General features: G+C 36.1%; 1 protein-coding gene across 1 annotated transcript; it reads right to left on the reverse strand.

Annotated features, from left to right (window-relative positions):
• Positions 1 to 36,697: 36,697 nt before the first annotated feature.
• Positions 36,698 to 42,052, reverse strand: LOC149188306 (putative LRR receptor-like serine/threonine-protein kinase At5g48740). Its single transcript, XM_089409919.1, has 15 exons — positions 41,725 to 42,052; positions 41,036 to 41,564; positions 40,232 to 40,713; positions 40,019 to 40,145; positions 39,733 to 39,804; positions 39,505 to 39,573; positions 39,337 to 39,408; positions 39,161 to 39,232; positions 38,810 to 39,012; positions 38,483 to 38,691; positions 38,125 to 38,251; positions 37,963 to 38,031; positions 37,610 to 37,799; positions 37,380 to 37,512; positions 36,698 to 37,272 (listed from the first exon to the last, which is right to left on the reverse strand). Exons 1-15 carry the CDS (start codon positions 41,804 to 41,806, stop codon positions 36,940 to 36,942), a joined length of 2,769 nt encoding a protein of 922 aa, XP_089266045.1. The 5' UTR covers positions 41,807 to 42,052; the 3' UTR covers positions 36,698 to 36,939.
• Positions 42,053 to 72,089: the final 30,037 nt, after the last annotated feature.

A 72,089-nucleotide genomic window follows, 5' to 3' on the forward strand; every position in this document is an offset into this window, starting at 1 on the left:
ATAGTTTGGAAACATCACAACAATCATACCATTCATCATATTTGCAACACAAATCCTTGATCTTTCAAGAAACTTTACAATGTAGTAGACACCATTAGCATTTGTCTACCATGCTTTTCCTTAAGTAGGAAACAATTGATACCAATTGTTAATATAATAATCTGATACCCAAATGTTAACTTGAGTATACTATCCCTATGGTCATGCTCCTTCTTGACATTAATAATCTATCAACGTACTTGCACAAGACAAAAAAAATTGACAATAAACAAATCATCATCCCTATTCTGTCATCACCATCTATACATACTCATATTATCAATATGATTTGGCAACAGTATTAAATCAACCAAAAACATACTACCATAATACTCAACAACGCCAGTCTACTTCATCATTTTTTATAAACTAAAGAAGAACAAAAGGGTATACTTGCCTTATCATTCAGATGAATTATTTGGCATGTTATTTCCTGCTCCCTGTATATGTCCTTTTTTCATTCACATGAATTTAGCCTCTTCTTCTCAATGAAGAGGAAAAATGGATCTACTCGCCCCAAGTAGATTATATCCATTTTTCTTCCACCCCTGGGTTTGTCGTGTTTTTACTTGGTCAATACCATGATCCCGCCTACTCAATGACTCCATTCAATAGGCACCGACCCTCCAGAGTGACTCCATAACTGCCTCAACCCAATAGCAATAATTCAGGATCTACGTCTATGCATGAGGTCCCCACTTGCCTATGAAAAAGACAGAGACATTTTCTGCATTTCCTGAGATTGAAAGCATATCTCCTTAATAGCCCTCTCCCTCTCCGGTCGAGTGACGGATACAATTCTCTCTCCCCAAGCCAAGCAAGCAAGGCGTACGGAAAAGCTGGAGATCGCCCCCATTGAAGTCAGCTACACTCACTCCCTAGTAGCCGGCTATGCAACTCGGTGAAAGCACTCTCACTAACCTACTGAGCAATCTTCCTCCATCTCCTAAACCATCGCCTATACCGGCAGGCGGGGATTGGGTTCGCCTAGCTACGAAGGGAAACATTACCAGCTGATAGTATGTGTCGACATGGTGCTCTTTCCTGATTGAGTGACTACCTGTCATAGTCTGAGCATACAAACCACTCATCATCACTCTTGTTAGCACCTATTAAATCCAATTTGCAAATTATGTCTTGCTCTACTTTCTCACTATTTGTATTTTCTTTCTGCATGTACTTCATTAGAGAACTATTTGGGGTGTCACTTCTTCTTTTATCTAATTGAAGTATTTGTCTATTGTTGATTATATAAGAGAGATCAACAACGGAATTTCAAGAATTGATCTCATAATCTTCAAAACCATGCACTGGTCTTTGTTGCCTCCATGCACCATTCAATCTTCCTCTCTTATAATTATTGTAATATCCCCTACACAGTGTTCCTCGATAGCTCTAAACATGATCCATATCTCTGTTTGCAATATTTTTCTAAGGGTATTTATTGCCAAGTTTACATGTAATTGCTTTGTGCCCATAATTCTTACACTTGTAGCATTCAACGTTATTTATAACTGGGACAAACGCATTATTCTTACCATGGCTTCTTTTCATCCAATTTCTTAGACTGATACTCACTCTCCTCATGCTATTGAGCCACTCAAAATTTTTCCTTTGAGAGGAAAAGGCCCTACATGCACCGTTATTTGAATTGCACTCAATGACTCTTAGTTGTTGCAAAAATTGTGCATTTCACCTATGTTGTTGCAGCTTATTTTTCCTATCTGGACACTTAGAGGCAAAGTGCTTTGCATTACCATAATAAAATAATATGAGGGGATGCATACCTTTGTATTTATTCCTAGAAGTCTTTTTGTCTCCTTGTGGCTACATTCTCTTCTCTGCTATTGCAGCGTTGTTAATTATTTCTCTAATAAATCTTGCGGGTCCCTTTAATGCTATTGTTGAGTCACTTTCACCTTTCAATATTGTCTCTACCTGAGGGAGACTAAAACTGGTTCAAATATATTCCAAAAGCTCAAATTTCTTTACACGCTTCTAAAGATTCAATAGTTGCTCTTTTAATGTTTTGTTCTTTACTTTTAGGTCCATATTGATGGCTTTAAGATTATTGATCTCCTCAAGAGTTGTTATGAGCTTCTTTTTCAAATAAATATTTTCTTCAAGATATTCCAACTCAATAGAGGAGCTACTAGATTCACCACTTGTGTCTATTTCACTCACAACTTATTCAAGATCTTGTTCCCTTTCTGGCTCTAGGGATTCTTATGTCGATACATGAGATGTCCTATCTTCCTCTCTACCAGAGGTAGAACCATTATCTTCTTGAACAATGTCTATATTTTCTACTGCTCAAAGTAATTCATTCTTCACTACAACAAGATGAGCAACTCTCTCTTTCACCAGTGATTTCATTTGAGAAACTACAAGATAAATGGCCTATTGTTCTATAATAACAATAGAACAACAAATTACCTATGGATTGCATCTCCTTTGAAACCTCTGAGTGTTGATTAATATGATGGCCATTGTCTGCTTCATTCTTCATGGAAAGCCTCTTGAAATCATTTGTAGCTAGAGTGTCTTTCTCATGAATGGTCTGCAATTTATCCCATATATTCTTGGTATTCTCACAACGTATTACTTTCTCAAGATATGACTTGGATAATCATCTCAATATTTCCTCCTTTTCTTGATCATCAACCTCATTATTTATTAATCCATTCTCCATAGAGATCCATACATACAAATCAAGAGTTTGTAATTAGATTCTCATTCTTACCTTCCAAGTCGTATAAATTGACCCATTCAAAAAAGGAACTCCATCTGAGGTAATCCAATCCTGGTTCTCCATGATCCTTGATGTTCCTTTCAGTTGTTAAACTGATCCTGGAGTAAACTGTTGCTCTGATACCAATTGTTAAAAACAATAGAAACTAAGACACTACTTATAGGGGGGTGAATGAGAACTGTGACAAAATTTACAACTCTTCACAAATTAGACTTTTCAAACACTTTAGAAATAACTCATGTAATCAATCATGTAAATAAAAAAATTAAAAACATTGTCATACACGTGCAACATATATTTAAGACATCAAGCTTCCTTTTATTTCATTGGAAAATACAAGCTTCAACTTGCTATTACATCATTGCCCCATAAGCTTTTACTTGTACATTTATTAGCTGCTAGCGAAAGGAACTTTTATCCCTACTTGTTGATCGGTTTTCACTGAAAGGGACCCTTGCCCCTACTCTTTTATTAGATAATGTTGAAAGGGACTCTTTCTACTGCTTGTTTACCATCCATTGTTGAAAGGGACTCTTGCCCCTGCTCATTTATCAGCAATTGCTGAAAGGGGCTCTTGCCCCTGAAATGCAAGCTACCACTTGGTATCCCTATTTATCCATATTTCATCCATTTTCAAACTTAAATCAATATGCCACTTCCTCTCACAAATAAATAAACTTCTCACTTCAACTTCTCACTAAAACCACCATTAAAACAACTTCAACAATCTCTAATTATTGAAAAAATACCAAACACCTTCAACATCAATCTTTTGCAATTTCCATAAAATCACCTTTGTTGAACACACCAAACCACCAATCACCAATTCATTATTTTGCTTCTCAAACACCAATATTGATCTCTCATTCACGTTAATGCATACTAACACTATGCATCTAGTTTCACCAAAAACCTTTCGCACACCCCCTTGGTTGCTTTGAATTATTCTTATAAAGAACTTTATACTGATATTTTTTCTTCTTTTCTTCTTACACTTTAATCTTTGCATGAATATCTTCTTGATTTTATCTTCTCTCTTCAGTCATTGATATGTTGTTTTGATATAAATCATTGAGTTAAACTTCTTAATTTTCCATTTAGAACTTTAACTAAGTTCACCTCTTGTCATAATTTCTTCAAGTGTTCTCTTGTTGTCTTGATGTTTAACATGTTTAAACATGAGTTCTGCATGTGTGCAACTCAAATTCTATCTTTGCATGTTGTTCTGAACTCAATCTTTGAGTTAATTTACTTATTTTAGGAAATTTATGAGTTTTCAGGTTTTAACTGTGAGTTTCCAACTTTATTTGGCTACTAAATATGGAAAAATGCCAAATATTATGCTAATTATAGCATTTTCTGCCAACTTCACCAAGTGCCACTTAGTTGTGGCTAAACCCATCGCTAGATTTGGAAAACTACCAAATATCTCAAACTCTACCAAAAACTATGTCAGCTTTCTCCATTCACCATCGAATTAGCCCATGAAACTGTAGGTTGGCCCCTTTGCCCATACAACCAAGGGCCATGACCTCGGACTTAGTTCCTAAGTCCTTAGCTAACTTACACCTGCCACCTATGTGTCCACATCTTTCTGTCATCCAATCAATAATGTCATGTGTTTGTTGAACCCCTGACACCTACCACACAGTCTTCCATGTTATAGACATTTTTGGGCACTGCAACCCCAAGCATAAAATGTCCATAAACCAAGGGCTCCTAAGTTCCTAAAAGTGTTGTTCTAACCCCTAAAGGAACAAGGTCAACTGATTACAGCTTCTCCCAGAAGTTCTCCATGAAAAACTGCTCAGAACTGGTCAAAACAGGATCATTTCAGCTGCTCCATAGGCAAAGTGCGTTGCATCTCACCTAAATACACTGTGTGGGTGCGTTTCATTTCAAAAAGCCCTTCTATGGGGTGTGATGGGCGAGAAGTGACAAATGGCAGTGTCATTCCGCGAGGTGGAGAGGCATGGAATCTTCCAGAAACTTCTCCTGTGACACTTGCCTCTCTGAATTCGACCAAGGATGAGTAAGATATCATCAATCTCCAAGTGGAAGCAAGACCTATCAGAGGGAAGACACTAATCAAATCACAAGCTGACTCATCTCCCTTACAGATATCTATATATGGATCCCTCATCCCAGAGATCAGGAGGCTGGAATTTTGCATATTGTAAGGAATTGCTGTTGGTTTCTTGAGACAACATCATAAGTGTTGGGTGATCTAAGCTTTGTATGAGGTGAAGAAGGGCTTACTTGCTGAGAGGATGATGCTGGGTCAGAACAATTGGTTGTAACTCCCTTGGCTCTTTCTTGTTTATCAATAAAAGCTATTCAAGTTTTCCTCCATACTCTTGTGTCATTTATGTTTTATGCATTTGTATGGTCAATTTACATCTGATCCTAGATTGTTTATGATTATAGATCCATGTTCTTGTATAGTGTCATGCTACTATGATCCTACAGGTACTCTGTGAAGCTGGGCGTACAAGGGAGCAAGTAGCGAAAGGCTATCAAGAGAGAGAGGAATCGAACTAGGAGATTAGCGCAAGACAGAGGTTGGTCTTCTTTGTTCTTCTCTCATCTATATTTCATAAAGGAAAAATGAAAGTAGCTTTACTTTGTTTGTTTCTAAGGTAGCTACCACATCTTAGTGGGATAAGCAGTTCTGTGTAGACACTTTTACCTATAACAAAATGGCGACTCCGCTGGGGATGAATTAGTTTGTTTGTTTATCTTCCTTGTTGTCTATTTTATAACCTTACAGATGGAGCCTGAAGTCAAGCCAGGTAGCTTTCGAACTCCGTTTGCTATGAAAATGCAAAGTAGATAAATGCCGCTTCAGTCAATCTCCGGGATTTGTTTATAAATTAAACAACGGATTTACAAACTCTTTGATTGCCCCTTGTGGTAGCTCTAGTAACCTCCTTAGATCTACCCCTAATTGTTGTGTTACTAATTACCATTTGCTCGGCCAAAACCCATGAACTGAACTGCAAATTGTGACCTGGAACCCAAGCAAAGTCTCGTCTCTAGCCCAGCGCAGGTACTGTTCTGTGAATCTGAAATCCAGCGCACTTCCCGAGTGTAGAAGGTGCGTTGCATTTCAAATTCCCTGTGTTACAGGTGCGCTGATCAGACTAGGCATTGTTCAGTTTTGGTTTCTGTGATTCATTCTTTTCAGTTCTATTCATGAATTTTGCTGCCTGTAATCAGTATATCTCTGTTTGAAACCCCTTTTCCTTGCTGTTATTGCTGTAAATGTTTTTGTGTATTTGTTGAGTCATTTTCAGTTCTCCTTTGCAAAAAGTAACGTAATCGTACTGTCGTCCTTTAATTTTAAAGTGTCGCAAGTGTCGTTTTCAGTAATAGGAAAGAGTTTGGTTGCTATTGATAGTCGATTATCTTGTTACTATTGTATTTGGTATGAATTTGTAGTTTTTCTAGTGTCAAAAGCAAGTATTCATTTCCAAATCGTAAAATGTTGTGATTGTCTCCATTTTTTATTTTGAAAAGAAACTTGTTAATAATTGTCGCTTGAAAAGTAATTCAGATTTGTGCATTAGTTTTCTTTTACCATTCACATACTAAGAAAGCCGAAAACAAATACATGCATGTGAATTTGCATTTAGACTGTTTGATTGGTTTGATTTAGGACAGTGCATTTAGAGTGTGCTCTTTGCTCTTTGTGAAAGAATACTGTCTCTCTTTCCTTAGTAGCTAGGATTTTCATTGCACAAAGAAGATAAAAGACTGTTTATCATCTTAGATTGCATTTTAGGAATTATACATCTACATCTCGTGGTGAACTTGAAAGGAAAATTCTTAAGCAAGATCAACTATAAAATAAATTTAATGAATCGAACAATGCTTTGGAACCTAACACACAACATCTAGAAGTCTAGGCTAGAGACGTATTCCGGCGTCGTAAATCCTGGTAACTGTTGTTCTCACTGATGGTTGGGTGATTCCTCCACTTTGAGACGATAAGTGCCAGTACGGACTTGTGCTCCCACGTACCGTCGAGTATATTTTTGGAGACCACAATAGGCTTAATCATTTATCCATAGGAATTCGTGTCTGCCGCCCTATCGATCGCAATGCACTGAACACAACATTTGGGAAGATTGACTGCCGTACCGTAAAAAGTATTCTGCAGTTTTGCGATTGGTTTGGTAATCCCTCTACCTAGATTTCCAGAGCAGTCCCTTTCGTTCCTTTTCAGACTCCTTAACGGAAAAGGTCCATCTAAGCACTTGTCACTTCAGGCTCATTAAAAATCGAAGGCGACTAGAGTCATCTTTTGTTTTTCCTCGACTCTTAAAAATTGAAAAAACAAGTTGTGTCAAAGCGTCTAAAATTTATTTTAAACGGAATAATCATCACCTTTTCCTATGTTGATCTTAGGTAGAGAAAATGGAATCCACCAACCAAGGAATTCCCCTTGGAGGAAATCCTAGTCCCTTCTCCTCTTGGGGAGATGTTGGTGCACCCCATATGGCCACATTGTCGCTTCCAGGATTGACAATCGGCTTTCCCGTATGGCTCTTCTCAACCTCTGTCGTTCAGAACACCGCAATTCCTGAGCAATCGAGTCAGCAACTAGACGAATCCAGAGTTACCCACCAACCTGCTACTTCCTCCAATTCTTCCTCTCCTCCTTCTTCTTCACTTGATGGGGTTGGTAAAGCCAAAAATCAAGTACTTGAGAAGAAGAAGGAAAAGAATAAGAAAGAGAAGAAGAAGAAGGAGCTAAAAGCGAAAGGGGGAAACCAAGCGTCGTCTAGCGAAAATCCACACACTGCACCGACAAGGCCTAAATCGCCATGTGTCATTTGCAAAGGAGACCACTATCATAGAGATTGTCCTTGCATCCCTCGGATCTTAAGGGACTGGTCTCCTCGTTTGCACAACCCAGTGTAGTCAACCTCTAATGATCATGTTGAAAACACACCGTCGACTAGTGAAAGTGAAGCCCCAGGACAAAAAGGAAAATATAGATTTCCTTGTAAACTGTGCGAAGGCGATCATGTCGTCCACCGTTGTCCCTTCTTAGACGAGGCTAAAAGAGTTTTGGACGATCGTCCGGTTTCACCGTTGCGACTTCCTCCTAGATATAAAAAACTCTTTCCGAGTCCGTCACTAGTTGAAAATCCGGCTGACCCACCCAGGTGGTCAGCTGAAGAATCTATCATTGAAGACAAACCATCTGAACCCATACCAGACGAAAGTCAAAACGTCGAGGCGGCAGTTGACCCAGTCTTGCCTTCAGAGGTTCCATCTTCAGATGATACAGTCACAGAAGAGAATAAGGATGACACCATCCAAATTCTATTCGTAAGCACATACTCCGATGAACATGGGGGCAATTTACCCATTCCTTTACCGCAGGAAGGAAGTTCGTCAGAGTCATACCCGGCCGTCTATTCGGTCCCACCTCCAAGCAACCTAGTTGTCTCCTTCGACTGGAATCAACTAGGCAAACCCCGTTTACCGGCTAGTATACCATTCCGAATTATTGCTCAAGTATATAGAATGGTTATGGCTGGTACCATCATAGATGAAGGGGCTTCTGTGAGTATCCTTTCCTCAACTGCTTGGAAAGCGCTTGGTTCGCCATCGCTTTTTCTTGAGATGAGAAATCTAACAGGCTTTGACAAAGGAACCAGTCGACCGTTAGGGATCCTTCCCAATGTGCCCATAACATTGAGAGGGAAAACCATTCACATGAACGTAATGGTAATTCAAGGACCCCTGGATTATAATCTACTCCTTGGACGAGACTATATTTATTGCATGGGAGTAATTGTCTCATCACTCTTTAGAGTAATGTGTTTTCCGCATGAAGGAAGAGTGGTCAAGCTCGTAGAGCAGCTTTCATTTCCCAGATCATGCATAGCAAATAGTCATATACCATCCCTAAATGGTCTTTTCACACAAGGAATGTCTCATCAATCCCCAGTCCGTCCACCTGATGAGCGTGAGTGATTCGGGGGACATGACTGAATCCCAGGGGGCATGCACCCTAGTCTGCTTCGGCAAGAAAACTTCAGGTATAGGGTAGGTTTCCGCGAGAGATATATGACTGGACTGTACTCCCGTCCGTGATTGGAAGAGGGGGTTAGACTGGAATAAGATTCCCTCGTCAAAGTTATGTGAGTGGATTGTCTCACCTTTGTCTATTTCGGTAGACATCGCCGAAGAAGTGTTTTGTTTGCGGTGTGAATAAAACAATCTTTGGTAACCTGAAAGAGGTAGACCTTTCCTGATAAAACAAATGTTTTGTCGGTAGAATGAAAGGTGACCTTGAAACTTTATTTTATACCTGGGGGCATGCAAACCTTTTGGCATGCAAGCGAAGAGCGACTATTTATTTTTTAAATTTGTAGGTCCTCTAACCCTTTAAACTCGTAGGATTGGTCGTTTCCTAACTTGCATAAAGAAAGGATGTGGGGAAAACTCTAAAAATTTCCATTTTAAAATGGGACATTCTTATTATACGACTGGATTAATCGAGCAGTTTTAGCACATAGTTCAAGCTCATTAAAAAATAAACATAAGTCATGAGAAAATGTTTCCCCCAGTGTTTAAGCTCAACAAAAAAAAATGAACCAATTTCCGGTAAATAACCATCGTGAATGTAGTACTTCAGCCTTTAAAGCCCTGGTCGTGTTCTCATCATCACCTCCACTCTGTATTGGTCGATCATTCACCTCCATTTGATTGTTTACCCCTTTTGAGGAACAGCTGCGAAGAGTGATCCCACTAGCCATCCTTGTAACACTGCCATGATTGGAAAATTCCAAACCTTACCTAGAATCAGCTGCTACCCAATTTTATCACTCATTCCTTAAAAGACGAGTCTCCTTTAAGATCTTTTCAACTGACTCATAAAATATGAAAAGATTGCCGAGCCATTGGCCTCTCCAGCTCGTTAAAGGGACCGAAAGTGCTATCCCTCCTTTAGATTTTAATCTTTTTGGACCTGAGGGATTATTACACAAAAAGATCGAGTGCTTGTTTTGTTCGGCTCGTTAAAAGTCTCGAAAATTCATCCCTTCTGTATTGTTTTATACTTTTTCGGACTTAAGGGATTAGATGACGAAAAAGGAATTTTGGAGTTTCCTTTACGTTCCTTTTCAGACTCTCTAAACTTGAAAAGGACCGAGTTATCTTTGTCGTTAAACTAGTTAAAACTTAATAGCGACAAACTTGTCCATAGTAGACAAGAACGAGTTTCACTATTGCTAGGCTCGTTAAAACATAGCGATGGGTTTGCCCGAAGGGAAAATTATAGAACAAGCATATGTTATCCTCCTCAAGCTTGAAAAAAATAAAGAGGTACTGGTCAGCAATGACTGGGGAAAAATTGGGAAGAAAACTTGAAGAAACTTTTTTGGTAGCAAGTCGCTCTTGAACATGACACTTTCACTCCGCATCCAAGTCGGGTTGGGTTGTTTCATTCACCGGTCACATCACCATGGTCCCATCACACCATCCACATTTGGGGTTAATGCTACCAATCCATCACGTCAGTGTCGCTGATATGTTCAAGAGAAGTCATTCAGAGAATTCACCTGTGTCTCACCCGCTACAATACATTTACACTCCATTCTTTCATGACCGCCACCCTGAACCTTATGTCATCAGATCATTTTCACCTCCATTAAAATCATTTGCTCCGTTCCGTGTCATTGATGTCAGATTCATTAAGGCCCTCCTGTGACGGATCGCTTCTTGTCGACATCAGCTCATTATCCAAGAAGTCGGTCTAGGAACACCCCGTTTAGTACTTTGACGCTTGCATGCCCCAATGGCAAGTTTCTCACTTCCGGCGACAGGTTTACATCAATGACCTTCGACCGAAAGATTTTGCGTGGTGTTCGACGCCAAGTCCTTTATTCACACCACTTGAATTGTACTGCAGTACCTTGAGGGTCATTATCATTATCGGTGATTCCTCTCGTGCCTGTTAACAACTCACATCATTGGCTGGTAATCAGGCGATGTCTTTCCGTGTTCAACTCCAGAACATCTCTCACATGGATCGAATTGTACTTCGAGTGAAGATCGAATGAGATTGAAGACCCCGGATCTAGTTTCATCCATCCAGGCCGTGATATATATTCAGGGAAATAAAGACATCAAATGTACATCATTGCTGCACAGATAATCATCCAATCAAAGGGATGATGGCTCTACCAGAATCATCAGTCTACACTCAGACGATTGTCTGTCCTGTGTACATGAAAATGAATTTATAAAGCTGAGCATGGGAATGCCCGCCTCAGCTAGATCATGAAAATATTATGAAGATAATTTATTGTATTGTATCTTATTATAGGTCTCCTCTCAGCTTGGAAGAACTTTGGATCCTCATAATAAAGCATTTCACCCAACGTCAAAAGATTAACGACCTCATGCTTTAGGGGGCAACTGTTGTAGACATTTTTGGGCACTGTAACCCCAAGCATAAAATGTCCATAAACCAAAGGCTCCTAAGTTCCTAAAAGTGTTGTTCTAACCCCTAAAGGAACAAGGTCAACTGATTACAGCTTCTCCCAGAAGTTCTCCATGAAAAACTGCTCAGAACTAGTCAAAACAGGATCATTTCAGTTGCTCCATAAGCAAAGTGCGTTGCATCTCACCTAAATACATTGTGTGGGTGCGTTGCATTTCAAAAATCCCTTCTATGGGGTGCGATGGGTGAGAAGTGACAAATGGCAGTGTCATTCTGCGAGGTGGAGAGGCATGGAATCTTCCAGAAACTTCTCCTGTGACACTTGCCTCTCTGAATTCAACCAAGGATGAGTAAGAGATCATCAATCTCCAAGTGGAAGCAAGAAATATCAGAGGGAAGACACTAATCAAATCACAAGCTGACTCATCTCCCTTACAGATATCTATATATGGATCCCTCATCCCAGAGATCAGGAGGCTGGAATTTTGCATATTGTAAGGAATTGTTGTTGGTTTCTTGAGACAACATCATAAGTGTTGGGTGATCTAATCTTTGTATGAGGTGAAGAAGGGCTTACTTGCTGAGAGGATGATGCTGGGTCAGAACAAATGGTTGTAACTCCCTTGGCTCTTTCTTGTTTATCAATAAAATCTATTCAAGTTTTCCTCCATACTCTTGTGTCATTTATGTTTTATTCATTTGTATGGTCAATCTACATCTGATCCTAGATTTTTTATGATTATAGATCCATGTTCTTGTATAGTGTCATGCTACTATGATCCTACAGGTACTCTGTGAAGTTGGGCGTACAAGGGAGCAAGTAGCGAAAGGCTATCAAGAGAGAGAGGAATCGAACTAGGAGATTAGCGCAAGACAGAGGTTGGTCTTCTTCGTTCTTCTCTCATCTATATTTCATAAAGGAAAAACGAAAGTAGCTTTACTTTGTTTGTTTCTAAGGTAGCTACCACACCTTAGTGGGATAAGCAGTTCTGTGTAGACACTTTTCCCTGTAACATTCCATATGTCCATCGGGTGTCACATCGCAGGTCTGTTGGGTATCAGAGAAAATTCACTAGTGGTTTGGGGACTCTCCCTGAGAAGTTTGGTGGTAAATAGGGGGCATATGGGGGTCCACTATTATCCTTCATTGTTGATATCAAGATTGACAACATGATCATTATCGCCAATAGCAGACCCCCATGCTATTAAACCTTGAGCATGCTTCCCCTATGCATTTCTGTTGATGGGCCGGTGGGGACATGTTCTGCCAGATCTACCACAACTACATGCTCGGCATTTAAAGTTTCTCTTCCACCAGTCCTTTTGTCAACTTCTCTACCAGGTTTGGCCGAATGCCAAATGAAACTGCAGCTATGACCATCACCATACCTTTAGCTGTAATAATTGTCTTTAGGGTTGCCACCTTTAACTGTCAATATTTTCTGATTCAGGAGGCCATTTATTGACTTCAATATACCACCGGAAACCTCTTTAAGATCTTTATCCATATGAGTGGGTTTGAGGTGTTCTTTTATACTAGAAATGTCTTTGAAATTTCTACACCTTATCTATGTTGATCGTCATTATTGTTGCAATCATCTTCAACTTTTGCCTTCATCCACTTTTAATTTGATTTTATCTTTAGCACCTTTTCCATCAATGACAACATATTTCTAGCAGAGAAAAGGTAATTGAAAGTAAAAGGATTAAGATATATTGAAATGTATTTAAAAATATATTAATTGAAAAAAAAATATTTAATATGGTGAATATAATCAATAAATAAAATATCTTGATGCTCGTGTTAACTAAATTATTTCAATATCAACAATTTACATTATTATATATTATTTAAATACTACTATTACTACTACTACTACTACTACTAATAATAATAATAATATAAAGTAATTGAAAAATTAAATTATTATTGTTATAGCATTTCAAGTATCATTATTTTACATTTTGATCCTTTTATTAAGGGTTAATTTTGAATGGAGCAAATATTTGTTGGAATTGCATGTTTAAGCTATTTTATTCCATGTATTCAAGGGATTTTCAAGGGGTTGAATCCATTTATGCATTCAAAAATGAAATTATATATATATATATATATATATATATATATATATATATATATATATATATATATATATAGAGAGAGAGAGAGAGAGAGAGAGAGAGAGAGAGAGAGAGAGATTTTCATCTTAACCATCATCTATCAAGTCCCTATAGGGATGCAATCTTTGGAGGTGCATTTTTTTTTAAGTTTTGCACTATAAAGGGGTTTGCACCTTAAGAGATTTGATTCTACTCCAATCTTGCTAGATTCATAATTACGATGGCACTATATAGATATATTCAACTTTTCTCACCCATTGAACAAGGTTTACTTCCACTTCAGGTAGATTTGCATTTATGACTAATCTGCCACATATGATCTCTAACAAAACCACTCGAAAACTACATACATCATTTTTCTCCATCAACATTTGAGTACGAAACTATTTTTGAAAGCGCACTCAAAAATGTTATTTTAAAGATGAATATATATATATATATATATATCGAGAGAGAGAGAGAGAGAGAGAGAGAGAGAGAGAGAGAGAGATATTTTCATCTTAACTGTCATCTATCAAGTCCCCATAGGGATGCAATCTTTGGAGGTGCAATTTTTTTTTAAGTTTTTCACTATAAAGGGGTTTGCACCTCAAGGGATTTGATCTTGCTCGACTCTTGCTAGATTCGTAATTAAGATGGCACTATATCAATATATTCAATTTTCCTCATCCATTGAATAACGTTTACTTCCACCTCAGGTATATTTGCATTTATGACTAGTCTGCCACATATGATCTCTAACAAAACCACTCGAAAGCTACATACATCACTTTTCTCCATTAACATTTGAGTAAGAAAATATTTGTGAAAGCATTCCAAACAAAAAAGGAATTACATATTTTACGTGGTCGTTTATCATCAAAAATATTGTATAAAGAAAGTGCAAGTTGTGTCTCATATACTCTAGATCAAGGTATCCTGCAGTTCCTTTAACTGTCATGGTAGCATGAGTATCTCCCATATTAGTTTTCATCCTTGAAAGACCGAAATCGACTAGTTTTCCATTCATACTATTGTCTAAAAGGATGTTCGTTGTCATAACATCCTTGTGAATTATCTTTGGGGTGCAATCTAAGTGCATGTATTCAAGTCCTTCAAATAGAAATAACAAGTGAATAACATGAGAAATATAGTTATGGTCAATTTTTCCTTTCAAAGATTAATGATATATCAAAATGAACCTGCATCTTGATTAGAATCTCATAAAACCCTAAAAGGAACCTCTTAGAAAATTAGGATTTTAGAGAATTCTTGTTAGTATCCATGTTTTTCATTAAATATAAGATAACTTATTTAAGAGTGGTATGACCCATGGTATGATCCCAAAGGGGGCATATATGGGGTTAAATGTATATGATATGACCTCAAGAAGGGGTATATATGTGGTTAAATGTACATCTAATGTGTAAATGTATATGTAATATGGGTAGCCAAATAATGAATTGGCCACATGTGCAATGTGTGAATATGTATATATAGAGATCATTTAGTCATTATTGATGACATGTGATTTGGATGCATGAATGTATTTGGGTATTTGGAGGATTTTCTCATGTTCTTCAAGGGGTTATTGTTTAACTTATCTCTCTTACCTATTTTGGAGTTGTGCTTCATATTCACATTGGTGTACATGGTGTGTACTTTTGGTTTCTTATGATATTTTTAGCATTTGGAGCATAGCATTTGGTATGAGAGCTAGACATATTGGAATTTTCTCTATAGATAATTTTCTATGAAGCTTCATATAGTGAAAGTTTGAAAAGATTGAGGAGAAATATCAAAATACAATAGGTAAAGGATTCATATTCTTACTATTACACTTTAAAATATATAGCCTGTTGAAGTTAGCATTTGTGATTGATCCATAAATTAGTCTCAAATGAGTAATCTTTTTCTTTTCACTACAACATTTTTCTATGAAGTTTTAGACATTGGAATTTTTGGGAGAATAAGGAAATATAGTCAGAAAAATGTGTTAAAAATTTTAGCCTCCAATTCACTATATATTCATAGATACATTATGTGGAAGTTATGGTTTGTGAATTATCCTAAAATTTATTTTGAATGATTCATCTTGGAAAGTTCACTATAATTTATTTTTTGTGAAGCTTCAGACTATAGAATTTCGCAAACACGGAGAAACATATAAGGGCATAAATGGTAAAAATTTTAAGTCTTGATACAACATACTTCTGGAGATATATCCTAGAGAATTTAGGTTGGTAAATAGTCTATAAATCATTTTCAAATGAGTCATCTTGGTATTTCCACTGTAACTTTTTGCAGAGAAGTTTCAAAGAAAAAAATTAGGGGTCTGCGAAGACACATAGAATAATTTAGGAAAATATGTAGGAATCATTTGAGATTAAACACGTGGCAATGTACATGTTCACTCTTACGAATGGGAAAAAAATAGAAAGGTTTAGAAAAGTTACCATAACTTTCGCTTGGCATATCAAGTTTTGGTCAGAGCTATGGGATTGCAAATAAGACATATCAGAGTACTCCAAGCTAAAATTTTATACTTGAAAACTATGAAATTGTGGAGATACACTAGAAGAAAGGTCATACAAGAGGAAAAACCCCTTAACACAATTTTAAGAGGTATGTTAACTTTGAAGTATCATAGCTTTGATTAGAATGTTCGATTGAGGTACTTACAAAGTTGTTAGAAAGAAAAAATATAAGATATTTTATGGGAAAATGATAATAACATGTTGAATCATTAGTGATAAAATATTGAATTTTAAGTTGAGGGTTTGGGTTTGATCTCACTTAAGAATCAATGACAGTACCTAGATTTACGTGATTGGAATAGGAAGATGAACTCAATCTTATAGAATTGTTAGGGATGATAAAGGAAGCTTATCCATGTCTATTTTGGGTAGATTTTACTTTCGAGGGTGAAGGTTCCAAGTGGTGCAAAGGCTTTGATAAAGATATGAGTTTATGTACCATATTGATTTGAAGACTCGTTCTAAAAAAAAATGGATGAATGACTCTAAAACAAAAGCACTGTATAAAATTGAAGATGACTTAAAAGAAGTAAAAAAATAAATAAAAAATAAATGTGATGATCTATCTAAGATATAAAACCTTAATGAAGTAGTCATTAAGGATAATCAACAATTAAAACATGGAAAGAGTAGCAAGGGGCATTGAAAAAGGGAAGATTCAAGGGAAGAATTGAAAAAGAAAGGAATAAATATGTATATTACTAAACCATAGTAGAAAACTACATGATGACATCGAGAGATTGAAATAATAAAAGAAGAATTGTCCATAGTCAAGAAGAAACAAGGATCTGAAGAGACTACTAAAAGTGTTGAAGAGGAAATTTGTAGGAAGATTGAAGAAGCCTTATACACAGATGAGGTAAAATCAAAAATGCATTCTAGAATTGAAGGAGGATATCAATATTTGATATATGGGGTCAAATGCAACTGCAACAAGAGAAAGAAGAGAATATTCAAGAAGGTAACTAGAAGATACTTGAAAAAATTGAGCTCCATCTAGAGTATATGCATATCAAATAGGTTGGTATTATCTCCAAGGCTAGAGGAATCAAAGACTAGGAAAGGAGGATAGAGCAGGCCATTGTATTTAAAAATGAGGTAGATGAAATAAATACACATGGTGAAGGAAAGCCATACAATGTGAAATCATGTCGACACCCTCATTGCCGAGAAACATTTCAAAGAAGAAGAGAAGATTGATAATAACATTATCAATGAAGAAGAAGGAATACTTATCAATATTCATGGAACATGGAATCACAAAATTGTTCTTCAACAATATATTGTTAGAGACCAGGAACTACTATGAATTAGACAATTCACCACAAAAATACATGGAATCAAAGGAAATAACTTTATATAACAACTAGCCATCAATGATTAAGACTAAAAGGAATTGAGTTTGGATGGATGGATCATTATCAATGGAAAAAATAAGGTATAAATATAAGGAAATCCTATTATTTGGTTTCATCTCATGTAACACCTTTAATTGTAAAGCTTTGGGGACAAAGCTTTTGAAGGAGGCTACCATTGTATGACCCAAGGAGGGAAAATATGGGGCTAAATGTATATGTAATGTGTAAATATATATGTAATAAGGTCAACCTAATAATTATGAAACCACATGCACAATGTGAAAATATATATGTATGTATGTATGTATGGGGATCATGTAGTCATTATTGAGAACATGTGATTTGGATGTATGAATGTATTTGGGTGTTTGGAGGAGGTTCTCTTATTCTTTAAGGATTTATTGTCTAATTGATATCTCTTATCTATATTGGAATTGTGCCCCACACTTAGATTTGTGTAAATGGTATGTACTTCTAGTTTGCTATGATATTTTGATTATTTGGAACATAACAAATAGTGGGACTTAGAGGCCTTTAGTATTGTTGTACCTACCTTCGAGATTGACATGAATTTTCATTTTCAAAAGTGATTTCACATCATTGTTTTCGTATTAGATGGTTTCCTTGGTGTTCAACTACAATACAAATTTTCACGTGTAGGAGAATCACATTATAACTTGATGTCTACATTATCCTCATTAATGAGTCTCTTCATGCTCAATATTCATTATCACAAATAATAGTTGACCCACCAATCTCTCCCTTGTTCATTCTTAAATCAATTATTTGCACCCTGATCACTCATACTTTGCCATGATGTTGAAGATTATTGTTGAAAAGCACCCTATTCCATTTACAAGGCCCTAACTCTTTTAATAGTGATACCTCCCAACAACAATACCATTGCTCTAGTATTGAAGACCACATTACCTTTTGTATGAGCCATGATTATGCTTGTATTTGCACACCACAATGTTTCTGTAAGAAGTTGCATTGTAGAAATAATGATGACAAGTATTATTGTATTTCAGACATTGTGCTATATTATACTTTTGCAAGGGTCCTACATGAAGAAGCATATAAGAATTGTACTTCATTTGAGTATGGGAATGCCTATTTGATAAGGAAGATACATATTTATGTTGATTACTAATGCTTTGTTTGTTGGTGGTACCCATCCATCCCATTTATTTGACAACCCATTCTCTAGGTCCCTCTTTCTCTCTCTTGTCTGGTGATAAAGTACAATAGTTTATGCATTTTAGTTGTATGTTTCTCTTCAAACCTCAAACATTAGGGGGGAATATATTAGAGTGTCATTTAAATTGCATAGTGACGACATGTAGCACATCACTAAAATCAATGATTGATATATATTGTTAGTTATACAACTATACAAGCCTTAGGGAAAGGCCCTAAATTTTGATAAGTACACCTCCTAATGTTCAAGTTGGTTAAATAGTTAATGGTCCCCAAGTTTTGTATTGTGAGAAATTTGTTCCTTCAAGAATTATGTCGCAACATGTGAAAACACCTAATACCTACATCATAGCCTAAAAGTGATAAAGTAACCAAAGAACATGAATGCAACAAGGTAGGTTTAGAAATGTTTGAACATGGTTATCTTTTGTAGGAAAAGCTTCTAGTTGGTGGTGAGCTTAATTGAGATCCCCATGAAGAAGATTCATGCACCATGAATTCTTAAATAAAAATCAGGTTTACACAATGATTTCTTCATCTTGAATTTTTGCATTGTTATGCTAATGCATTATAGATAGAGTTATTATTTTCATTTACCTACTTGAATTGGAAAGCCTACATTATCCCAAAATCACTTATTATAGGAAAAAAAGAGAATGCTCAATATTAAAAACTTAAGGAAAATGATTAGAGAACCACTTGACTTAATAAAATATATCATGCCCAACCACCCCAAACTCCAATCCCATTTTCACTTATTATAGAAGAAAAAAAAGAATGCTCAATATTGAAAACTTCAAGAAAATGATTGGAGAACCACTTGACTTAATAGAATATATCATGCCCAACCACCCCAAACTCCAATCCCATTTTATATTTATATGTGCTTAAATGTTTCATTTGACATTCTTGGAGGTAAATGTAAGTATTTGCTTGAATGTTTCATTTGACATTTTTGAATGTACACCACTTACTTTTTGGAACACCTTTGGCCACACCAATTACGTTTGGGAACACCTTTGGGCATGCTAAATGGAAACTTGGCTAGGATGTCGGAGGTCATCTACCATAAGGAAATTCTATAAATTCCTTTTGGAAAAGATGACGGATGCTCTCTACCAATTTGTACGGAATTTTTATAAATATGTAGTATTTACCTCTCCGAGACGGTCCATAAACGTATTATAAATGAATTTAAAAAAATAAAAGAAAAAAGAGAAGAGCTCAAATGTAGTTTCACGAGTCGGAGGAATTGTCCAGAAAGTTATAGAAATTTGGGTTATATTTAAAGAAAATCCGGCAAGGATTTTTGTAAATCCAAGTTATAGTTGTTAAACTTCAAAATTTTAGGTGTTCTAGATGATTATGATGGTGCTGAATCCATTTCCACCATCAAAAACAGGATTCAAACATTACCTCTACAAGATTTGCCACTTTTGGCCATCCGGGCAATTCCTCCGCCTCAGTAGACGACTCCAAAATGAAATTGGTGGTAAAAGAAAGGCCGAATTCAATGTACGGTGAATTTACCATGTAATTAAGGTGAGTTTAGGGTGTCAATTATTTTATTTTATAAATTAGTAATTGTATTAGATGTGGCAAAGGAAACGTGGTAAGACATAAATTCCATAAAGAGAAATCACTTACATTATGTTAAATTTATAGATTCTATAACTTTTTCAACATAGATTTCTTTTCAATCTTCAAAGATGTTATTTCAAATTGCTTAAAATTAGTAAACATATTGTCATTCAAAGCTAGAAGATAAAGAGAAATCACTTACATTATGCCAAACTTATAGATTCTATAACCTTTTCAATATATATTTCCTTTCAATCTTCAAAAATGTGTTATTTCAAGTTGCAATAGCATATGTATGAAACAAAAAAAATAGTTTATTTTTTTAGCAATACTCTGGAGTCAGAATTGTTCAACAAACTCCCGAGAAGAGTAATTATATGTAACATGATGACTGGGTGAATTTTGATGGATTAAAAAATTTCAAGGGAGATGTTTTGACCACACCATATTTAAATACAAAACTCTACTTATTATTTTAAAAATATAAAGATAAATGATTATAATGTTTACCATATAATTATTTAAATTTAGATATTTAGAATTTTTTTCTCTCAATTAATTAATTAATTGCCAAAAATATATATTTATATTAAAAAATTATTTTTAATTTTCAAAAATAGAATATATCTTAAATATAATGGTTAAAAATGTGTCTATAAGTTAAAAATGTGTATCTATATTTTTCATACAATATTATAGTTTCAAATGCAGTAATTCATTATATGGCTTCGCAGTGGACTTCACATTAACTTTTTCTTATTATTATAAGTTAAATAATTAAATTATTTAAAAAATCTTTATCTTAATTTTTTTTATACTATGAAATATGACTTTTAATATTATGATAATTTTACAACACTTTAAAGTTTTATATTAATAAATCAAAATTTTGAGTTTTCTACTAAGCATTTAGATAGGTCAAATCTTTCCTTCTAGATTCAAACCTCTTTTACAGTGAAAAGAGTTTTGATCCATGATTTGATCCATATCGATGCTTAACAGATTTCAAGTTAACACAATAAATCAATTTTCTCATTGTTTGGTAATTAGTTGGTTAAGTGAAAGGCTTGTCTTGTTACATTTTAAAAATAAAATAGAAAAGATGGTATTTTTATGCATTTTTTTCTTTTTTAGTATATTATCCAAAACATTAGGCTAGGTTGTGACCATCATCCTCACATATATTACTTCATTCATGAAAATGATCACGGGCATGATCCAAAACCAAACTTCAATACCATGAGAGTCAGATACATCTTTATCACTTGCAAAAACCTTCCTACTTTTTCATTCAAGTAGTACCCACTTCCGTGCAAGTTGTTGAAAATTACAATGTCTCTCATTACTTCTTTCACAAGAAAGCCCTTTTCCTGTCACTATAGTAGCCTTTGCTTTCCAAGGGGAAAGGCCCATCACCGAAACTTTTTATTAAAAAAAGTTTTTAAATTGCAGAGTCCAATCAAAACATAACATATTTATAAGTAAAAATTTGCTTTGAAAATATCTTGAGATTTTGAAATCCTTTCCAAAAACATGTTCACTAAAGATTCTACTATACAAGCTATTTTAGAACAATAAATTAAAAAAAAATATTGAATATAGTCCATGCGTATAATGCATGCAAAGTGGTGTTGTGTGACGCTGTTATTCCCCATTTTTTAAACAAGGGGATGGTTAAGTCAGATGGCCTAGGATGTTCATGCTAGCATGGCCCATATTCCAATTAGACTAACTTTCTATAACAGCAAACCAAAAATATGTTCACTCAAGATTTTACCATACAAGATATTTTAGAACCATAAATAGAAAAAAAGATATTAAATATATTCAATGCGAATATATTCAATGCTTATAATGCATGCAAAGTGGTGTTGTGACGCTGTTATTCCCCATTTTTTAAACAAGGGGATGGTTAAGTCAGATGGCCTAGGATGTTCATGCTAGCATGGCCCCATATTCCAATTAGACTAACTTTCTATAACAGCAAACCAAAAATATGTTCACTCAAGATTTTACCATACAAGATATTTTAGAACAATAAATAGAAAAAGAGATATTGAATATATTCAATGCGTATAATGCATGCAAAGTGGTGTCAAAGTGGTGTTGTGTGACGCTGTTATTCCCCATTTTTTATAAAAGGGGATGTGTTAAGTCAGATGGCCTAGGATGTTCATGCTAGCATGGCCCCATATTTCAATTAGACTAACTTTCTATAACAGCATACCAAAAATGTAAGTACAGCCGACCAGGTTAACTCTTGATTTCATAAACCAAAATATTTTAAATAAAAGTTTTATTAGTTTAATTATGTCATTTAAATGGTTAATCAGGTTAATAGATTTATAATATTAATAAATATTTATACGAGTTTTTAGTTCAGGCTAATATTTATCCAAGAAATCAGAGAGTTGTAAGTCAAAAGAAATAATTGTGATAATAAAATTGACGAGGGCTAAAATGGTAACTAAAATTGAAAATCATTTATATGATTTAAAATCATAAAAATTATTTATAAAATATAAATAATTTAAGAAATTTAATTATATTTTTTATTATATAATATAAAAAAAAATTAAAATCTTAAATATCTATATATAAATTTATTTTAATGAGATATAAATGTATTATCATGTAATTTTACACCGAAATCTTTTTTCTCGTAAACTTGATATGGATCACAGAAATCTCAATTCAACAATATTTATAATATTAATAAAAAGAAAATTAAATTAAATTCATTATCATACATTATGAATTTAATTCAATTTAATTCATCTATATATTGAATTGAATTCATTATCATTTGTTAATTTTTTTATATAATCTTAAAATCTAGTATAATATCTTACTCCAAATTTTACTACTAGCTGTCTCTATACAAAAACTAGAGAGGAATAATACATTTTTTTAGAAGAAAAATTAGGATTTCTTTTATATAAGGAAAAAGAGAGAATATATAATTAGATCATGTCCTCTCTATTCATCTTGAACTTGTGCATAAAAACAAATTTCTACTTATAGTTGCTTTATAAAGAAAAGTGGAAAGATTCGAGAATACTATGTTTGAAAATACATTTGGCGTTTTACATTCATAAAAATAGTTCTCAAAAATCATGATAACTCTTGTTAATGAAAATCTAAGATGATAGTTCTCAAAAATCATGATAACTCTCGTTAATGAAAATCTAAGATATGTCTATATGTTGCTGGAATCAACCCTGGTGTCTTGCTTGTAAGAAGCATAGTGGATCCATAAGAGCCAGACACGCCTCTTTTGGAGAGCATGTCTGCTATGGTATTTTTCTCCCGGTATATGTGATCATAAGAGATTCGTTGAAAAGAACGCTCTATGGATCGAATACGCTTCATCTAGTGGGACATCGATGGTGGTTGAAAGCAGGTGAGCCCTTTGATCCAATCGATGTAGACTTTTGAGTCTTCGAATACCTATATGTGTTTGATGTTGAGCCATTTTGCCAAGAAAAGTAAACCCTAGTGAGCAATGATTTATGAGGGATTGTTCTCCCTCCCACCAAAAATGAAGATAATGTCTCGATTCCTTAACAATGAGAGCTCCTCATCCACAATGACGGTTATTACATGCACCACAAAAAAAATCAGTCGATAACTTTTGCCCACATCCTTTTTAATATCTGTCTCTGTTTGATATCCCATTTCTTGGGTCTAGTCTCAGAGAAGTATGTCGCGATCACCAATACAATGTATCTAATATCTACTTTCTTATGCTCAAAGATCCTTCTATTTCTGCAATTCCAGATGCCCCATATGATGTAAAATGGTAAGGAGCAGAATTTCTGATGTGAAGTGAACCAAAGCTTGAAACATGCCTCCAGGTTGTGGTGTGTCCAGTTCTCATCGATTTGGACAGTACAGAGAATAGAGAGCCAAATTTATGATGTAATAGGACAGTTTAAAAGTATGTGAGACACATCCTCTGAGGACATATGCTAGGGTTGTAGAAGCCTCTGCGAGAGAGGTTTCCCCAAGTGAGTATTTTATCGGGGAAGGCCAACCAGCCAAAACATTTAAGTTTCATTGGAATCTCTCAATTCCATAGCTTATGGAGCTAATGTGGTACTTCAACAACACGAGTTGAGTTAGAGATGAACTTATAAATTTCGTTGACCACAATATGGTTCTAATTGGTTTTCCCAATCCAGGTCAATCTATCTTCCTCTTCAGTGAGTTGAATCCCAACAACCTCAACCTGTCTGATGTATAGGTCCATTCTGTAGCCAATGTACCAGAGAGATCAATGTCTACAGCCCGAATCCAAGATTGGATGTAAGGAGATGTAGTTCTATGAGATACAATATGAGATATAGAGTACATACCTCTACCGTGCAGATGTTGAGTTAGAGGAGCCAACAGAGAATGAGAGCCTAATATTCCTTTTATGATGTTTAGAGTCTAGACCGACACTTGTCATGTTACCATTTCCTACTTCCCAACATAGACCAGCGAATAGCCAGTGTCTATTTCTGATCATGCTTGGCCAAATACAAGAGGAAGAGGATGATTGATAAGCCCCATCTTTAATCCAATCTTCTAGATACTTATAAGCCATATACTTTCCTCAATAATCTGTGACCAGATGCCACTGCCAGTCAGTCCTCTCCACAGACTCTTACAGATTAGTGCCCTGTTGAAGGATAGAGTATCTAGGATCCCAGCCCCCACAGTCAGCAAACTTGGCCAGAGTGGACAGGCATACAATATTTTTTAAGTGCATTAGAACCAGACAGTAGGAATCTAGCCATAATAGCGTCAATCTTCTTGATGATGGCCATCAACAACATATAAAGGTGCATTGAGAATACATATATGGATTGTAAAATAGTCTTAATCAGGATAAGCCTTCCACACATTGTAAGCCACCTATGGGACCAATGATTAATCCTATGATTAATCCTATGATCAATTTTATTAATGATCCATCCCCAATCAGAAATCAAATATGCATTCAGTTTGATATGGAATCCCAGGTATATGAACCCATAATACAATGGACGAACTGAGACTCCAAAAATTCGGTTGACCTGATCAACCTCACCCGGTTCCTCAATATTAGCTATAAGTTCTGATTTAGCAGAGCTCATATAGATGCCTGAAGTCAATCTGAAAGAGTCGAGAATACGATGGGAAAATTTCCATTTTGTGAACGTTTTGACACCTCCGAATAACAGGTCATCCACAAACATGCCTCGAATAACCTGTACTTGACGGGTCATTTTAATGGCGATAATCAGGCCCCTGTTCTTGAAATCAACTATCTTCCTACTAAGTGCTTCCATAACAAGTACGAAGAGAATAGGAGATAGAGTTTATTTATAAAATATAAATAATTTAATAAATTTAATTATACTTTTTATCATATAATATGAACGGAAAAATATTTAAATCTTAAATATATATACATAAATTTATTTTAATGTGATATATATGTTATGATTTCTTATTGAAAAATATATCTATAATATTAATAAAAACAAACAAAATTGAATTCTTTATCATATCTTATGGATTCAATTCAATTTAATTCATTTATAAAGTGAACTAAATTCATTATGATATGTTAATTTTTTTTTTATATAAGTTTGAAAGCCATTACTATATCTTACTACATATTTGGCTGTTAGCTACCTCTTCATACAAAAACTAGAGAGAAATAATACATTTTTATTTCTCAGAAGAAAAATATGCTTTCTTTTATATAAGGAAAATGAGAGTACATATAAGTGGATCATGTCCTTTCTGTTCATCTTGAACTTGTGCATAAAAAAATAATTTCTCCCTATACTTGTTCTATAAACAAAAGTGGAAAAATTCCAGAAACATATATAAAAATGGTTCTAAAAAATCATGATAAATCTTGTTAATCAAAATCTAAGATATATCTACTAGGAAATAAGTATGCTGCCAGAATCAACTCTGGTGTCTTTCTTGTAAGAAGCATAGTGGATGACCCCATGAGAGCCAGACACACCTCTTTTGGAGAGCATGTCTACTATGGTATTTTTCTCCCGGAATATGTGATCATAAGAGATTCGTTGAAAAGAACGATCTATGGATCAAATGCGCTTCATCGAGTGGGACATTGACGACGATTGAAAGCAGGTGAGTCCTTTGATCCAATCGATGCAGACTTTTGAGTCTTCGAATACCTGTATGTCTTTGATGTTGAGCCATTGTGCCAAGAAAAATAAACCTCGGAGAGAAATGATTTATGAGCGATTATTCGTTCCCCTGTGTCACGCCCCTACACCTGCGGTAGTCTTCCAACCGCTTATAGCGAGATGCGGCACCACCGAACGCTTTCTTTTCACCAATACTAATATTCATGGACTACGCCTAATTCACTTGTCCTTAGTTTGTGTTTTGCAACCAAGTAAAATTACATTTATCCTTTATACCAATGAACACCCATACTCATTCATTATCCACAGCAATTATAAAAGACAATAACAATTGCACAGTATAAAGGGAGGGGCAACTCCCTGAACAATGAGTCTGCCCGACAATATATATATTATTCAATCTTTCTTCATAATAATACAATCATCACAAGTAATGCTTGGCAAACTCCAAGCCAATACTTAGCTTCTTTTACAATATAGGCAAATCAACCTTTTACAATAATCATGTGCACGCCTTGCACAAAGGATGGGTGCTCACCCGAGTCACCAAGACATCCCTGTCAATCCCGGCACAATTCTGCACACAAGACAACCTTGGGCACACCTTGCCCAACCCACAACCGGCTCCAAGTAACACCCAAAACTGCGCCCTCAAGACATGCGCATGAGCTATGCGCACTCCCTCCAAATCTGCACACTTCTTATTCACCTTTGAGCTTGTGAAAGTTGCCTTCTTCGAACTACCCTCAAATGATCCTCAACGCACATGTATATATATGCGTTCAAGCATGGTTTTACTGTGGGTGGTGGCACTCCAGCAGACCCCCAAAATACCATCAACACACCCCTGTGCGTGCCTAAACATGTGTCGGCCTGGCCACACATCCCTCCCACGCTTGCAGGGTATAAATCCTCCATCGTTCCATCGCATTTTCTAAGTGTCGTAAACTGTCCACTGTTTCGTCGCATGTAGCTCTCCGCTTCGTCACATTTCCATTCAGCACGCGCCCCCCCGTGCGCCCGCGCGCCCGTCGTCCGCCCGCGCGTCCATCGGGCACGCCGACTCGCCCGTCGCCCGTCCACGTTCACGCCCGGAGGCCTTACACCCTGCCTCCCTCCCACCAAAAATGAAGATAATGTTCCAGTTCCTTAAGAATGAGAGCTCTACATCCACAATCGTTGTTATTACATGCACCATAAACAAAAACCAGTCGGTAACTTTTGCCACACATCCTTTTTGAATATTTGTCCCTGTTTGATATCCCATTTCTTGGGTCCAATCTTAGAGAAGTATGTCACGATCCCCAATACAGTGTATTTAATATCTACTTTATTATGCTCAAAGATCCTTCTTTTTTTGCAATTTGAGATGCCCCATATGATGTAAAATGGTAAGAAGAATAATTTCTTATGTGAAGTGAACCAAAGCTTGAAACATGCCTCCAGGTTGTGGTGTGTCCAGTTCCCATCGATCTGGAAAATATTGAGAACAGAGAGCCAGATTTTTGATGCAATAGAACAGTTTAAAAGTAGGTGAGACACATCCTCCTAGTTTTGCATGTAGAGAGGACATATGCTAGGGCTGTAGAAGCCTCTGCGAGAGAGGTTTCCCCAAGTGAGTATTTTATCATGGAGGGCCAGTCAGCCAAAACATTTAAGTTTCAATGGAATCTCCCACTTCCATATCTTGTGGAGCCAATGTGGTACTTCAGCAATAGGAGTTGAGTTAGAGATGAACTTATAAATTTCGCTGACCGCAATATGGTTCTGATTGGTTTTCCCAATCCAAGTCAATCAGTGTTCCTCTTGACTGATTTGAATCCCAACAGCCTTAACCTGTCTGATGTCTAAGTCCCATTCTGTAGCCAATGTACCATAGAGATCAATGTCTACAACCCGAATCCAAGATTGGATGTAAGGAGATGTAGCCCTATGGGATACAATATGAGATATAGAGTACATACCTCTATCGTGCAGATGTTGAAGTAGAGGAGCTGACAGAGAATGAGAGCCCAATAGTCCTTTAATGATGTCTAAACCCACACCTATCCTGTTACCATTTCCCACTTCCCAACATAGATCAACGAATATCCAATGTCTATTTCTCATCATTCTTCGCCAAATATAAGAGGAAGAGGATGGTTGATGAGCCCCGTCTTTAATCCAATCTTCTAGATCCCTTATAAGCCATATACTTTCCTCGAATAATCTGTGGCCAGATGCCACTGCCAGTTAATCCTCTCCACAAACTTTTACAGATTAGTGCCCTGTTGAAGGATAGAGTAACTAGGATCCCCCAACCCTCAGAGTCAGCAGATTTGGCGAGAGTGGATAATCGTACAAGATGGATCTTTTTAAGTGCATTAGAACTAGACCATAGGAATCTAGCCATAATAGCGTCAATTTTCTTGGTGATGGCCATCGACAACATATAAAGTTGCATCCAGAGTACATATATGGATTGTAAATAGTCTTAATCAATATAAGCCTTCCACGCATTGTAAGCCACCTATGGGCCCAATGATTAATCTTATGATCAATTTTATTAATGATTCATCCCCAATCAGAAATCAAGTACGCGTTCAGTTTGATATGGTATCCCAGGTATGTGAACTCAGAATCCAATGGACGAACTGAGACTCCAAAAAGTCAGGTTGACTTGATCAACCTCATTCGGTTCCTCAAGATCAACTATAGGTTCTGATTTAGCAGAGTTCATATAAAGACTTGATGCTGATCCGAAAGAGTCGAGAATACAATGGAAAAATTTCCATTCTATGAACTTTTTGACACCTCTGAATAGTAGGTCATCCACAAAGATGCACTGAGTAACCTGTACTTGACAGGTCATTTTAATACCAATAATCAGGCGCTGTTCCTGAAATCAACTATCTTCCTACTAAATGCTTCCATAACAAGTATGGAGAAAATAAGAAACAATATCTCTAGGCTTTGGAAAAAAATAAAAAATCCATGGATGATGGTTGCAAAATTAACAAAATTCACACATGCCATGATCCACTTGGCATTATGTTAAGAGATTCCAATTTTGTAAAGAATTAATCTCAAAAATTCCCCATCTATGCCGTCAAAATCTTTGTTGATGTCAATTTTCATAAGACATGTGTTATTTCTCTTTACCTTAATAATATGTAGACATTCTTGCGCAATACCCACCACGTCCGGGATATTCCGCCCCTCAATGAATCAATAGACATTATTTTAGAAAACTCCAATTTGAGAAAAATTACTTAAAATATTATCGTATTGTGATGCCTTGATTTCGATCCAAAACTAACCCTTTAAATTTAACAACTTTCACTTTTTCATGAGAAAGAAAGAGCTAGTAACTTCCTATTAATAAAAAAGATGTTTACACGATGTAATGCATGATTTCACCACCTTTCCAATTATTACATATTTTCACAACTATTTAGTTGTGGATTGACTCTATATCATTTTCATCGCCCATAATCTGTTTATATACCTAACAAAAACTGGCCTTGTAACTTTGTGATTCAATACAGGGATTTCCCTTATTCCGGAATCATCCGACCGCATCCATTTTAGGAAACGTTTTCCACATAAACATATCTCCATAAATTTCCTGATTACGAAAATAATCATCTAAAATCATTACAGAGGAATCATTTGTTGGAATGTTAATTTCAAACTGCAGACTTTTTCTGCGATGCGATCGCAGATCGCATATCGCACTTTCCCTCGTCACCCTTCGCTGCATGCTTGTATTGTCTGCGATGCGATATTTGCGATGCGATCGCATATCGCAAATCGCATGATTTAAAGGTTATAGAGGCGGTGGCACATCCTCTCTCTTGTTGCGATGCGATGGTGTGATAAGCCATGCATTAAATTCCAGCAAGATATTTTGAGGCGTGTAATTAATGATATTTACTAGGGTTGGTAAATGTAGGTGAAATCTTAAATTTTATTATTTTTTATTTTCACGGAAGTATGGAAAAGCAACACGTATTGTAAAGATATTTTGTGTTGTTCAGCATATAAAAAAAAAAAATGCAAGAGTAGAGACGAGTAGAGAGTATTAGCAAGAAGAAGAGTTCTTTCTTCTCTGCAACGCACAGCAGTGCTGAAGATATAATTTACTGAGATAGTGAAATCAATTTTCTGGAACTGAAGTGTTCTTGTTGTAACCCCTCTGTAGAGGAAGACTATTTATGTAACAGTTTTATTATTATTTTATATGATTAAGATCCTGGATAAAACCAGAGCGTTGTTCTCTGTGATATCTTTTTTTTGTGTTTGAAATGAACAGAAATTTCCATCATGGTATCGGAGCTAGTCTAGGCACTCAGTGAGTTAAAAAAACAGAAATTGTTTTTTCACTGTAGGAGCTGTAAGAAGTTTCTTGAGCGTTTTTTTTCTCTTCCAACAGAGAAAGTTTTTGCTTTTTTTTACAGTCAGTATCTCTTCTTTATTTTTTCACAAGTTAAGATGGCAGATGCTGGAACTAGTTTGACAAATCCCCAACTGCCACAGTTTAATGGGAAAAACTACAGTTATTGGTCCATAACAATGAAAGCATTGTTTGCTTCTCAAGGACTATGGGAGCTGGTTGAAACTGGCTATTCTGAACCGGCAGATGCAACAGCGTTGGCTGCTTTGACAGCAGCGGAAAGAGACCAGTTGAAGAGTGAAAAGAAGAAGGATGCCAAAGCCCTCTTTTTCCTCTTCCAATCAGTGCATGAAAGTGTTTTTCCGCGGATTGCAGCAGCAACAAAATCCAAAGAGGCCTGGGATATTCTCAAAACTGCCTATCAAGGCATGGAGAAGGTGAAGACTGCAAAGTTGCAGATGTTGAGGAAAGACTTTGAAAATCTCAGCATGAAGGAATCTGAAACAATAGATTCCTTCTTCACTCAGGTTATTGGCTTAATAACCCAGATAAGATCTCATGGTGAGATTCTTGAAGATAGAAGGATTGTAGAGAAAATCTTGAGATGTTTACCCTCAAGGTTTGAATCTATTGTGGTGGCAATAGAAGAAACAAAAGATCTCTCACAGTTCACGGTAGATGAGCTGAGTGCTTCTCTTTTGTCCCATGAACACGGACTGAGTAGAGGAACAGATTCCTCTTTTGAGCAAGCATTCAAGACTCAGATGTCTTTTGGCCAAGGAAAAGGTTGAGGCAGAGCAAATAACAGAGGTCGTGGAAGAAGCCAAAACAGAGGCAGAAATTATCCTGCAAGCTCAAGCGGAAGGAACTGCAATCAAAACCAAGATGAAGGTTCAAGCAAACAGCAAGCTCATGGACAAAGGTATGACAAATCCCAAGTCCAATGTCATTATTGTAAGAAATATGGGCACTATGCCAATGAATGTAGGAAAAAGCAAAATGACATGAATAATAGGCAAAATGCTAATTTTGCAAATGAAGAAGATAAGAACCCAAAGAACGTGCTGTTAACATGTAACATAGCACAAGACAAACAAGAAGATTTTTGGTTCTTAGACTCAGGTTGTAGTAATCACATGACTGGAAATATTGCAATGTTTGCCAATCTGGATGAAAATGTGAAATCTGAGGTAACAACAGGGACTGATGATACGATATCTATCAAGGGTAAGGGCAGAGTCAGTATCCGAGCAAAAATGGAGAACAGATGACTGTGCCAGATGTATACTATGTACCTGGTCTGAAGTGTAATCTTTTGAGCATTGGACAGCTCATAAACAAAGGTTACAACGTGTTCTTCAAAGATGATTTGTGTACAATTAGAGACATACCTCCAAGTAAGAAGATCATTGCACAGGTGCAGATGACCAGCAATAGAATGTTTCCTCTCAAACTCAGGGTAGATTTGAAGGAAGGCAGAACTATTGCGGCTGTAACACAAGAAGTCTTTCAGGAACAAGTGAAAGATGTGAGTTGGTTGTGGCATTTGAGATTTGGACATCTCAATTTCGGAGGCCTGAATCTGTTGCACAGAAAGGGAATGGTAAAGGGATTACCATTGATCGAAAAACCAGACAGCCTTTGTGAAGGCTGCATCTTGGGCAAGCAACACAAAGAAAGCTTTCCAGCAGGAAAGAGTATAAGAGCAAAAGCACCATTGGAAATTGTTCACTCCGATGTGTGTGGACCGATGCAAACACCATCATTTTCCGGAAATAAATATGTTTTAACTTTCATTGATGATTACACCAGAAAGACATGGGTGTATATGCTGAAACAGAAGAGTGAAGTGTTTGAGAAATTCCGCCACTTCAAAACTCTTGTTGAAAAGCAGTGTGGGCATTATATCAAAGTGCTCAGAACAGATAGAGGAGGAGAGTACATCTCCCAAGACTTTCTGCGTTTTTGCAAAGAGAATGGCATACAAAAACAGTTCACCACAAGATATACACCTCAGCAGAACGGTGTTGCTGAAAGAAAGAATAGGACCATTCTTGACATGGTCAGAAATATGCTGAAGGCAAAACACTTGCCGCATGAGTATTGGGCAGAAGTTGTCACTTACGCAGTTTACATCTTGAATAGATGCCGAACTAAAGCTGTCATGAACAGAATACCAGAAGAGGCATGGAGTGGTCAAAAGCAAACTGTCACTCACATGAGAGTATTCGGTTGTGTGGCATATGCACATGTACCAGATCAGCTAAGGAAGAAGCTTGATAGTAAGGGGGAGAAGTGTGTCTTTATTGGCTATTGTGATGAGTCAAAAGCATACAAACTCTATAATCCATCCACCAAGAAATTGATAGTAAGCAAAGATGTGCAGTTCATTGAAGATGAAGCTTGGGATGGAAGCTTAAAGAAGACAGTGAATGTGAAGACAATTGTGTCTCACGAAGAAGAAGAGGAAGAGATAGTAGCAAATAATCCTTCCTTGGTGGCTCCTCCTCCACCACAGCAAGTACAACAAACCACACCACAATCTGGAATTCGAACAGCCTTAAGAAGTCAAGGAAGTGCTTCTCCAAGCACACCACGGGGATCAGAAATACCCTCAAGTTCGGATGGAACTCCAAGCACACCAAGAAGACCAAGATTCAGAAATTTGAATGAGATTTATGAACAAGGAGAGGTAAGTAACAATACCGGTCTGAATTCATTATTCGCTTTATATTGTCATGTTGATGACCCAGTTCATTTTGAAGATGCTGTAAATGAAAATAAATGGATTGAAGCAATGAATGAAGAAATTGGTGCAATTGAGAAGAGTAAAACATGGGAGTTAGTGGACCTCCCTGAAGGCAAAGATGCCATTGGAGTTAAGTGGGTCTATAAGACCAAAAGCAATGCTGAAGGCAAGATTGACAGGCACAAAGCAAGACTTGTTGTGAAAGGCTACAAGCAGCAACAAGGCAAAGACTATGATGAAACCTTTGCACCAGTAGAAAGGATGGAAACAGTCAGAACAGTGTTGTCTATTGCGGCACAACACAGGCGGAAGATTTATCAGATGGATGTTAAATCTGCATTCCTAAATGGAGTATTAAAAGAAGAGGTTTATGTTGATCAACCTCCGGGCTATGAAGTTGAAGGCCAAGAGCATAAAGTCTGCAAACTAAAGAAGGCTCTTTATGGGCTGAAGCAAGCTCCAAGAGCATGGTACAGCATAATAGATGCTTATCTGATTGAAAATGGGTTTGACAAGTGTGATGGTGAACCCACACTCTACATAAAGGAGAATGACGGTAAGATTCTTATCGTTGTTCTATATGTAGATGATTTGATTTTTACAAGTAATGATGCTTCTCTCGTTGCTGATTTTAAAGCAGTCATGAAAAGTGACTTTGAAATGACTGACTTGGGTTTCTTAAGATATTTTCTTGGAATTGAAGTAGACCAAAGTGAAAATGGCGTTTTCATTTCTCAAGATAAATATGTAGAAGCAGTGTTGAAGAGATTCAACATGCAGAACAGCAAGGCAGCTGTGACTCCAACCGTAATGGGGTTAAAATTAACCAAAGAAGACAGCAGCAAGGATTTTGATCCAAAATTGTACAAGAGCATAGTTGGCAGCCTTATGTACTTAACTGCAACTAGGCCGGACATTATGCACGCTGTGAGCTTAATCTCCAGATTTATGGAAAGACCGAAAGAGACTCATTGGCAGGCAGCCAAGAGGATTCTAAGGTATGTGAATGGAACGAAGGGGTTTGGTATTTTATACTCCTCTTCTGAAAGTTTCATATTGACAGGTTACACTGACAGTGATTGGGCTGGAAGTGTTGATGATAGGAAAAGCACATCGGGATATGTGTTTCATATGGGATCGGGAGCCATCTCATGGGCTTCCAAGAAGCAACCAGTTGTAGCTTTGTCAACAGCAGAGGCAGAGTATGTGGCAGCAACAGCAGCAGCATGCCAATCAGTATGGCTGAGAAGAGTTCTCAGAGATTTGTGTCATGAACAAGAATATAACACAACCATTTACTGTGACAATAGCTCGACAATATCATTGTCTAAAAATTTTGTTTTTCATAAAAGAACAAAGCATATAGACACCAAATTTCACTTCATACGTGAATTGGTTAACAATTGTGAGATTGTTTTGCAGCACTGCAGTACAGAAGATCAGCTAGCTGACATCCTGACAAAACCATTGGCAAAGAAAAGCTTTGATCATTTCAGGAAATGCCTGGGTATGCAGAAAAAACCCAGCAGTTAAAATTAAAGGGGAGTGTTGGAATGTTAATTTCAAACTGCAGACTTTTTCTGCGATGCGATCGCAGATCGCATATCGCACTTTCCCTCGTCACCCTTCGCTGCATGCTTGTATTGTCTGCGATGCGATATTTGCGATGCGATCGCATATCACAAATCGCATGATTTAAAGGTTATAGAGGCGGTGGCACATCCTCTTTCTTGTTGCGATGCGATGCTGTGATAAGCCATGCATTAAATTCCAGCAAGATATTTTGAGGCGTGTAATTAATGTTATTTACTAGGGTTGGTAAATGTAGGTGAAATCTTAAATTTTATTATTTTTTATTTTCACGGAAGTATGGAAAAGCAACACGTATTGTAAAGATATTTTGTGTTGTTCAGCATATAAAAAAAAAGTGCAAGAGTAGAGATGAGTAGAGAGTATTAGCAAGAAGAAGAGTTCTTTATTCTCTGCAACGCACAGCAGTGCTGAAGATATAATTTACTGAGATAGTGAAATCAATTTTCTGGAACTTTCCTGTTGTAACCCCTCTGTAGAGGAAGACTATTTATGTAACAGTTTTATTATTATTTTATATGATTAAGATCCTGGATAAAACCAGAGCGTTGTTCTCTGTGATATCTTTTTTTTGTGTTTGAAATGAACAGAAATTTCCATCATCATTTTTATGCTTGCTGATAATGAACCCCATCTAATGATACGTTGTAACTAGCTATTTTCTGTCCGGTTCCAAGAGAAAGTACCAGAAATTTGCTAGTATCTTGTTTAAAACACATATTCTGATCAGTTCAATTACTTCTTTCAAAGCTCAATTATAATGAATGTTTGCCTGCATGAATCTGATTTATAAACAAAATAGGTTTATAACTCACGCAAGCTTTAGACGTTGGCACTAAGAAATCTGGACAGCCTATGAGAGCTTGCTCAGTCACTTGGTTTATTGCAAGTAACGTCTGCAACACACATTTTATAGAACACCAAATCACACAACCTCTTTTAAAAATTCCAAAATCTTGTTTCAAATGATAATTGCACCATTGAGAGATGGAGAATATATATACTGGATTGTTCACTGCAACTCCCTCACTTTGATATTGTCCGAGGGATGTTTTTTGGAATCTTTTGTTTGGAAGTGATACGCACTGAGGCTCCAATTTAGACAAATGCATCTTCTAACACGTCTTGTTTGGCCTGGAAGACTGAAACTGGTGTTGCTCTCTAATTCAAAGATAGATTACTTTATCACACAGAGATCATAGAAACATTACCTTAAAAGTGGTGAAGATTGCAGGTTGTTGTATTTTGATGTCATATGCAGTAATCACGACGTTTGTTAGGGTTTGGTGTAATCGTGTATCCCCTGATAGAATCTCAGTATTTTGTGCAGGTAATTCCTAGAATATTTGAATGCCGATTGCAAGAAACTCAACCGGAATTAAAAAGGGGAATAAACCAGGCTATCAATTTTTTTCATCAAAAGTAAACGTGTCTATTACGCAACTTAATTATTAGTTTTCTCTAAATTTTTAATCCGACCGCCTAAAAATCTTCACTCATCTAACATTCTATATATTTTCTGTCTAATCGTACAGATAGGTACACAGTGGCAGTTATTGAATAGTACAGACATACACAGTGACAGTTAGGAGAATTGTTCCAAAAAAAACACGCAATGTATTAGTATTAAATGCTAAAAAAATGGGTAAATATGGTCAAAGCTTTGCTGATGATGTTAGCCAGGATTACGTAATAAAAAAACCACCGTGCTTAAAAAATTGGGTAAACATGCTCAAAAGCTTTGCTTAACGATCTTACAAAGGATTGCTTATTAAAAGAACTTTAAAAAATTGGGATGAAATCATACAGCACCTCGGGCAGTGTAAATAGCTTAAAAACATAATTGAATGAAAATTATACGGACTTTCAAGATAACATTCCCGGTCATAAAGAGGTTCAACAACTGAATCTGAACAAAGAAGAAATCGACACTGGCTTTACTTGCATTACCAAGTCCATATGATCTATTGAACATATATCATTCCGTCACCAAGTCCATATGATCTATTGAACATATATCATTACGTCTGAACTCATCTTCCAACTTTTGGTAGGTTGGAGCTGTTATCAGCCCGCTCCATATTATCCACCCCTGAACAAACTGGGTCCGCCTGCAAATCTCCATATTTGATACCGGCTTCCTCTGAAATTCGAGCATTATTCGTATTCTCCTGTATGATAGCCTCTCTTATTTCTGCTACTACGTCAGTTGCACTTGGCCTTGACGATGGTTTTGCCTCAACACATTTAAGTGCTAGTTTGGCCATACTAGTGATTGATTTTATGTCGTAGTCTCCACCCAACCTTTTGTCGACTATCTCTGCTATTTGGTCAGGATTTCCGTCCATTTTCACATAAGGTGTGACCTATAAAAACGTCCAAATCTAATTATTGGTGATATGTGGCAGTGGATGCCCTTGACAATCATAATAATGCAACATATTTAAATATTTAATATATTCAGATTCCTCACCCATTGAACAAGGTTTACTTCCACCTCAGGCAGATTTGCATTTATCGGTGGTCTGCCGCATATGATCTCTAACAAAACCACTCCAAAACTATATACATCGCTTCTCTCCGTCAACATTTGAGTTTGAAAATATCTGTGAAAGCATTCCAAACAAAAAAATTACACATTTTACGTGGTCGTTTATCATCAAGAATATTGTATAAAGAAAGTGCAAGGTACGCCTCATATACTCTGGATCGAGGTATCCTGGGGTTCCTTTAACTGTCGTGGTAACATGAGTAGCCTCCCCATCAATTGTCATCCTTGAAAGACCGAAATCAGCCAGTTTTCCGTTCAGATTGTTGTCCAACAGGATGTTGGCGCTCTTGACATCCCTGTGAATTATCTTCGGTGTGCAACCAGTGTGCAGGTATTCCAACCCTTCAAACAGGAATCATAAATTGATTACATGAGAAATATAATTGCTCAAGATCTGTCCTTTGTAACTTAAAATTCAAATATCGACTTATCTATTTGTAATCACGTGAATCAGCTTTTGGGTCACATAAATCTATTGTAAGTAAAAAAAAAAATGCTGAGTTACCCTGCGCCGCATCTAATGCTATTTTGAGCCTTGTTTTCCAGTTTAGCTCTGAAATTTCCGAGCTAGCACCTGGAAAAATAAATTGAGAATCAAATAATTTTTTGGCAATCGTTCTGATTAATATTAACGTGCAAACAATATTGATCGGCTAAACATATTTACCATAAAGGCAGTCTCTTAGGGACCCTCCAGACATGTGGTCGTAGATAAGCATAAGTTCTTTCGATTCAATACAGTAGCCGAGTAAAGGTACCAAGTGCTTATGATGGATTGGAGAAAGAAGATCGACCTATTAATCAAGTGATACACATTGTTACTTTAAACTTATGGGTACAGCCACACCACTCTCAATTTCAATGTGATTAGACAAGATGCAGAAATTGAATTGAGTAGAGAAGATCGACCCATTAATCAAGTGAAGGACATTGTCACTTGGGTGTTCCCACGCCACTCTCAATGTCAATGTCATTAGACAAGATGAAGAAGTTGAATCATATTACATGCTTATTCTCAGACATACCTCGTTCTGGAACTCGTGAACTCCTTGTTTGGAGAACAATGACAGCACTTTAACCGCTATATCTTTTCCGTCTGGCAGTTTACCGTAGGACACTGATCCAAAGCCCCCTTGTCCAATCTTCCTACTAAAGTTTTGTGTGGCTTCCGTAATCTCTTTCAAAGTAAACGCACCAGACTTTGCTCGAGTTGTAACCATGATATTTGGATACTCTGCATTCCATGTAAATTTACAGAGAATGAAAGCACAATGTTAATCAGTTTCATAGAGAAGAGAACCAGGATGTCTCATATTACAATATTTCAGCTAAAATTTAAGCTCTTTCCCAACCTTCATTGAGGGGTTGTCTTATCCTGAATTTTTTCCAGTATACAGCAATACCCACACTGAAAGCTAAAACCGTGATTACAGCTCCGCTTAGTGTTACTCCAAGGACAACACTTCTTTTGTCCTTTCTTGAATTATTTCTGGGATTTTGAATTCTCTGGATACATTCCCCCTTGTGCATACACAAGTACTGGTTCCAAGAGTAACTGCGACACATCAAATAAAGGGACATTGACTTAGATTATATGGAGTCTGGACTTTCAACATTTGCAATATTAAAGTTGTCTGCGCTATTATGACAATGGGAATCGATCAAGGGAATCTGTGGTGAATTAAAAGAAAATGCTACATTACTTGAGTTTCAATGAATGATTGTCCAGAAGTTGCTGTGGAATTACACCACTAAAATTATTGTTCTCTATAAACCTGTCACAATGATTAAAAAGATTGTTATAAGCTATTACTAAAGAATTCCCTCTACTTTGAAAGGAATTTACAAAAGTAAAGCAATAGAGGAAAGATAGACGTACAACTCTTTAAGGTGTTTGAGTTTAGATAACCAGTCTGGAATACTGCCTGTCAAATTGTTGTTCTGAAGGTGTCTACACATTCCACAAATGAAATAGCGATAAGTTTTTACAAAATGACATCGATATTCTTTTCTCAAAACACATAATTCTTTAATAGAAAGAACTTACAATCGCTCCAACATAATTAAACTCGATAAATTGGGCAAATGGCCCATCAGCTGATTGTTATCAAGTGACCTGTAAATTTCAATGCGAATGAATGTAATACTGGAATACAAACTATATTTCTATTCTACATGAGGAAAGTTATGAATCGTCAATACTTCTTACAAAATATTAACATGTTCACCAGTAGCGTTTGATAAGGGATACACATAAATTAGATTGTCTGCTTACAAGTTAATTAATGCATTCAACTGTCCAATATCCTGACGAACTGATCCGGTGATATTCCTTCCAGATAAATTGCTGACAAAAAGGATTTTGGTAAGCACTTACAATTTAACCTATAAGTTGGCCAATTTTACAATTTCAGCTGATTAAACTGTGAACAAATTTAAAAAATTGTCCACTTTACAAATAAGTAATGAGCTGTCAACGAAACTTAACATCAGTTTCAATTTTAACCATCGTGATGATCCGTAAAGTAAACTTGCATTTCTGAGCTGTAAATTGAACTTACATTTCCGAAATTCTTATTACCGACGATCTGTTGTCACAACCAATTCCATCCCACGGTAGCGCATAGCAAGGATCCGAAATCCAATCTTTCATGTTAAACCTGCCTTTGATAGCTTCAAGAGCTTCGACTGCAATTTATGAACCACATGGCCGTTAGACAGTCCATTATAATATCAAGAATTTTGAGTGTGAAAAATGCAGTGAGGGAACTTACTGTCTTGCGAATATGTTGCCGGTTCCGTATCCAGAATAAAATAATACTCATGCGCGTTGATTAGAGGACGAGTGGTGGAGTTAATGGCCTTCACGAGGTCATATTTGAAGATATCTGTTGTTTCATTGGATGTCAATGCTAACTCTAAGGCAGAGTAATTAGGCACCAGCGTAATGACGTCAGACCGTTTTTGCCCATTTATGGTAATGTAAAAAGATCTAAATTGAGCTGGATTTAGATGAGTGTCGATCTCTGCAAAATATAACAACAGTAATGATTTTTTCCCAAAGCTGTGTGTCCTAATAATTGTTTCAAAGCTGTTCACGTTTATGACCCACGCATTTTGCATGACAGTAGCTGGGGGAAGGTTTTTGGTATCGTTAGTTGAAATGGGTTGTTTCGAACTTGCATTCCGTGCAATACTTGAATTATCAAGGCTTACATGTGATTCCCAGATGCGGTCGAATTTGTCTAGAGGATATCTGCTTAATTCAACAATATACAAAGCTATTCAGCTCAATCATTAAAAAAATATAATTGAACTTCACACATCAAACATTCATCGTTTCGCATATCTGGCATGGGTGTTTAAAGTTTCCTCTAAATTTATCACCTTAAAATAGTTTTATTCCCATATTTGCTCACCAATATGTTGAAATAGAGATAAGAGTATGTTGAAATAGAGATAGAGTTTGTTGTTAGCGTGGAATAATATAAATCTACAGGACAACCAAAGATTGCAACGAATAATATAAAAATCAGTAGGTAGTTTATGAAAATGTATATAAAGTTCGAAATGTTCACCTAACAATCGAATGTCCACCAAAATCAATTCTGGATCCTGTTGAATGCAACATTGTTCCTGGCTTAGCCTGCCCGTACATGCCATGTCGGAGGGTCCTCAACTCGATAGCATTGATAAACGGATCATCACTCTCAGAAGTTCTAATTAAGCAAATGTACAACACAGTGCCAGAACTAACCAAGATTCGTTCATAATATAATGGATCTTGGTCAGTGATTGTTAACTTATCCATATATAACATACCCAGTGTCTCAGTAGAGAAAGCGAATGACGTTTGGTATCCGCTGTAATTTCCAAGCGCAAACCATACTCTGAGGAGGTAAGGCACATTGGAGGCGACAGGCAATTGGTAGCAAGACTTGTTCAGAGGCTTTCGGAAGAAGCGCATTCTTTGCAAGTAAGATGGTAAGGTTGCGTCCCCTGTCACTTCTGTGTCACCCACGCTTATGTAATCGGCATCGGTAACCCATGTTATATTGTTTTCGCTAGTGTGATGTCTTTCTGCTCCACAATCGATGCTGACAAACCCTGGTGCCCAAAATATAATTACGTAATGAAAGAATTTTTTTCAACCAAAGAATATGAACAAAACAAGCTTCAACCAAAGAAAATGAACAAAACAAGCTTCAATGACGATTCTGGACACTTAAAAACCGGGCAGAGCTAGTTTAAAATATTCGAATAATACCTGGTTGAGCAATAACATTAATAGCTAATAAACATAACAGCGCGTTCATGGCCATCCAAGCGAGGGTACCTCTTCTTTCCATGGTTGGATCAATTTTCAGAAAGTCTCCGGTTTGCACAAACCTCACGGTTTCTTTACGAAGTCTCGCGATTTACACTGTTTCTGGCTTACAGCAACCTTATCAGGTGTTTCATGCCGTCAAATTGATTTGTATCTCAGCTATTACCAGCCTTAATGACAATGGAGGTTTTCAACCCAAATTTCTCTATTAACACAAACCCGGACTGATCAACCTTCACGAAGGAGCTTTTCAATCCAGATTTCTGTATTCATACAAGGCCGACCACCTTTCATAAAATCAGCATACCTTTCATAAAATCAGCATAAATCAGATTTTAGTGAGCACATTTTATTTATAGTTTACTTCATATTTGTGGTAATTTATTGCAGAAATCCATTGACAATCAAGGATGTCAGATTGCAGGAAATTGGAGGAGATTGGAACAAAAGTCTCATCATTGAAAATTCCAGGAGGTGCACCTTACCTAATATTTGTCTTAACCACACAGCGACTTATCATAAACATTTATACCAATATATTTGAATAATTTTAACTAGTGTTTATATTAAAACTTTATTAGAGAATTTTTTTGTTTTTATTATTTAAAATTGGTCAGTTTTAAGGAGTTTTAAGGATATTTGAGTTGGTAGAGTTTTTATTGCTAACTATTTTTCCAATCTAGAGTTCAAGACGTCTGCTAATTTGATTAGCGAGCAGATTTTTTTGAATTAGGGGTAAATCCCATATATAGTTTCTTATCTTTATTTTAATTTTAATAATAAATAATTAGATTAAAATTTATAAATAATTTTATATATATAATTTTTTTATTTTAATTTTAATTTTAATAGTAAATAATTAAATTAGAATTTATAAATAATTTGATTAAAATTTATATAGAGTAAAATTTAATAATTAAAAATAAATAATGAGATTAAAATTTATATAAAGCAAAATTTAAATAAATAAATTAACCATTTATATGGAATAAAATTTAATAATTAAATTGTTTTGAACCATTAAATTATAATTTAATTAGAGTAAATATGTCTTTCCGAACTTTAAAATTTTATAAAAAAAAATTGGTACAAAGATTTTTGTACATCAAAAGTCGCATGACGCTTTCTAAAAGTTTCGTAAAAAGGATGACATACCAAGTTTCAGCATAAAAAGTTTTGTAAAAAGGATGACATATCAAGTTTCAGCATAAATATTTGAGATAAATCTAGTTTGTATTCAAGGCTGGTTTAAAATATCTAAATTTTTATTTTTAATCGTAATAATTGGATTACAATTTATTTAGCTTTATAATTAAAATTAAATATATTTAAATAAATAAATCAAATTTATATATTGAAATAAATATAAAAAAATAAAGAAAGATTTTTAATTTGTTTTGCGTATACTTGACGTTCTACGATATATTCCACACGTAATGAAGACTATATGAAATGAAGACTGCTGACCCTGACTTGTCTTTAATCTTAAATAATTGGATTAAATTTATTTAGTTTTATAATTAAAATTAAATATATTTAAATAATTAAATCAAATTTATATATTGAAATAAATATAGCAATAATTAAATCAAATTTATATATTGAAATGAATATATAAAAAAATAAAGAAAGATTTTTAATTTGTTTTGCGTATACTGGACATTCTACGATATATTTGACACGTAATGAAGACTATATGAAATGAAGACTGCTGACCTGACTTGTATTTAATCGTAATAATTAGATTAAATTTTATTTCGATTTATAATTAAAATTAAATATATCTAAATAATTAAATCAAATTATATATTGAAATAAATATATATATAAAATAAGAAAGATTTTTAATTTGTATTGCGTATACTTGACGTTCGACGATATATTCCACACGTAATGAAGACTATATGAAATGAAGAGTGCTGACCTGACTTATATTCAATTGGATTACATTTTATTTAGATTTATAATTAAAATTAAATATATTTAAATAATTAAATCAATATTTAATTGTAATAATTGGATTACATTTATTTAGATTTATAATTAAAATTAAATATATTTAAATAATTAAATCAAATTTATATGTTGAAATAAATATATAAAAAAAAATAAAGAAAGATTTTTAATTTGTTTTGCGTATACTTGACGTTCGACGAGATATTCCACACGTAATGAGACTATATGAAATGAAGACTGCTGACCCGATAATTGGATTACATTTTATTTAGATTTATAATTAAAATTAAATATATTTAAATAATTAAATCAAATTTATATATTTAAATAAATATAAAAAATAAAGAAAGATTTTTAATTTCTATTGCGTATACTTGGCGTTCGACGATATATTCCACACGTACCGAAGACTATATGAAATGAAGACTGTTGACCTGACTTGCTTTACAAGTCCACACGTAAGTTAAATCAAGATTGAGGCACATTATCGAAAGCGCGTGCTTCACGTTTAGAGTCATCTACCTGCTTGGGAGGTTGGAGTAAGTGAAACTCGCGTCAACATACAGGACCGGGCCCACCTGCAAATCACCAAATTTAATGTAGTTGAGAGAAATTATAAGTAATTATCTCGCTGGCGCTGCACATAAAAGATGGTTCACCATAGCACATGTAACCGCTAGTGACAGATATCATGCCTTGTTTTTCGGTTTCACCACTGATTCTGGATTTTAATCCATTGTCACATTGACCTACCTCGGTTTCACCACTGATTCTGGATTTTAATCCATTGTCACATTGACCTACCTCGGTTTCACCAATCTTCATTCCTAGCTCTTACCCAACATGTAAGTAGTTAACTAATAAATAGTATGGGGAAAGGAAATGCGGAAATGAATGATAATGATAAAGAGAAATTTTTTAATTGGTTCTTGAATAAGTAATGGAATAGGGTGTATGGATAATGTAATAATATGATATTTTAGATGGTTAATCATATTTCTACATAGTTTAGATAATGTGAAGACAAAGGTTTTTTGAGTTGGTTGAATGGTATGAGTAATGATAAGATTGGTGGTACAAATGCTTAATATTGTCAAGTTTTGGACAATTATATGGGCCTTCTTAGATAGACCAGGGTAATGGATGTATTGTTTCCAATTGATTATGTCAATTTGAAAGTTAATGCTTAGAAAAATAAACACCCTTTTGTGTGCTTGAACCCTTTATACTTATGAAGGAAGGTGATGTTGGAGGAGTGTAGAAGGAACACGTCGTTTACTTGGCCTCTATGGAAGGTTTTGGGTTCATTATAAGAAAAAATGATGTAAGGTCATTGAAAGTCAAGGAAGGATGTGTTCTTAGTTGTCGGGGGATATATTGCAGTCAACCAAATTCTCAACCTTTCAGGATGCACTTGACACAAAATTGTATTGGCAAGTCGGTATAGAGTAAGTAGAGTCGGGGTTCAAGTTTAGGCTATATACTCGTAACTCACATACTAACAAGATGTATGCATTGGTTTTGTGTTTTGCAAGGAAGAAGATGTAGTTTTTATATCAAATGAACTTTGGTTTATGGATAGGTCTTACTTGTCTATAAAACCTTGCCACTCCTTTTTTATGCTAGGGATGAGACCATATAAGACACCCAATATGGATAAAACTTCTTGGTCTCCCTATTGAACCCCAAGATTCATGCATAATTGAAAACAACCTAGGAAAAAATATTTTTGTGGATGATGACTTTGCCTATGAAAGATAAAGGTCAATTGCAAGGATATTAGTTGATCTTGATGTAAGTAGAGGTCTTTTTTAGACAATTGATTGATTATTTTTAAAATTGAAAATATTCTTGACATACACTTTCCCAACTCCCCATTAATTGACACATTTTTTATGCTCTACATATTGGTTATACTTGTTGGTCCTTCATTTTGTCATAGTAAATATGACTTGTAACCTTGGTTAATTAACCAAATAGTATTTATATTATAAAAGTGACTTTAAATTTATTTGATTTATTAAAAATAATTTAACAAGATGAATCCCAATATTAACAACATAATTTACCGAAAATAATGTGATTTTTTTACTTCAATGTAATATGCCAAAAAGGGAAAAAAAATAGACATTGTTTGTGATTTTTTTTTTAAGAGCATAAGTAACATGTCAAAAAGATGCACATCATATGTCAAAAATTTTCTAGGATTTCAATATATTATTTTTGCACATTTGCATGTTTGTCATCAGTTTGTAATTTGAATGGTGAAATGGTTTTCCATCAATTTTATGTTATTTAAGTTGTAAGTCTAGAGTGACTTGGCATAAGAATCTACAATGGTGATGATGACAAAACTTGTTGAAGTAGTGTAGAGGCAATGCTCATCCACCAAAGTGTTTGTTCAAAAAATTGTAAAATATTGAATTCCAACATCATTTGCATATTTAAAACTCTATATCAAAGGATACCGCATCTAGAATAACAATATAAAAATATACATTTATTACATGTTCAAAATTTTGGGTCTAAAGGTACTTTATTTGGAAAATTTGAGCTTATCCTAATTGTGGATTTGGGTTATCAAAGAATCCAACCACAAAGTCACCTAAACTCTTCTCGATTGTATATTTGGATCATTGGAGGGTGAAACAACAAATTCAACAATTGAATTTGTGGTTGAGCCTTCTCATGAAACCTAGAGTTCATTTGGAAATAAATAAATATCCTCTTACCATATATATAATTGCTTATCCGGTTAGTTAACCCTTTATTTAGTTATTCGTGAATCATCCAAAACATATACTTTCTATATCTTGGAGAAACTCAATGTAATCACACTAATCTCTTTCAATCCTTTTCCCTCCACCCTAATTACTTTTAGCCCCTTTCTATCCACCATAATTACTTTATCATTAAGTAATGTAACATGTTTCACTTAGATCTTTTTAAAATATTATTATGGATAGAGATTGATATTTTATTTGAAAATGATATTATTTAATTTCTTATTGCTTTGGAATTATGGCATATATTTATGATTTAACATGGTGATAAATCGTGTAACTCCTTTTAAAAAAAAGTTATAACAACATTATATTTAATGAAAATTTATATTACTCACACGGGGAAATATTTGTCCACTAAGTCTAATCATTTTACATTTTACATTTTTATTTTTGTTGAAATTTGGTGATACAAATTGAAGTCATCTTGCTATTTTCCATTATTTAAAATGCATTTTTGAATGCATAAATGCCTTCAAAGCACTAAATCTATACAACTCAAGTCTATCATTTGAAGAACTTTTGAATGGATTTTAAGCAAAACTCAATGGAAAATATGCCCAAAAAAATGTAAAGCATTTAAATTACACTATATTTGTTTGCATAAATATAACACAACTTTCTACTCTTAAAATAGAAATAAAAATTAGAGTGTTATTACACATACTAAATGTTTGAGGAGCCACCTTGGGGGCATTAAACTATCCCAAGGGGCATCCAAAATTGGATTGGCTTCCCACAATCTACCCTTTTATTCTAGTCTGTATTAAATATTTTCATCTTTATATATCATTTTTTGTTTGTTTGTTAGGTAATGTGAGTCCTAAGATGAATAGCACAGGAACATGTGGTTTGAGAAGTTGCGACCTATGGGAATCTAAGCCATCAAAATCATCAGGGGATTGCACTCAGCCTGTGTTACACCAACACTCAACATTGTTAGATTTTTTCCCGTGGGATTGGAATTGGTTACCTTTCCACCAAGGAGTTCTTTAACAAAGTACCCTTTCACAATTTATTTTACACTTGTGGGATTTCATGTTATCTATCTTATTTATTCATTTACAATCCATATAAAATTTGACAAAAGGTTCTAATTAATTTTATTTTAGATTAGAAATAAGAAAATCATGGTATAAAAGAATAAAGTTCTCATACATCTCACTCTCTCATTCAAACCTAAATATTAGTATAAATCCATCTTGACTTGAGATAATCTTTTGAGTGGTATATATATATATATATATATATATATATATATATATATATATCCATTTTACATTCAATATTTTCATCCTATTTATCTATTTTTTATTCAACAATCATTCCATATAAATTTTTAGTTAATTTTATTTTAAATTATAAATAGGAAAATCATAATATAAAAGTGTTAAGTTTTCTTACATCTCACTTTCTCATTCAAACCTAAGTACCAATATAAATCCATCAACCTCTAATCTATTGGCCCTCTAGAGGGATAATCAAATCTCTAGTTGTAAACCTCAATTACATATTATATCTATCTATCTATCTATCTATATATATATATATATATATATGTAAACTTCATGTTAAAGAAAGAAGTAATTACTAACCTCATTAAATTATTTTACATAAATATTAAAATTTATGAATAATATTACTATAAAAATAAAACCTTTCTTGCTCTATATATAGATATCTACGAAATTGAGTTATCAATGAAATATTTTGAGGTAGTGAAAGAATTATATCTCGCGCTAATATTGGAAAGTAAAAAGTGAAAAGATAAATTAATCTTTTTATTTTGATTATTTTATTCTATAAATGTAAAGTTGATACAAAATTATGTTACTTAATATGCAAATTGAAATATTTTTATTTCTCAATCATATAAAAAATTATTTTTGTTAAAATTGATTTCTTTTCTAAATACCACATGTGAACTCTATCATGAGTATGTGAGGAATATCAATACTATTTTAAATATCACGTATCACTTCCATATTGAGCAGTGAATGCATTACACATCTACAAGAAAATGACTTTTTTCATGTGATTAATATTTATAATCTATATTGAACTTTTCTTAATTATCAATATTTTGTTCGTTTGGGGTAGCTCAATTGGCAATGGCCCTCAAAATTGAAGTCTCACGGAACCAAAAGTCTTGGGTTCAAATATTGTGCTATCCCCTGATCCCTTCTTGGGTTCAAATCTCGCTGTGAGAAGTTGAACATGATGAAGATTGGGTCCTAATCTGCTCTGAGAAATTGAACATGATTATGCCTCATTCCTAACAATGAAGATAGGAACAAAACAAATGATCAAAAAAATGTCGTAAAATGTATTAAAAGAATGGGGATGTTCCATTTTGAAATTAACTAATTTATTTAATATTCATTTTTTCCTTAACAAACATTTAAAATAAATTTATAGAACAAAGGCTAGTCTTGTTAATTGGAAATGAAATTGAATGTGAACCCAATACAATAAGATCCTTTCAAAAAACGTTATTTAAAAGAATTGATGAATTAACTTTTATAGGAATATCAATATTTTTCTCCATAACATTTAATATCCCAATTTAGGGGTGGAAGGTTTGATTTGTCGATTGCTTCCAACCATACTCTGTGATCTAAGTGTAATCAAGGGTGTTTATTTTGGAATAGATTTCCAAAATTTTAATTTAGTTATCAATAACTATTAGGTGGATAATATGGTTTTCATATCCATGGAATATTTTAAAATATTCTTAATAGTAGTGATCAATCTCAAAAAAAATTAAGTCTTCTTTGTTATTTTAATTAAATGGATTAATTTCAAAAATTGTCATATGAATATGAGTATTGATTTTTTTGGATATTTGGTATTAGTAAGACATGGTGTTGGCCCATGGTATTGTAACAAGGTCTATTTACAGATTAACAATATCCTTGATAAAATTGATAAAATAGAGGTGAATCTACATGGCTAAAAACATTATTGCCTATTTTTTAAATGTAAATACATTTATTTATTTTTATAAGTAATGCCACATCAATAATTTGATTACTATCAATGTTTAACAACCATTTAATTTATATGGTTGTGTTGATTATAACAAAGTTATAATTTAATTAATTTTTATGATTTTTTTTTAAAATGTGAAATGTAGCATCAATTCATTGACATGCTCACTCATTGGGAGTAATTTCTAAGTGAAAGATGATGAGCTCACTTAGACACAAGTGGGTTTTCCATTGAAGTAGCTAATATCAACTAATACAATGAACCACACTTTAAAAAATAGATAATAAATATTTAATAATAAGTATATAATGATATAAATATTTAAATTATGTTATATAATTTAATATACACTGATTAATTTTTTAATTATATTTTAAAATTTTATCCACACTAAAATCTTTTCATATCACTTACATTATTAAGATATTATTAAATGTAACACATCAACCCACACTTAACATAGTACTTATTATTATTATTATTATGTAATATCGTGTATTCAATTAATGTGTCATCATTTATTAAAGGTACGTCAGTACCTAACCTTACCTTCGTCTCACTTAGCGTTAATGATATTTATACACAAATCTTTCCTCGGAATTTGGTTACCACTTGGTGGTTTGGTTCATAAATGCACTGGTTAAAGTTTTATTAACCCACAGCTCTAACTCTCGCTCTACTTTTGAATGGTTCTTGATCTCAAGATACCAACCTCCAGCTGTCCACGATCTCAGCAGTCTGCATGCAAGTCCTGCCACTGTTGATTTGGGAAAGAAACTCTCAACAAATTGGATTTGTTTGCTCTGGATAAGTGTACCTACCCACCGAGTATTCGAGTTCTACTGTCATTTGTTCCATTGCTTCTGTAGAGAGGCTAGCTCCGCTCATCCCTCTGTTGCAGTTCTTACCAAGCCATTGTTACGGCCATGCTCAGGTAAAATGGAGTATTTAAGATATCATAGATTACATCGATTCATAGGTGAAGGGTATTATCTTTGCAGTGTGGCTTCATTCCTCCTTGATAGCCTGGTTTTGCTACCGCAAACGATGATGGCCGCCACTTCCTCTCTTTATTCTGCACAAAGGCAGCTCACATTGTCAACCAATTACCTCTTCCACCATTTGGATGGTTCTCTGGGTCCAATCATTGTTCCTGTTGTAGGTTCTTCCCCTGGAGAAGTTCTACCCAAAGAAAGGACCCTCCATCGCAGGCAGCTGGCCCAGGTAAGTTCTTCCAAATGTATTTTTAGCTTGCCTAATATTTATGTTGTCTGTTATAAATATATATGAACATGACTAAGAGTAAATGGTTTTGATGTAGGGGAGGAGTCGGGTTCCCATGCGGTTCTCTGGAGGACAACCTTCAGGGTATCACCCTTGTGCCACTACACAAGTTGGACGAACATCTTTTTATTTTTGGGAAGTTTGATAAGTTTACTATCTAAAAAACCTTAAGGGTTTACTCCTATCCATTCGGATATTTTTCCCTAGACAGGGTCGTTGTATAAATTGTTGTTTTCTACTTGATTTCTCGTCTTGATGACCCTTAGGGTTGATGCTAGATATATATGTGTCTCGGCAATGTATTGTTTAATTAATCTATCTGTCGCTTTTGGTTCTGGTCACTCAAAGACCGTTGTTAAATTAATTTATGTATCTATGTATATATACCTGGGTGATAGTTGTTTACAGTCCAAGGTTTGATAATGATGGTATTGCTTCCCAATTACTGTTTTTATGTTGCTCAGTCCTTAATGGTTTGCCGAAGATGAATTTAGATGTTTTAATCATCCAATTTATAGTTTTCCCAAATTGGGTAGTAATTTAAAATGTAGCCCTGTCCTATGGCTTCCTGTCAATTAGGGATTGCGTTCTGTCTACACTTCTTTTTAAATTTGTAGGCATTTTCTTTATTTTCCTCATGATATCTAGAACAATGTATTTCAATGTAATTTCCTCGTTTCTGTATTTTTAATAGTGAAACAACACATCCATAATTCAGCGGAACAGCCCTATGGCTACCCTATTTCCATTTTATAGACTGATTATTCAATGTATGATAGTGTTAATATTAAGATTTCTCTCTTAAGATTTGCTATGTCTGTTTTATTTGAATCGTTCCACCGAGGATGCGTTATCATGTTTTCTAACACAATATCACTACCCTGAGTAGCCAATGCCTATTGTTTATCGTTTTTGCTTAGAGTTTTACTGTTACTAAAGTTCTGTTATATTTCCTTCTGTAAGAAATCATTATTACATTCATAATATACTGTTGTATAATATATATGTTGGTACAAATAACTCTTTATTTATTCGTATAAAGAATGTGTTTCCTAAAACCCATTAGTCTTGTTTAAAGAATTTCATAATTACAATGTTTACTAAAAAGAACTGTCAGGGTTTAGTTCACTTATCTGTAGCACTAGTCACGACTTTAAGGAAATAAATTCAATCTTGTCATATAATCAATAAATTATCACAACAGAGAAATGTTATTGCATAATCATTCATCTACACATAAAAGAATCAACATTGTACAAGTAATATAAAGATAGGTTATATTTTATTATGAGGAGCTCTCATACTCTGTTCCCAGACAATTATCTCCCTATACCATAAACTGGTAAATCTAAAAACTACTTAATCTCTTAATTGTTCAGAACTCTTTTTCAATTCTTTCTACAGTAGCGATTTTTCCTTTTCTCTGATTTCATTATTCTAAAAATTATCGATTAACAAAATTGTAATATGTGCTCAGAGTACTTATTTGCATTTTACGAAAGAAAGCTCCTGGGCTATGACCACACCTCCCTGCCAACGAGAATGGTATGCTCACCGTTCTCCCCCCAAGATATCCCAACTCCCAAAACAGTCAAGAGCTTCCTTTCAAGCTTAATCTAGGCACTCAGAGTCTCCCTGGACTTAGCCTGAATAATCTTATAGAGGATGAGCTTTTCCACTTGTCTTTACCAGATCAGGAACTGAGCTCTTGGGTAGCACACATCCTCAACCCAATTCTCCATTCTTAACTTTCTACAAAATAAAAACACCAAACCCCTCCTCTTCCTTGGATCCTTTCTTTAAAGAAAGTCCCTTGGAGAATGGGGTAATTGTTTCCTCCAACTGTTTCTTGGGAGTTAGGCACTCTTGTGGTCCTCCTCAAATTTATTTTCCTCGAATAGCACATATTCTGGTACATTCTTAATCATTTCTTTTAAATAAGAATTAAAAGTAATTTCTAACTCCTTAGGTTCTTAACTTACAAAATAACCTGTTAACCTCCATAAGAGGTATTTTCTTAACAATTAAAATGTTTGTAAAAGACGGAAATTAAACCTAAAGTAACCGGGGGTGTTACAACTCCCCCCCTATGTGCAACACCGTCCTCGGTGTTCTCCCAGTACTGAAGCAAAGCCGGATAAGATTGTCGCATAAAGCCTTCATCTTCCCAAGTAGCTTCATCTGGGCCAAAGTGCTTCCATTTCAATTTAACTTGGATGATAGCTCACTTTCGAGCATTATTTCTCTCCGTTTTAGAATACGCAGGGGTTCAACCAAGATTTCTCCATTCGGTTCTACCCGCATTCATCATACAATTATTTTTTTAAATCAATCGTTTAATTGTAATGATTGGAGAAGTAGAAAAAAAAATAAAAAAACAACAATAAGACAAAAGAGAGGAAAATGAAGAATAAATACTCTCATTTATTCCTTTACCTGTATATCTTTCCAATTAATGACATGCTTGGGGTCATATATATATATCTTTTAAGTAATGACACGTGGAACACATTATGAATTCGTAGGTGACCTGGTAGAGCGAGCTGATAAGCTACAAGCCCAACTCTTTCCAAAATTTGAAAAGGTACACAGTAACGGGGAGCTAACTTCATACATCCCCCCCATTTTAAAGATATTTTTTTGGGCTTTATTCTTACATATACATGATCCCCCACTCCAAACTTCTTATAGGTTCTTTTTTTATCAGCGTACGCTTCTTTATTATCTGTTCCATTTTTGTCAGCATGTCAGGTCCTAAACTTAATTTATCTCCGGGATTACTTGAGTTTGTCAGAGTTTGGTACTTGTTCTTGTTATCACCCCAAGAAACTCACCTAGGTTGTATATCAGTGATGCTCAGGAACATTAAAAATTCAACAGTTTTGTTGGATAAAATGATGGATAAATGGAAGATGTGCAGCACCTTTAAGCCAGATAACCACTCCTACTATGATTTACCCCAGACATGGGTGAAGACCCCCCAAACTACAAGGCTTTCAACCACCAACTACTCACAGCTTAAAGTAAAAGTGATGATGGAGAAGACTGATTGCACCAGAAGATGCACAAGACCCTGTGATGGCCAGCTGCAACCAGTTAGAAGATCTGTGAAACTATTGTTTAACACACAGGCAAGGTGACAGCTCCCTGATATCAAAACAACAGCAATCTGCAAGCAATTTCAATGAACCACTAAATTATAATACAAAGGTGGGATGACAACCCCTCTGATATTAAAAATCCACAGCACATCAAATAAATGCAAGCGGGCACAGCCTGGAACAAGCAAGAGAAGTGGAAAGTGAGCAGGTGACAGCAAAAGAAGCTTGTATTAGTGAAAATCAAGACCAAAAGCTGCAGGTCTCATAGTATTAACAGTCTCCAGAAGTTAAAAGGCTACAATAAGCTCTCATTCATCAAACACTCATCATCCATTACATTTGTTTTTTCAGTATATATTGTGTCTCATTACACAATCTCCCTGTTAGCTATGCGTGGAGGAGCCCATAAATGGTCACCAACCACATTTACACTTAGAAATGGGCCTCTGATACAAATCTGGCTGTGTTGTAAATGGATTTGACCCATCTGGTGCTCTGGAGTCCTCCTTTGAGCAGGTGGCGTGAAATAGAAAAGGAACCATAACCATTGAATGCTCTGATCAGATAAGCGGTGTCCTGCTTCCTCCTCGGCCATACTGTAGATTAATTGTAGCAGCTAAACATTAAAAATGGCTCCATTATGACTGTGTTGTTTTAAAACAGTGAACCGCTGCCCAAACTATTCATTCCTGCCCATCATTGCTTCAATTTTGACTTTACAAGGTTCGGGCATGGTTCATTCATCTATCGGGTCCGCCTTTCGGGTCGCAAACATAAAAAGGCCCATGCTCCATTGGAAGTGCCGAAAGCGATACGTTGATGCGATATCACCGATCGCTCGTCGGCGAATAATAAAGCCCCTTTGGTAAGTCCTCCATTGCGATACGCCGATAGCGATATCGGTGATCACTCATTAGCGATGTATCATGTCGCTGCCACTGCCTCCCCCGACTTGCGATATGCCGACACGATCTGGACCGCTGATCGGCCAGATCCAACAGCTGAGATGAAAGCGGATCCTAAAGCCTGTAATTTTGATTTTTACATGTTTTTGGGGCATTTTCGCCTCCCGATAGTGTATTTCTGCCCTCCAAAGGGCTTTCCTCTTGCAATTTTTTGATCGGTGGAAGACTTTTAGCCAAAATTTGAGAATTTGAGCAGCAACCATGGATCCTTTGGCACCATTATAAGTGTAATTGCAGCCTTTGAGAGTGTTTGAATCCATTTTTGATAGTTTTGCACAACAAAGCTCACACTGGCTCCTTCTGGGGATGAGATCCTCCCTGTGAGGTCTCAAGAACCTGCAAATCAATGCCTTTCCAGCAACAAACAGATTAGCCAAAATTTGTAGTGTTCCAATGGGCATGGAGTCTACTACAGCTATACTAAAAACTGATAAAAGCACAATATTTACAGCTTTTAAGGCCAAAAGACCTTAAATCACATAGTTTTTCAACAACCGCCCATTAACTGGGCCATCAAAGATTGGTTCTCTTCCCATACTTTTTAGTATGAAGGTATTGTTCCCTTGAATCTGTGAAATGATGAAAGGGCCTGTCCAGAGAGCATCAAACTTCCCATGATTGCCTTTCTTTTCTTTAAATGCATCCCATTTTAGAACCAAATCCCCAACTTGCAAATTATTTCTTTTTGCCTTCTTGTCAAAGACTTCCTTGATCCTTTGTTGATGTGCTGTAGCTTTTTCAATCAACTGCTCTCTGATCTGATATAATTATGTTAAATCAGTGACTCTATTGGCCATATCATCTTCTTCATTCTGCGCTGTTTGGAGCAACTTTGCCACAGGGAGGGTAAGTTGAACTGGAAAAATAGCATCAGTACCATATACCAGCTTGAAAGGAGAGCATCCTGTAGATCTTTTAATGGTCACTCTGTCTGCCCAAAGTGCATATTTGAGCTTGGCATCCCAATTCTTCTTATTATCCTCTAACAGCTTCTTAATAATCCTGATCAGACTTTTATTAGAGGATTTTGCTAGACCATTTCCTTAGGGATAATAGGATGTGGAATGAACAAGTTTAATGCCCAATGAATCACACATTTCCACCAACTCTTTCACCTTGAAGGCTGCTGCATTATCTGTTATAAGCTTATGTGGGCAACCAAATCTGCTGAAAATGTTTTCTGATAAAAATTTCATTACCACATTATGATCAGCCTTCCTTGTTGGGATTGCTTCAATCCATTTTGTAAAATAATCAGTGGCAACTAATATCCATCTGTGCTGGCAACTGGAGTGTGGGTTGATTTCACCAATGAAATCCAAGCCCCACTGCTGAAAAGGTCCTTTTGCAATTATTGGCTTTAGAGGCAGGGATTTTAACTGCTGCTTACCTTCAAATCTTTGGCACCTGTCACAAGATTTAACAAAAGCAAATACATCAGAAAATAAAGAGGGCCAATAGTACCCAGCTCTGAGAATCTTATGGGCTGTAGTTCTCCAATAATGATGTCCTCCACACATGCTATCATGGAACTGCTGCATAACTTCTATTGACTGTTGTTTGTCCAGGCATCTTAAAAGCACTCCAGATGGATCCCTCCAATAAAGCAAGCCACCATTGATGCAATATTTCATTGCCTTGAGCATTAACGTTCTTGCTTGACTTTGAGAAAATTCTGAAGGAACTTCTAGCTTTAGCAGGAAATTAGTTATTGCAGTATACCAGCTACATGAAGCTATGTTCTTGGACACTGACTGTCCTCTTTGCGTTTCAGCCGTTTCATGCTCTTCCATTAGACCATTTTCTGCTACATTGAACAAGAAATCAATGTCCAAATACCTGCAATTTTCTTCAGCCAACAGTTTAGCAAGCCCTTGACCTCTTACCAACTTAGTGGGTTTCAGCTCTATGTTGAATTCTATCATTTTTGCAATCCATTTCTCTCTTTTTCCATCAGCATTAGGTTGCGTTAAGACATCCTTTATTGCAACAGAAGGCACATATGAAACTATTTTGGAATGCAAGATGTATACTCTGAAAGCTTTCAAAGACCTGATAAGAGCATAAGTCTGCTTTTCAATAATATCATACCTCAATTCAGCATCCCTCATATTCTTGCTAAAAAAGGCCACTGGATGCCCTTGACCTGCTTCATCCTGCTGCAACAGGACAACTGCAATGGTATCCTTAGAGGCAAATGAAAATAGGTGAAACTCCTTGATATAGTTAGGGCTTATTAAAGTAGGAGCTTCCACAATAGCCATCTTAATGGACTCAAAAGATTTTCTGGCCGCATCAGTCCACTTTACCTCTGCTCCCTTTTTCAACATGGAGGTTATGTGCTTGACCAGCTCTGCAAAATTAGGAATGAACCTCCTTACAAAGTTAATTTTTCCAAGAAAAGACTGTATGTCTTTCTTTGATCTTGGAAGAGTCAAGGCCTGAATTGCTTTGACTCTTTCTGGGTCAATCTGAACACCTGCAGCAGACACTACATGCCCCAACAGTTTCCCTTCTTCCAAAGCAAATTGGGACTTTTTGGGATTGAGTGAAATTCCAAATTTCCTGCACTTTAAAAACACCTTTTTAAAATGCTGTAGATGATTATGATGGCTGCCAGAATAAACAGTTATGTCATCAAGATATATCATCACGAATTTATCCTTTTGACCCACAAAAGCAATATCCATAGCACGTTGAAAGGTGGCTCTAGCATTCATCAGCCCAAATGGCATTTTTGCATACATGAACGTGCCCCAAGGAGTGGTAAATGTTGTCTTTTCTTGATCATCTGGATGCACAGCGATTTGATTAAAGCCTGAAAATCCATCTATAAAAGACATTACTTTGGCACCTGAGACTTGCTGCAACAAATGCTCCATTTTTGGCAGGGGATAATTATCCTTTTTAGAGCATTTATTTAGATTCCTGAAATCAACGCACAGTCTGATTTCTCCATTCTTCTTCCTCACAACAACCAGATTGGCCACCCATTTAGAATATCTGAGAGGCACTATAATCTTAGCAGCCATTAGCTTTTTAATTTCTTTCTCAACCAGAGGAAGGAGCATAGGATTCATTGGTCTCAGCTTCTGTTTGAAAGGAATAGTGTCTTTCTCAAGCGGAATTTTATGCTGAATTATATTCTTGTCATATGTTTTCAGATCACTGTACTCCCAAGCGAACACATTAGCAAATTGCCTCATTAACTTGAAGTATTCGGCATTCTGATCAGCTGATAGATTAGTAGACAGATTTATAAATTTGGGCTGACCTGGACCTCCTATATCATGCTTGCAAACTGCAGACTGATCTTCTTTTTGGGCAGCTTTGTAAGGCACATCATTGTGGTCAAACAATCTCTCAAGAGGAATTAGACCCTTAGGGATATGGTTACTAGGAAGCTGGACTATGCTTTTCTTGCCAATCTTATTTCTAAGCTGGGACTTGGGATCTTCAAACAAAGCATCATTATTTTGGTCAATTTTCATTTCAGAGAACTCATCAATGACTTGAAGGAACCTATTTAACTAATCATCATCATCAAAAACCTTCCAATGGTGGACATTATCAGGCACAGAGGGTCTATACTTCATTTGTATCTCATAAACTAGTTTGGGAGGCGATGGAGGGATGAACAAACTAGTAGAGATAGTAAGGGAATCAACAAGCTGATTTTGGGCTCTAGGAATATATGAAATGCAGAAAAGATCAAAGAACTCTTTGAATCTCCATACCTCATTTCTGTAAGCTCTCAGCCTTGGGTGCTTTGCTTGGAACGTTTTATTTACTTGCTGGATTATCAGATCAACATCTCCAAACACCTTCATATTTTTTATTCCCCTATCTTTGGCTGCATGAAGGCCCAACAACAGTGCTTCATATTTTGCTATCTTGTTTGTCACCTGAAAGACCAGCTTTAGAGACAACTGAACTGTTTCTTTTTGTGGAGATACTAGCACCACCCCTGCTCCTGCAGTCTCCTTGGTACATGCTCCATCAAAGAACATCTCCCAAATCTGACCTCCTATATCATGCTCATTCTAAGTTGTTGGTTTCCTGATCTGCAATGCAACCTTATGAGATTCTTCTATTTGAAGAATGCAAGCTCCAAAATCAGTGTCCACTGCATATATGGGATGGTTTGTAGGATTCTTCTCATCACTAATGATATATGCCAGCTGTGCTTCTATATATAACCTCCTGCTCTCTCCTCCAAAGACTGGAACAGTTGCATAAGACAGATCATTCTGTAATGTTCCACCTAGTCTCTTAGTCCATCCTCCAGACAACAGCATACCAAACTTTGGAGGAACATCAGCCACCACTATGTCCATCATCATACTTTTCATGGGCAGCTGGGTTAAGGTAATGGCCAGATCCTTAATTAATCCAAGGCATTTTACCTTCCTTGAATCAAAAGAGAACAAATCATGATAAGGTCTAGTGATATCAAGGCCTATCTCTTTCATGACAGTTTTAGGCATTAGATTGTCGCTGGCCCCTGTGTCTAGCAGGCAATTGTGGAGGATTTTATCATGGATAGTTAATGAAACATAGAAAGATGGAGAACTATTATCATCAGGTTCAATCATGGGGCTAAGCACAATAGCAGGCTTGTCATCTTGCAAATTGACAGAGTCAATAGAGGTTTGTTTAGGTTCTAGTTGAAGGGCCTCAAGGATGGGTTTTCTGAATAATTCACTCTTCACCAATTCAGCCAGAGGCATGGATATTTTCAATTTCTGAATTTCTGACTCAAAACTAAAAGAAGAGAATACTTTGTCAGCAGTTTTTAGCTCTTGAACTAGAGCTTTGAGGGTGATAGGATCAGTTGCTGGTCTTCTTTGCCTGCTATTCTGTGGCATTGTTTGAGCAGCTGCTTCTTGTGCAACATTTTCTTTGCGTTGGATCTTAGATTATATCTTTGCTGCTGCTCACCAGACTGTAGAACAACACCACTGTCCCACCTCTGAATGTTTTGCTCTTGCAGCAATGACTCTTCATATTTGGCCAATGTTAAAAATGCAGCGCTGCCTTTATCCTCCAAGCAGTGAATTTCATCCTCATATTCTTCAAATTGTTCCCCCTCCATGACTGCATTCTGAAAGGGAGCTTTTACTTTATGATCTTCTTTTTCTTCTTCACCCCTTTGCATAATTTGTAGCTGCTCATTTGCTTTTCTAAATGGGTTTGGATTTCTTGGAGCAAATGTGTTTTGCTGCCTTGTTTTGCCTGAAGTCTGCTCAACCTTTAACTTAGAAATTTCAGCAGCCAATGACTCGATCATTTTAGTCATTTTCTCTAATTTAGGCTCTAAAGTTGATGCAGGGGAAGAAGAAGCCTCACCTCTCGGCCTTCTTCTATCAACTTGACTCTTTAACTTCTCTGCTGCCAAAATATTGGATTCCACTTCCAGGGCTGCCTCTTGCATATCACCCAGAGTAGCACATCGTCTTTCTCTCAACAATAAGCAGAAATCAGAGTCAAAAGCATTGGCATATGTGAGTTTAGCAGCAGTGGGGGTAGGCTTTACCTCAGCTGGTATTTTACTATACATTCTATTAAATCTTTTATTGAAGTCAGGCAAAGACTCACCCTTTTCTCTTTTCAAGTTTCCAAACTCTGTATGATAATACAACAAATCCTTCTTATCTTCCCATTGCTTCAAAAATGCATCATCTAATGCTTCAATATCTATTATGGATCTTTGAGGTAATTCTCTAAACCACTTCCTAGCCTCTCCATCAAGGCTCTGGACAAAAACTCTCATCCATACATCATTCTCACTGATATCTAAATTATCAGCATAACTGTAAAAGGCTTCAAGATGTTCTTCTGCTGTTACTCCCTCTGTTCCAGTAAATTTAAGCATATATTTTTGATATTCTCCCACAGGCGTAGGATTTAGAGGCACAGGCAATACCAAAGGTCCATATCTAGCAGCAACAATCCTCTCAATCCTAGTAGGTGCTTGCTGTCCTACCATGTTTGGAATATGTGGAAGAATACTAGCAGATGGAGCAGTAGGAAATCATGTAATGGATGGCAGAGATATTGGGATGTTTTGGACAGTGTGGGAAGCTTTCTTTGGACTGAGATTCAAAGGTGAACCAACTGCACAAGGGGCTGAACTAATCTCTGAAGGAATTTCTTTATTAACAGTGCTGGGCTCTAAGACTTCAAGCTGTAATTCTTCAGTTATAAACTCATCTTTCAGAGGTAAATTGGATTTTTTAGGCTTACTTGATCCTGATGCCCCTTTCCGTGATGATTTCTTCGATTTAACAACTTTCTCAGGGTCATGCAATGGTTTAGCTGGAGACTTCTACAGATTTCTTCTAGTATGCCTCACAAACTGAGCCAGAACTTCCAAGTGGAGTTACCAAAGGATGGTATTCCACCAATGGAGTCGCCAGACAGAAGATTACAACCAATATTGTGTTCAAACCTTGTCTGTCATCAAAGCTTGAAACTATATCGTTCTCCCAGGGAAGCTTGAGCTCCAATTCTCCTCTCCCCGGCAACGACGCCAATTAATGTTATCACCACAAGAAACTCACCTAGGTTGTATATCAGTGATGCTTAGGAACATTAAAAATTCAACAATTTTGTTGGATAAAATGATGGATAAATGGAAGATGTGCAGCACCTTTAAGCCAGATAACCACTCCTACTATGATTTACCCCAGACATGGGTGAAGACCCCCCAAACTACAAGGCTTTCAACCACCAACTACTCACAGCTTAAAGTAAAAGTGATGATGGAGAAGACTGATTGCACCAACAGATGCACAAGACCCTGTGATGGCCAGCTGCAACCAGTTAGAAGATATGTGAAACTATTGTTTAACACACAGGCAGGGTGACAGCTCCTTGATATCAAAACAATAGCAATCTGTAAGCAATTTCAATGAACCACTAAATTATAATACAAAGGTGGGATGACAACCCCTCTGATATTAAAAATCCACAGCACATCAAATAAATGCAAGCGGGCACAGCCTGGAACAAGCAAGAGAAGTGGAAAGTGAGCAGGTGACAACAAAAGAAGCTTGTATTAGTGAAAATCAAGACCAGAAGCTGCAGGTCTCATAGTATTAACAGTCTCCAGAAGTTAAAAGGCTACAATAAGCTCTCATTCATCAAACACTCATCATCCATTAAATTTGTTTTTTCAGTATATATGGTGTCTCATTACACAATATCCCTGTTAGCTATGTGTGGAGGAGCCCATAAATGGTCACCAACCACATTTACACTTAGAAATGGGCCTCTGATACAAATCTGGATGTGTTGTAAATGGATTTGACCCCTCTGGTGCTCTGCAGTCCTCCTTTGAGCAGGTGGCGTGAAATAGAAAAGGAACCATAACCATTGAATGCTCTGATCAGATAAGCGGTGTCCTGCTTCCTCCTCGGCCATACTGTAGATTAATTGCAGCAGCTGAACATTAAAAATGGCTCCATTATGACTGTGTTGTTTTAAAACAGTGAACCGCTGCCCAAACTGTTCATTCCTGCCCATCATTGCTTCAATTTTGACTTTACAAGGTTCGGGCATGGTTCATTCATCTATCTGGTCCGCCTTTCGGGTCACAAACATAAAAAGGACCATGCTCCATTGGAAGTGCCGATAGCGATACGCCGATGCGATATCAACGATCGCTCGTCGGCGAATAATAAAGCCCCTTTGGTAAGTCCTCCATTGCGATACGCCGATAGCGATATCAGTAATCGCTCATCGGCGATGTATCATGTCACTGCCACTGCCTCCCCCGACTTGCGATATGCCGACGCGATCTGGACCGCTGATCAGCCAGATCCAACGGCTGAGATGAAAGCGGATCCTTAAGCCTGTAATTTTGATTTTTACATGGTTTTTGGGGCATTTTCGCCTCCCGATAGTGTATTTCTGCCCTCCAAAGGGCTTTCCTCTTGCAATTTTTTGATCGGTGGAAGACTTATAGCCAAAATTTGAGAATTTGAGCAGCAACCATGGATCCTTTGGCACCATTATATGTGTAATTGTAGCGTTTGAGAGTGTTTGAATCCATTTTTGATAGTTTTGCACAGCAAAGCTAACAGTTCCCATATAGTACTTCGAAGGGAATCATTTTGAGGTATTCATGGTAGTTGTTATTATAGGAAAATTCTACTAAGTGGAGGTATTCCTCCCATTTATCACGTTACTGCATTGCGTACATTCAAAGAATGTCTTCTAACACTTAGTTCACTCGTTTAGTCTACCCATCCGTTTGCGGGTGATAAGCAGTGTTGAATTGAATCTAAGTTCCCAAACCTGTAAATAAAGCTTTCCAGAAATCAGAGGTGAACTTAACATCTCTATTAGATATTACTACTTTGGGTAACCCATGTAATTTAAGATTTTCCTTCATGAATATATCAACAATTTCCACAGTTTTATAAGTAGACTTAACATGAATAAAATGGGTTGTTTTGCTTAATTTTTCCACTACCACCATAATGGAATTGTTTTGTCTTCTAGTTCTAGGCAGTCCAGTTATGAAATCCAATGTAATTGTGTCCCATTTCCATTCAGGAATAGGGAGTGGGTGTAGTAGACCAACCGGGTGTTGGCATTTTGCTTTAACCTACTGACACTCTAAACATTTATCCAGATAGTCTACAATATCTTTTCGCATCCCACGCCAAAAATAATCCTTTTTGATTGCTGAAAACAATTTTTAATAGCTTGGATGTGCCATATACGAGCTTCTGTGAAATTTGTCCAACACGTATTGTTTTATAGCTTTTTGATTTGGCACAAAGATTCTCCCTCTAAAAGTCAACATCTGATCATAGTTTATACCATAGTCACTTTGCTCACCCCAATTTACTGTTTGCTTAGCTTGCCGACAAAGAAAATCATAATTAGGATCCTTCATCACTGCTTCTTTAATTTGACTTAAGAGCTTACTTTCCACCTTACTGAATGAGATCTCATAGATGTGATGCACCTTCTAGCTTAAAACACCCGCCACACAGTTCCCCTTCCCCTTCAAATGCTTAATATCAAAATCAAATTCGCTTAGGAAGGCTGTCCATCTTGTCTACCGAGGATTTAAGTTTGGTTGTTTGAAGAAATAGGTAAAACTATTGTGATCTCTAATTAGAAGGAATTTATTCCCCAATAGGTAGTGCCACCACATTTTCAAGGCCTAGACCACAACTGTTAATTCTAGGTCGTAAGCCAAATATCTTTGCTCATGATCTTTAAGTTTTCGAGATTCATAGGTTATCAATCTCCCTTCCTACATCAACACACCTCCAACTCCTTCTTGACAATCATCTGTACATACCATGAATTCCTTCTCTGGGTCCGCTATTCCTAAAGCAGGGGTTGTGGTTAATAATTGTCTCAGCAGTTCAAAGCTGCAGTAACATTCCTCTGTCCAGTGAAAGGCTTTTCCCTTTTTCTGTAGAGAAGTGATTGGGTATGAAATTTTTTAAAACCCTTTTATAAATCATTGGTAATAACCGTCCAAGCCCATGAAAGATTTGATATCGTTTACATTTTTGGGAACTATCCAATTCATGATGGTTCTAATCTTCTCCGGATTTACTACTATACCCTATGAGGATATAATGTGGCCTAAATACTAAATCTATAAAAATCGCATTTACTGTATTTATCGTACAATTGATTTTCCCTTAGGACTTGAAGTACTATTCGGAGGTGTTCTTGGTGTTCTTTCAAGTTTTTAGAGTAAATTAGTATATCATCAATGAATATTAGAACAAATTTATCCAAATAAGGATGAAAAATTCCATTCATCAAACTCATAAAAGTTTCTAGTGCATTGGTGGGTCTGAAAGGCAATACAATGAATTTGTAATGCCCGTAACGTGTTCTAAACATTGTCTTGCAAAGATCCTCTTCTTTTACTCTCATCCAATGACAACCTGACCGTAGCTCTATTTTGGAGAAGATAGTGGCTCCCTTCACTTGGTCAAACAAATAATCTATTCTTGGCAGCGGGTAGTTATTTTTTATAGACAACTTATTAAGTTGTATATAATCAATACACAGTCGTAGTGTGTCGTCCTTTTTTCTTACAAATAACACAGGCGCCCCCCAGGATGACACACTTGGGCGAATGTACCCTTTATGCAACAGTTCATGCAATTGCATCTTGAGTTCAGTTAACTCGGGTATTCTCATTTGATAAGGATCTTTTGATACTAGAGTAGTTCCTGGTATCAATTCTATGGTAAAGTCGATATCTCTTTTTGGTGGTAATCCTAGTATCTCCTCAGGAAAAATGTCTGCAAATTCTTGAATAACATGTATATCTCTCAAGGTGGTTGTTTTGTCTTTGGAATTGGTGTAACCAACTTGTACAACATACACTTGACAACCTTTTTGAATACATTTACTTAATTGGTTGGCAATAATAGGACGTAATTTAACAGTTTTTTGAATTCCCTGAATTTCTTGTCTAACCCCTCCCTCTGAGAGGTAGTTTATCGACTTATCCTTACAGTTAACAACTGACCAATGTTTTTCTAACCAGTCCATTCCTATCAGTACATCATAGGACCCTAAGGGTAACATATTTAAATTTATCATTACTGGTTACCCAGCTATTTCTAACAGATAGTTTTCTACCTTAGAAGAAACCCTACACTTGACCCAGTGGCTAGCTAAATCAACCAAGGGGTTTAAACTTGGCAGATTTTAAGTGACATAATTCAACTATCTTAGGACTAACATAGCTAAAACCTTCTCCTGGGTCAATTATAATGGATACAGGTTGATTAGCAATTTTACCTTCAAACTCCACCATAGAAGGATGATACTTGGCTTGGTTATCCTCCAAGGTTGCATTTATTGGAGGGATGCTTCAGGCCAAATCTCCAACTGTAGAAGCTTCCTGAACGTTTTCCACTTGTCCCGCTCTAGTACGACGAGGGCAGTTTTTGTAATAATGGGGTCCTCCACAACCCCAGCATTGTAGCGACAGCCTCTACTATCGGCTGCCCTCAGGTTTGTTGGAGGCTTCTGTAGCTCGACTCTCAACAGGTTGTCTTGGTTTCACTTGATTTTTCCTCGGCATTCTATTCTGAGCTTTTCTAAACATATTTACAGGATTTCTAGGTTTTGCATTTTTAGGATTATATGCATTCTTTTGTCCTTTTTTTCCATCCAACCTTTGTTACCTTCTCCTTTTTATTTCATTTGCTGATAACATATTTTAGCCTTTGGTATAGCTTCGTCCATGGTTTTTGGACTGTCAAACTCTATTCTCTCCTTCATAAAAGCTCGTAAACTGCTAACAAATTACTGCACTTTAGATTTTTCCTCACATATATAAGGTACGTATCTTAATAGCGATGTGAATTTGGTCACAAATTATAGAGCTAGTACATTTACAATAGAACTCAACACTTTGACTTATCTAGATAAGAGCATAGATCATCTCCTAGGATGATGATACATGAGATCAGTTGAAGACATGCTGCTTCAACTGATTCTGCAAGGTCACTCCTTCACCTATCATAGTATTACATCTTGTCATCATGCTACACCTCACCTTGCTGCACCATGCCGCACCCATCATCACAATGTTGGACCTCATGCTGTTATTGTCCCAGTGTTTATGTTATGAAACTAGCTCACAAAAAGATAGAAAAGATATTTGAACGTCTTAGAATCTAGCCTCTTTAAGGGGGCAACTGTTATAGACATATTTGGGCACTACAACCCCAATCACATATGTCTATAAACCAAGGGATCTCAAACCCCTAAAAGTGTTGTTTCACACCCTAAAAGATCATGGTCAATTGATTACATCATTTTGCAGAAGTTCCACCTGAAAAACCACTCAGAACTTGCCAAAACTGGACCATACAGATTGCTCCGTGCTTAGGGTGTGATGCATACTGGCTACAACAATAGCCAGGTGTGATGCATACTGAAAGAGCCTTCTGTGGGGTGTGATGGGCAAGAGTAGACAAATGGCGAAGACAGTTTGCTAAGTGGAAACCCAAAGAATCTTCTAGAAACTTCTCATATGACACTTGCCTCTCTGAATTCACCCAGGGATGAGTAAGAGATCATGAAATATCCAATTGGAACCAAGAACTATAAATGAAATGACACTATTCAAAAACCAAGGAGCTGACTCACCCCTCTGTAAATATCTATAAATGGATCCATCATCTGAGAGATCCAGAGGCTGGAATTATGTAATTTGTAAGGAAGTGCTATTTGTTTCTCTTCGAGAAGAAACATTGTATTATTGGGTGATCTTGCTTTTCATGAGGTGAAGAGGGCTTTCATGCTGGGAGGATGATGCTGGATCAGACAGCTAGGTTGTAATCCTCTCTTCTACCTTTTCTATCAATAAGGTTCTTTGAGTTTTCCTACATATAATTGTGTATTTTTAAATCTTGTTATTTGTGAATGCAATTGTATGGTTAATGTATTTCTTATTCTACATTATTTATGATATCGTAGATATCGATGCTTTGATAATGTGTTGTTGCTTTTCCTCTACAGATATTCTCTAAAGCAGGACAAGTAGGAGAAGAGTGGGGAGCTCTATCAAGGGAGAGAGGAAATAATCAAGGAGCCAAGCGGAAGATACAGGTTGGTGCTCTCTACTTCTCTCTTATCTATCATACATAAAGGAAATATTGAAGTGCTTTGAATTGTTTGTTTCTAAGATAGCTACCCGTCTTAGTGGGACTAACAGACCAAAAAGACACTAGCTTTCTCGGAAACAAAATGGCAACTCCGCTGGGGAGCAAACAGTTTGTTTGTTTGTTATTGTTGTTTGCTTTATAAATTATAGATGGAGCCTGAAGCTAAGCCAACTAGCCTTCAAACTGCTCTTGCTATGCAAGTGTGAAGTAGATCAACGTTGCTTCAATCAATCTCTGGGTTGGTTTATGGACTGAACATTTGACTTGCAAACTTTCTAAGTGCCCTTGTGGTAGCTCAATAACCTCATAATATCATACCCCTATACTTTGTTTTTACTTTCTATCATAGCTCAGCCTTAATCATTGAACTTAGCTGCAAATTTTGAGCAAAAACCAAGCTCAGTTTCGTTCCCTGGTCCATCGCACTATCTCTAACTGGTAGCCTGGATGCATCGCACCTCCTGTGTGTTGCAGGTGAGATGCATCCCTGTTTCCTTAAGGAAATGTGCGATGACTAAATGATACTATTTCCTTCTCTCGAATTTGTTTCTTTCTTTCTTGTTTTTAGCTCTATTTAGTAGTTTTGCTGCTTTTGATCAGTATATCATTGCTGAAGCCTCTTTCTTTCACATTATTCAGCCTCCATTGATCAGGATTTGTGAATGTTTTTTATGTATTTTTCATCATTTACAGTCCTCCTTTGTCAAAAGTAGCTTAATTGAACTGTCATTTTGATGAAAAGAAGTGTCGCAACTGTCGTTTTGAGTCAAAAAGAAGAGTGTCATAAAGTCTTCCTCTTCTAGATAGTCGATTGTACTTTTTCCATTGTATTTGATTTGAATTATCAATATTTGAAGTGTCGAAAGCAGTTTTCCATTCGAAATTGAAAGTGTCGTCTTAGTCTTCCTTTCATTTTGAAAAGAGATTGTTGAAGTGTCACTTTGGAGAAAATAGTTCAGATCTATACTTAGTTTTCTTTTTGGCATTCTCACATTAAGGAAACAGAAAACAAATACATACATGTGCATTTTCATTTAGACTACATGCGGAAAATGATTTAGGAAAAGTGAATTTAGTGTGTGCTCTCTGCTCTCTGTTGAGAGAATCGTATTCTTCTTTCCTTAGTAGCTAGGATTTTCATTTCTAAAAGAAAACAAACAATTGTTTATCATTTTAGATTGCATATTTAGGAATTTTACATCTACAACACGTGGTGAACCTTGAAAGGAAAACTTCTTAGAAAATATCAACTCTAAAATAAACTTCAATAAACATAAAAATGCTTTGGAACCTAACACACAACATCTAGAAGTCTAGGCTAGAGATGTATTCTGACGTTGTAAAACCTAGTAACTATCGTTTTCATCGAAGGTTGGGTGATTCCTCCTCTTTGATACGACAAGTGCCAGTACAGACTTGTGCTCCCCGTACCATCAAGTATATATTGGGAGACCACAAGAGGCTGATATCCTTTATCCTTAGGAAGCCGTTTCTGCCGCCCTATCGATCGCAATGCACCGAACACAGCATTCAGGGAGATTGACTGTTGTACATAAAGTCCTTGGTAATTTCTCTTTAATTTACCACCAAGGTGTATATTTCAGTTTTGCGATTGGTTTGGTAATCCCTTTGTCTAGATTTCCAAGGTAGTCACTTTCATTCCTTTTCGACTCCTTAAAAGAAAAGGTCCATCTAAGCACTTTTCATTTCAAGATCATTAAAAATCGAAGGCGACCAGAGTCATCTTTAGCTTTTTATCGACTCTTAAAAATTGAAAAAGCAAAGTTGTGTCAAAGCGTCATAAAATTTATTTAATTCGGAATAACATTTTCCCCTTTCTAATTTTGAGTTGATCAAGTAATCTACAATCATGGAAGAAAGTCAATCAAAACACCATCGTTAATGGAGGCTAGGGAGTCAACCATCTTTGACTCTAGAAACGAAACCATTTCGGGTGAAACGGTCTCGTTTAACTGAGTCCACCTATCTTGGTTTATTTGAAACTTCTGTTTCAACATCATTAGAGACTACAGTTACTCCCATCATTTCTAGTACATCTGCCTTTATAGAAGAAGTTCTGCAGTTACAAGAGGACATTAGAACTGATCCTAGTGTAATGGTAGACACCTCGATACCTGAAACAGCTCCATCTAGAGCTGATCCAGAAATTGAAGTTCAGTCACCTGAACATTTGGGAGTTGAGTTCTAGAATTCAGAAGGTGTCACCCCTCCAGTATCTATCACTGCAGAAACTATACTTCTTCGGCCCTAGAAATAGTTTACAGACCTGATGGTCTACCTCTTCCACTTGGGCTGATTGCTATAGAAGAAGCTGTAGAGGATCTTCCATCCAATACTCCATTGCATTTTGGAGCTGAGATCCACTTATATCCTTATATTCCTGAAGTTAGTTCTTTCAATCATGCTTCATCGCAAGTTCTTGTCGAATCACTAGCAAATATTTTGGATAGACTGAATATGTCTGAACAACCGTCAACATCTAGGACTGTGTCATTCGATACAGCCGCAACAGAACTTCCTGCTACCACACCTATGATGTTTTCTGGTGTACCATCTATCCCAACTAGTTGTTAATCACTAGATGGAGTCCACCCAAGGACTATGTCAATGACATGGTTTGTTCCCATTGGTTCCTCTGGGATCCTATCTAGAATTTCTTATGTTGAAGCTCAGCAAATTGATCTTGCATACCAGTTTCAATTTGGGCAGCCCAATCTTCAAAGACCCATCTATCCTTTGAACACTGGATTACCACCATACGGGGGGCAGTATTGTTTTTCATTGTCCCCTCCTGGAGAACAATCGTATGAGAGCTCACAACAAAATTCAGGTCAAACTGGAATTACATCTGGCGGTTGGATACTAATACTGCCTCAACAACCAAGGGTTGTATATTCAATGCAACCAACCCAACCTATGTCGAATATTACCACTACACCTACTATTGTGACTGTGTCACAAGTACAAGCACAGCCTGTTGTATGTCAACCTCAAATTACTCAGGTTGCAGTACAACAACCTCTTGTCTCTACGGCTCCATCACAATCTCAGATTAGTGCTTCCTTAACCGGAACGACTCAGGCTCAAACAAGTGTTATCACTCCACATCTTGGTCAATCATCTAGTATTGGGCAACAACAAATGGTTCAACGACCATGGCTGGTGCAATATCAACAACCCCAATGCCAACAAGTTTACTAAGGACCTGAGCAACAAGGCGCTTTAGGTAATGGACAACCGCATTGTCAAAATGGTTATCAACAACCATTCTATACTAGTTATGTCCATCAACCTTATCAAAGTTACCAGCATCAGATACATTATGCTGGTATGCAAAGACCCACTGCTCAGGCGATCCCATCTTATCCTGGGTATGCTTTGCCAAACCTGAATCAATAGTTGCCCTTTGTAGTAACTCTGGAATTACCAGATTTGAACCGGTTAACGAATGATCCAATTGCTTACACCCCTTGGTGGCCAGCAATTCCTCATAAACTTCCCTCAAATATTCCTAAATTCAATGGAAATCCAGGTGAAGATCCATCGAATCACGTAATGACCTTTCATTTGTGGTGTTCATCCAACACCCTCAATGAAGATTCGATTAGGTTTCGCCTTTTTCAGTGAATGCTAACTAGCTCGGTAGCAAAATGGTACATCGAATTGCCTAGAGCTTCATTTGATAACTTCAGTGCCCTTGCCACTACCTTTTTAACCCAATTTCAGTTACCCATAAGGTACGAAATGGGAAAAAAACTCCTTACCAATTTTAAACAGACAATAGCCACTCACATATCTAATCATATTCATGAGTGGCGACATCATCATCGAATGGTAAAGACCTATGTTCCTGATCAGCTTCTAGCTGAGTGGTTTATTAAGTCATTATTACCTTCTATTACTGAAGATGTGGCGAAAGGAGGAGTTGTCACCTAAGAGCAAGTCATTGCTCGTGCACAATATTTAGACTTGATCTATACTCAGTCTGGCACACTCTGTGATAAAATCCCTAACACTCCTAGACTAGAATTTTCCATTCCTCCACCTCCTAAATCAAACGAGGATTCACATGCCAATGATGGCGTGATTGGTACCTCAAGTATGTAAACCGCAAAGGCTCAAACTGGTAAAGCCCTTGAAGTTTCTGGTAAAAAATTAAATGACAAAATTCCTGCCTCGAAGGTTAATGCTGTGTCATCTGAAAAAGGAAAAGAACTGAAGCAACTAGGGGGCAAGAAGAAAGGGAAAAACAAAAATAAGAAAAAGGAAGATTCAACTCCTAAAAAATCTTTTGAAAACCCTGCTAGGCAGAAGAAACCTAATCAACCATGTTTCATTTGTAATGAGGACCATTACGTAAAAACTTTTCCACATCAAGCTGAGGTCAAGAAATTTTTTAAAACTTCGAGCACCTCCACAATATTGACTGATCTGTTTCTAAACCCAGAAACTAATATGGTTGCTATAGATCATGCTTCTCCATCCCAAGTTCTTATGTTATCCATCTCGAAGCAGCAAAATGATGCTTTGATA

Source organism: Pinus tabuliformis, chromosome 3_1 (genome assembly GCF_031772625.1).
Source record: "Pinus tabuliformis cultivar Carrire ecotype Pingquan chromosome 3_1, CPIR1, whole genome shotgun sequence".
Taxonomy (NCBI): Eukaryota; Viridiplantae; Streptophyta; class Pinopsida; order Pinales; family Pinaceae; genus Pinus; species Pinus tabuliformis.

Excerpts from the sequence above, each read along its gene's own strand:
- LOC149188306 (XM_089409919.1), bottom strand. The coding sequence starts at position 41,806 with ATGGAAAGAAGAGGTACCCTCGCTTGGATGGCCATGAACGCGCTGTTA. Across the intron at positions 38,252-38,482 it reads TTCACGAGTTCCAGAACGAG|GTCGATCTTCTTTCTCCAAT; the intron begins GTATGTCTGAGA and ends CTTGATTAATAG. Across the intron at positions 38,032-38,124 it reads CCTAAGAGACTGCCTTTATG|GTGCTAGCTCGGAAATTTCA; the intron begins GTAAATATGTTT and ends TTATTTTTCCAG.